General features: G+C 37.4%; 2 protein-coding genes across 4 annotated transcripts; both read right to left on the bottom strand.

Moving 5' to 3' along the window:
• Positions 1 to 28717: 28717 nt before the first annotated feature.
• Positions 28718 to 55745, bottom strand: LOC133293298 (uncharacterized). Of its 3 annotated transcripts, XM_061491844.1 has the most exons (11): positions 55633 to 55719; positions 55047 to 55089; positions 53703 to 53776; positions 53369 to 53483; positions 32983 to 33019; positions 32809 to 32878; positions 32430 to 32534; positions 31462 to 31612; positions 31273 to 31355; positions 29329 to 29422; positions 28718 to 29216 (listed from the first exon to the last, which is right to left on the bottom strand). In XM_061491844.1, the coding sequence occupies exons 3-11, from the start codon at positions 53734 to 53736 to the stop codon at positions 29129 to 29131; spliced, it is 777 nt and encodes a 258-aa protein (XP_061347828.1). In that variant the 5' UTR covers positions 53737 to 53776; positions 55047 to 55089; positions 55633 to 55719; the 3' UTR covers positions 28718 to 29128. The 3 variants fall into 3 exon arrangements, with proteins under 3 accessions (XP_061347828.1, XP_061347826.1, XP_061347827.1); XM_061491842.1 differs by lacking the exon at positions 55047 to 55089 and having other exon boundaries at positions 55633 to 55745; XM_061491843.1 differs by lacking the exon at positions 55047 to 55089 and having other exon boundaries at positions 55623 to 55737.
• Positions 45302 to 45788, bottom strand: LOC133293299 (uncharacterized). Its single transcript, XM_061491845.1, has one exon. The coding sequence runs from the start codon at positions 45716 to 45718 to the stop codon at positions 45314 to 45316; it is 405 nt and encodes a 134-aa protein (XP_061347829.1). The 5' UTR covers positions 45719 to 45788; the 3' UTR covers positions 45302 to 45313.
• Positions 55746 to 72089: the final 16344 nt, after the last annotated feature.

Genomic DNA, 72089 nt, shown 5'->3' with positions numbered 1-72089 from the left:
AGATGGGAGATCACAGATTTATCAAATTCTCCCTAATTCCCCCAACTTTCTTCCTTTCCATTCCTTGTTCTTTTCTTTTGAACCTTTCTTCCTCCTTTTCTTCCTGACACTTTGTGTCTTTATCAAAAAAAATTCTTTTTCTTTCAGACACTTTGTGTCTTTAATACTTCCCTCTTTCTCTTCCAAACACTTTGTGTTTCACAACCTTTTCTTTCTTTTCCTTCTTTCTTTCTTATGTTTCCAACACCTTGCATTCACTTATTGCAAAAACACTTTCCTCCCCACAGAACACTCCATCCCTCATCACTTATCTAAAATTTTTAATCTGAAGGATTGGAATAAATGTGGTTCTTGGCATGATAGACAACATGCTAGGCTCAAGGGTTTCATGCAATGGAAATATTAAGGTTGGTCATTTAAACTTTCAGGTTCAAGAAGAAAATGCCTCTACCCTACACATCAGCAACCATTCAAGCAAGAAACAAGGCAAGTCTAGAGTTACTCATGCACTGAAGTGCTCTCTGAACAAAATTTTATGTGTAGGCTCAAATTCTCACAGTTCAGAGTGCATGCTTGACTTCCTCTATATGCATCACAACTAATCTCTCTACTCTTACAAATTGAATGAGTCATGCAATCATTTCATTTAAGCTCAACATGCAAGGTATAAGATTGTATCCTTAATTTGATCAATCATATAAAACTTGATCAGTCTTATCCTCATTGAATTCCATATCACAACTGAAATCCAAATTCAATATCACAACTAAAATCTAAATTACACTAAAATCTAAATCACACAGAAAACTCAGAAAAGAAAAGAGATTGAGATATTTCCCTGTTTTGGCTCATCAATTTGTGTGACATCTCAATGATGTTTGCATGCCATTCATTCACACCCAACAAAAACTTGTTGTCAAATTTAGCAAGTGCACTAGTCAAACAAGTAATAAAATGATGAGTAAAGATCGTTCCCACGAGGATTTGTGTTCAAGCACTGACTAACCATATATACTTAAGTTGAATCAACCAAAAGATCGTTGATTGCATTAATTTCTTGTCACCAGAAATTTAGTTGAATTGCATAAAAACTTAATAAACAAATAGAATGTGATTATAATTTAAACAAGTAGTCAGATGTCAATTCCCCTCAAGCATGAATTTATGGATGAACCAATTTCCATTATGAATTATCTACTATGTGATGTTGTTCAACCTTTTTCTTATCATCTCAAGATGTAATGTCTTACTACCCTGATAGATACATTAATCAGAAACCCCAATGTCTTGGTGATTCCCTTCTTAATACATGCATTAATCACTAAGATCTTAAGACCACATCAGAATCCTAGCATCAATGTATTGACTACTAGAACACTAATGATGAAGTTGTCAAAAATAGAGAAATAATGTAAACATGTCTGTTCTACACTATTTATCAACATGAAGAATTAATCAAGACAACTTCATACAAATCACATAATAAATAAACAATACATCTAATTAACCATTCATAAATTCAAACTTGAGTTCCATTGAATCATACTACAAAGGACTCTACTTAGACATAATGAAAACATAAACAAAAGAAGAAAAAAGATCAAACTTCATTGTCATGATAGTTGAGTCTTCAATCTTCAAGTGCAATTACATAGGAAAGTACTAACTATTACATAAACTAATCCTAAGGAATTTCAAAATTCAGAGAGAATGAGGCGTCAGATCATATCTATGAAAGATCTGATCTGATCTCCCCTCTCCTATGAAAGTTTGAAATGCCCTTGAAGGCCGATTCATGCAAGAGGGAAAAACAAAATTTTTCTTTGCGGAATATACATGCACAACAAGATCATGCTTTAGGAAAGCATGATGTTACCTTGTTCGTGAAATCACCAGATGATCAAGGCAGGTCTGAAGGGTTCAGACCCTCTAACGTTGATCCACACCACCCACTCGTCTAGGTGCAAGAACTCCTTCTTGTGAAGCCACCAGATGATCACCACAAAGAGGCTTGCTAGGCGCTCTATGTATGAAGATGGAGGCTAGGTGAAAGTGTTTGAAAGAGTGAAGTTCTCAATGTGAAAGCTTCACAAGTGGCGCAGGAGGGAAGAGAGAATAGGCTAGGCTTTTCAGAAAAAACCCTTGGAGGAACAACTGATCACTTAGGCGCATAAGAGGAGAGTATTTAAAATAAAATACCATTCAGATTTTTCTCCCAAAAATCTGATCATTAGGCGCCAGATTGGAGAGAGAGAAGTGGAGCTGTTTAATTTCAAAAGTTGCTAACAGGCTCCTGGAATATTCTCTTGAGAATTGGTTCAAAACCTATTCAAAATTTTGATCAGAAATCTTCATAAGATCAGCTATATGGTGCGCCCCATATAGCCCAAAAAGGTGACCAGATACATCTGAGTAGTTGCATTCAAATTTGAATCAACTCACTCAAATTTTCTCCCAACTGACTGAATCTTCTGGAGCTGATTTTGATGAGCAAATCTTGCTCACCAACAGCCCAAATCAGCGCCATATATAGCCTTGGATTATGTCCAAAACATTCTCTCATGATACTTGTTATTTGTTCCAACAAGATCTCATCTTATCCTTTTGTTATGAAACAACCTTTCATAGGCAATTCAAATTCGAATTCAAATATTTGAATTCAAACATTCAAATATTCAAATTCAAATGTTCAAACATTCAAATTCAAAATTCAAATTCAAAGTTCAAATTTCAAAATTCAAATTTCAAAATTCGAATTCAAAATTCAAATTTCAAAATTCAAAATTCAAATTTTAAATTTCCAATTCAAAATTCGAATTTCGAAATTCAAATTCGAAATTTCCAAATCCAAAATTCAAAATTTAAATGTTTGATAATTAATTTAACTAATTAAATTAATTAGTAATGTCTTGGACTATCCAAGCCCATTACAATGATCCATGCGCCCTCCACCCCTTTAAATGGAGTTCCAAACAACTTCTTGGGCTAATAACTATTATTAGGCCCAATATCTTTAATGCTAGAGCATCTAGACAATTAGGTGTTTGTGTGTGACCCATTAGGTCCAACTTAGCCACTGACATAAATGGGCTTGGGCCCAATAAGCCCACAACCCATCTAATGACAACACAGAGCACTAGCAATGCTTTGTTGCCCCAGAACTAGTTAGATTAATGATTTGATCATCCTATTAAACATATTTGGTTGCCGTATGTTTGTCCCTTCGTCTCGGTTACCTTCCCATAAAACCTAGGGTAAGGAAACGCATCAACCCTTGCGGTTTAGGGTTAGCTTTATATGAAATAAGGAGTCTTCAATTTACTGACTCTAAAGGCGGATCATCTTATGATCTCTTTTACTATGCATAGATTCCCGAGTCACTGTAAATGTCATCCTGATTTCTCCGGTTTAAGGATAACCTAATCTCTCACAAAGATTTGACGAATTACTTCAGCTTATCACCCTAGCCTTGTGCCTTATCAAGACAAGCCCAAGAGCATACCTAGGAGTCTCCATGTTTCAGGCAGACGAGGTATACAGTCAAAGCATGCCTTCTAGAACACAGTCTAAGTGATAACTTTTGGTCTAAGTAAAGACATACCCAAATATGAAGAGACTACTCTAATGATACTATCTGTGAGATTTCCTCATAGAGTCTCTTTGTGGGTCCGTTCAGTGCGAGCTATACCCTTATAGGTCCACCCACGACTTTAGCTAAGACATCTCCATATCTGTAGCACATGAGGTCTATACCTTGTATCCATATACAAGTAGATAAGTCGTGCTAGTCTTACCCGAGATTACTGACCCCATTCTCAGTATCTCTAGACTAGGAACATAAAATTAGGAATAAACATCCGATATTCTTGAATCCTCATGATTGTGATCTCATCACAGATACTCAAGAGATACCTATTTTATTCCACGGGGTTTATCAAGTTATTCATAATATATTAACATTAATATCGAGACAGAATTATGAGACAAGATAAAGAGTGCTTTTATTTATTTGCAACAATATTAAAAAGGTCTACATCTCTGTCCTTATTTAATCATAAGATTGTCTCTAGGACACCCAAATACTAACAAGCTCCCACTTGGCCTAGAGCCAATCAGACCTAAGTCGTATACCCAAAGCCTCATGATGACTATCATGTTTTCTCTGAGAAACAGCCTTTGTCAGAGAATCGGCCAGGTTATCATCTGTGGGAACATAATCCATCTTTACATCCATTCTATCAATGATTTCTCTAATCAGGTGATATCTGCGGAGCACGTGCTTAGATCTTTGATGAGACCTAGGTCCCTTTGACTGCGCAATGGCTACAGTGTTGTCGCACAACAACTGTATCGGCTCGTCCACGCTCGGAACAACCCTTAGTTCAGTTATGAACTTCTTGATCCACACGGCCTCCTTAGCCGCTTCTGAAGCAGCTATGTATTCAGCTTCTGTCGTTGAATCTGTTGTTGTCTCCTGCTTGGAACTCTTCCAAGACACTGCCCCACCATTTAAGGTGAATACGAACCCTGACTGTGACTTGCAGTCATCTTTGTCACTCTGAAAGCTGGCATCAGTGAACCCTTTCACTGTAAGCTCATTAACCCCACCATAGACCAAAAATGCATCCGTAGTTCTTCTCAAGTATTTAAGGATGGTCTTGAATGCCGTCCAGTGACCCTCTCCAGGGTCAGACTGGTATCTGCTCGTAATGCTTAAAGCATATGAGACATCTGGTCTCGTACATATCATGGCATACATGATGGACCCAATAGCCGAAGCGTATGGAATTCCACTCATGCGATCCTTCTCAGGCTGTGACTTAGGACACATAGCCTTTGAAAGATGTATCCCATGACTGACAGGTAGAAAACCCTTTTTCGACCCTTCCATGCTAAACCTTTTTAGCATCTTGTCAATATACGTGGATTGAGATAAACCCAGCAGCCTGTTTGATCTATCTCTATAGATCTTTATACCAAGTATAAAGGCTGCCTCTCCCAAATCCTTCATGGTGAAGCTTTCTGAAAGCCATTCTTTCGTTGTTTGTAATGTGGGGATGTCATTTCCTATAAGCAATATGTCATCTACATAAAGCACTAGGAAGACAACATTACTCCCACTAACCTTCCTATAAACACAAGGTTCATCCTCGTTCTTGATGAAACCGTTACTCCTAACGGCCTCATGAAAACGAATATTCCAACTCCTTGATTCTTGCTTTAGCCCATATATCGACCTTTGAAGTATGCATACCATATGCTCCTGATCTTTGATTACAAAGCCTTCAGGTTGTGTCATGTACACTTCCTCCTTCAAGAACCCATTCAAGAAGGCGGTCTTGACATCCATTTGCCAAATTTCATAGTCGTGATATGCCGCTATTGCAAGCATGATCCTAATAGATTTGATCATGGTAACAGGTGAGAAAGTCTCATCATAGTCAACTCCTTGTCTTTGACGATACCTTTTCGCAACCAACCTAGCTTTGTAGGTCTGAACGTTGCCATCTGCATCAGCCTTTCTTTTAAAGACCCATTTGTTACCAATAGGAACTATTCCTTGCGGTTTTGGAACCAAGGTCCATACCTTGTTTTGATACATCGAATCCATTTCAGATTCCATGGCTTCAAGCCATCTAGAAGAGTCAACATCCTTGACTGCCTCTTCGTAGTTACTTGGTTCATCATCCTCGACGGTTTGCTGATTCTCAATCAGAAATCCATACCTCTCAGGTGGATGGATGACCCTCGTAGACCTACGGAGTTGTGTGTTTACTTCTCCATCGGAGAACGTCGCCTGCTGAGCAGACTTGGATTCCTCAATCTGTTCACGTGGTTCTTGAACTTCTTCAAGATCAATCTTACTCCCACTGGCTCCTTGAGAGATCAAATCCTTCTCAAGGAACTCAACATTCTTGGATACAAACACTTTGTGTTCATCCATAGAGTAAAAGTAGTATCCTTTAGTACCTTTAGGATACCCCACAAAAAGACATTTAGTACTCTTAGCACTAAGCTTGTCTGATGCCAATGTCTTGACATAAGCAGGCGATCCCCAAACCTTGAGATAACTTAGGTTGGGTCTCTTACCATTCCATATCTCATATGGTGTGGTCTGAACAGATTTAGACGGTACCCTATTTAGAAGGTATGCCGCTGTGTCTAAGGCATATCCCCAAAATGATTTTGGAAGTTGAGTCTCACTCATCATAGACCTTACCATGTCTAACAAGGTCCTGTTTCTCCTTTTGGATACACCATTTTGGTGTGGTGTGTAAGGAGCAGTAAACTGCGAGAGAATTCCATTCTCTCTCAGATAATCCTGAAATTCATGGCTCAAATATTCACCACCACGATTTGATCGTAATGTCTTAATTATCTTGCCACGCTGTTTCTCTACTTCACTCCTAAACTCTTTGAACTTTTCAAAAGCTTCGGATTTATATCTCATCAGGTACATATACCCAAATCTTGATTTGTCATCCGTAAAGGTAATGAAATAGGAGTATCCTCCTCTAGCCTCAATAGACATTGGGCCACATACATCAGAGTGAATGAGTTCTAATAACTCACTAGCCCTATGACTCTCAAGCCCTTTGGGCGTGTGGCGAGTCATTTTCCCAGCTAGACAAGATTCACATTGTCTATAGGATTCCAAATCCAAGGAATCTAGGTATCCATTTGCATGCATCCTATACAATCTTGTTTCATTTATATGCCCTAATCTATAGTGCCAAAGATATGATTGATTATCTATCCTAGGTCGTTTCACATCTATTTTGAACACTTCAGTTCACATTTCCAGAACATACAATCCATTTATTAAGGTAGCAGTACCATAAACAATATCATTCATAATGATAGAAAATGTACCATTCTTAATACTAAAAATAAAACCATCTTGTTCCAAACAAGAAATTGAAATAATGTTTCTAGAAATACTTGGAACATAAAGACATTTATTCAAATGCAAAATAAGGCCCGTAGGCAAAATGAGGTCGACTTCTCCAATAGAATGAGCAGCAACTCTTGCTCCATTTCCAACGCGGAGGTCCACCTCGTTCCTCTCCAATCTCCTGGGGCTCCTAAGTGCCTGCAACATATTGCAGATGTGAGAACCACAACCGGTATCCAATACCCATGAAGTAGGATTAGCACATGAATAATTTATCTCAATCATGAAAATACCTGAGGTAGAAGCATCACCATGCTTCTTGTCCTTCACACTCTTCAGGTAGTCTGGACAGTTCCTCTTCCAATGGCCTTTCTTGCCACAATGAAAGCACTCAACATCGCCTTTGTCCTTGGATGCTTTCTTACCCTTCTTGTTGCCCTTCTTCTTCTTGGATTTTCCTTTGGGCTTAAGGTAGTCACCTTTAGCAGGCCCCTTACCCTTACCCTTGGCCTTGCTAGGCCCACCAATCAGAAGAGCTTGTGTCTTATCCTTCTTGATAGACATTTCAGCAGTTGTTAACATACTTAACAACTCAGGCAAGCTCACTTGCATCCCATGCATGTGGTAATTCATGATGAATTGACTAAAGGAAGGTGGAAGTGAGGTGAGCACTAAGTCATTACTTAGTTCGGCATCCATGATAAAGCCTAGATTTCCTAGCTTCTCAATCAGACCGATCATCTTAAGAACATGACTGCCAACAGGCATGCTCTCAGACATCCTGCAAGAGAACAATTCTCTTGAGGCCTCATACCTCTTATGCCTGCCTTTAATGTCATACAACTCCTTGAGATGTAAGACAATAGAGGGAGCATCCATATGCTCATGCTGCTTTTGCAGTTCAGGCGACATGGATGCCAAGATGATGCAGACAGCCAACACATTGTCATCCATGTGCTGTTTGTGGGCCTCGAAATCAAATTCCGCGAACCCATCTTCCCCTTCCCTAGGAGCTACGGGTAATTCAGCATCTAGGACGTAAGCAATCTTTTCGGCCCTTAGAACAATTCTTAGGTTCCGATACCAGTCCATAAAATTTGGATCGGTCAGCTTGTTCGTATCAAGTATGGAGCGCATTGACAGTGTATTAGTCATACTAATTAACTGAAAAATGTAAAGATAAAATTAATTAATATTTGGTCATGTAGTAAAAACAAATTATTAAAGACTTTAAATAATTTTTCCCCTCCCACTATTTTATCTAAGTCAATGACCCTTCCTTTTGACTTAGGGTTATTCTACTTTTAGAATTTACCTTAGTGGGATTAAGAATGCGATTATTTATTTTAATCCCCGTCTGAGACCGCAAGATTAATTTAAATAATGGATTTATCTTTATCAATGGTATCTTATACCATTTCTTAACATTAGGTTGACAACTCCTTGTCACTTAGTGGTGCATCTCATGCAACCAACCTAGCACTATTACCCTAAGCACATAAGCCCGGCTGAGCCTGCAGCTCATGTCTCAATTAAGCACTAACCAGTACCCCAAGTGTCTTACACTTCTAATACTACTCTTACTCAACGAAACAGTGGGTCCCAACTGGGTTGTAGAGCACCACTATTTAGAGGAGGTTTGAGTAATATTGGTGGTGGGAGGTAATCATGTGCTCAATAATTTTATTCCTTTTAAGGGTTCATTTTATTAAGGGTTTATTAAGTCTCATCAAACGCATTAATATATTATCATGCTAGTCGTAACCTATGTCATACATCTAACGGTTTAAACTAGTCGCAATTGGACTTGCATAATAATCATACAAACGCGATTGAGTCCAACTCATGCATACTAGACGTCATAAGCCATAAAGCATACATATCGCGATACTCTATCTCATGCATACTAGTAGTATAATAACATACGTGCAAATAAAACAGTTTTATTTTGAGATAGTCATGGTGCTCGCTCTTTTGTCCATCTTGCTTCTCAAGCCTCGGCTTCTTGTCGTCTATACGCCACTAGCCTAATTTCTCTAATTACAATTAAAGAAACTCCAAAACATCTTGGAGGGACAAAATTTAAAATACAAAATTTAAATTACAAAATTTGAAATTCAAATTACATCTCTTTTAAAAGAGCCCAAAATTACACATTAATTTAAAATTTGAAAAATTTCAAATTCCGGGCACCATGACCATCCCCTTTCTCTTTTGCACCTGAAATGTTAGACAACTCACAAGTACAAAATATTATCACATAATATATATTTTTCACGTATGTGTAACACCCTCTCTTGTAGGCCTCCAAGAGAGTTGTTTGCTAAGCGGAATTAGAGTTCTTTAATAGTATTTTAGAGACTGAAAAAAAATTCGCTTTTACATTGCCAATTAAAACTAAAGAGGGGATCTTATTAATTACAAAAATCAGAGTACACAAAATTTCTTAAACTTATTAAAAATATAAATTTCCTGATAGACCTTGCTGTCTTTAAAAATTCGTATAAAATCCAGTTCAACGATTCAAAAATATATTCTTTGTAATCTGGAAACTAGACATCTGGGGCTTCACGTTCATATAAAATAATAGTGATTTGGAGTTCGTTTCCCCCTCGAAACATAACTCGCAAAATAAGAGAGAAAATAGTGGAAATATCCCAAATGTCCTGGCTGGTAAAATTCATAATAAATCGATCTTTCAGAATTTCTTTGCAAGGTTTATATATAATGAAACTAGACACCTGGGGCTACGCGTGCATATAAATTATAAGAAAATCAGAGGTCCGTAGCCCCAGTACGACAACTTACAAAGTGCTCGCAAAGACTTTTCAAAACTCAGCATTAAGATAACATGTCAAAATCCTTTTCGCAAACGTTTCAACATCTGTTTCCAAAATACTTGCTGGTCATAAAATCGTAATGCAATAATAAAATCATAGTTCACAGTAATACAAGCTTCTCAATTTCATACAGTCATCCGTAAAATATCACATCAATACCAGCATGCCCAAACAGTAGAAGCCAACAGAAAATATCCAAGTCCTCAAAAGCTTTTACGTCCTCCTGCCATTTTGTAAAAATAGCAGCCCCAAAGGGGTGAGAGAAAATCCCAGTAGTGTGGCAACAAAACCATAATGCAACAATATTAACTAGGCACAAAATCATAAATAGTCACTTCAAACATTTAATCTTTTTCATCATATATCATAACGCGTATATAACGCCATTTTTCCTTTACACTCATAGCACCGTCGTGCGCGTAGCATCACAGTGGGTATTCCTAATGGCTCCCATGAAGGTGAATCCCACTGTGGAACCTATGCGGACTGAAGCCAAGTGTCCCCTCTCCTGGTATCAGGCGCATGCCTATATGATGCATGCTCAGTCACATGTCCTCAATACAAATATATATATTCAAGATGTCATGAATCAAGTATACATGCCATGTTATGCAATCGCACCCAACAGAAAAATGTATTATGATGTAAAATGCATGCATATATCATATCATTCTTTCATATTCTTACCATTGGCTCATCATCATCATAACATACATAGAACAAATGTGAGCAACACATCACAATTCCATACACTAGCCAATAGTCACATTAGGTAATACCGCCTACACATACCTCGCGTGTCCAATTATTAATCAGCGACACCAAAACCAGCCCACACTTTAATAATTATGCGCACCTAATCAATGGTACAATAAATCAGAACTTTATTCATATTACATACTATTTATACGAAATTTGCATGCCTCTTTATTATTGTATTTCATTCGATTTACCATGCTTCTTGTGCATCGCCCATTTCTGCCTTCCCATTATTTAATAACATGTTATCATAATAAAGTCCTAAATCCCCAACATATACCAATTCGGTTTTCATGGTTCTTTATTACACCTAGGTTTATAAATTTCATATAGCACAATTACCCAATTGGTTCCTATCACAGTTTCTTTCTTAATAGCATTCTGCCTTCAATTTACTTTTCTGACTTCACCCTACTTAATCAATTTGTCAATTAACAACAAAATCCAAGATTTAATTAGCATACAGGACCAGTTTCTACATCCTTAACATAATGCATAAATTCTGATTTTTATCATTCTACCTACAAGACTTAGGAGGGCAATTTCTAAGGTCTTTTAACATGCAGTTTACTTGGATTGAGACACATGCCAGGTTAAATCTTTATTTTCTGGTATTTATGCAAAGCCGTAACAAAGGAATGACAATGGAATTGTCCTCCTAGGACATACTTGGGAACCGAGACATGAAAAATTAGAAAGGGTTTGAAACTCAATTTATTCACTTGACAACAGCACAAAACTCTAAGTTCATAGCACAACAATCTTTAAAATTAATTCTGACTTCCAGCCCTCTCTTTACTAAATTATTAATAGAAATTTTCTAAGGTTTCTCAAGCCTACTCATGCGATTTCTCCACCTCAAACAGGTTCATGATTATTTATCCATCTTTCCTACCTTTCTACTTCTATGGTGCGCTAGCGCTAGAGAGGTTTCATGACATGCTGTGTTCATAAGTTTAATACAGGTAATGCCTATTTAATTTGGTTACTCAAGGAACAGCCCGACATAGCAGAACAGGAGAACATTTCCAATATTCATAAATGGATTAATTACATTTTTCATATGCTTACTTCATGGCAGTTCACAACATTCAGTTTAAAGCTACATTAGTTGCATTCTAGGGCTGTTCTAAAGGAGTAGAACCCGAGGGAAAGTAATTTGGCCATAAAAAACATATCTTCCTCACAAGCATGAGAGGGTCAAATCGTGAGGGCAGGAATTATAATTGACTAAAAACTATTCTCTCAAATTATACATGCAGACAGAAACCATAAGTTGAAGAGGGAGCTTGAGGTTTGAACTTTACCTCCTTGCAAGTTCACAAATTAGCCAATCAGTTCCAGAGCAGCAGCCTCCTTCTTCCGATTTCAGCTGCATGCAATGGACGAAATTGATCCACTCAGGCAGAATTATGCACAAGTAGAAATGGGGACTCAAAGGGGACCGATTTCAGTTGTGAGGAGCAAGGAGTTACAAAAATACTTCACCTCCTTGGATGCTAGCCTACGGCTGAGCGAGAGAAGAGAGGAATATGATTCTGAGTTGTCTTTGCTCCTTGCTCATGGAGCTCATGCCTAGCTATGAGAGGAGAGGAAAGGTGGGATGAAATCATGGCAACTAGTTGTTGTTGTTGTTGTTGTCCTCAAGGTATAACAATGGTTCAGAAATTTCACCACACCATACAGCCTCCTATGCGCTAATAAAGGAATGGAGAGGATAAGAAAGGTGTGGTTTTTGGCCAATCAAATTTCATGCAAGCTGAAGACTCATTCCTCATTGGCTGCATGTTGAATAAAGCTGTCTTCGTTTTGAATAAAGTAGCAAGCAAATTCAGAATTTCCTACATCTCCTAGGCGCACATGGAATGGAGAATTGAGGTGGATAAATGTTGCCATGTAGTTGATCTATTACCAATTAAGGGTGGCCTTGTCAGATTTCTAAAGATAAGATTGGGGTAAATACCTTAATGGGCTGAATCTTGGACACTCCTTAAAGCCCTTAGGGCTTTGGCCAAACATGGATTGGGTTCAAAATATTTAAGTCCAATGGCTCCACTAGGTATGAACCAGCCCACAAATTAGTTAGTTTTCATATCATCTAATTTTCACTAGGCTTCCTAGATGTTACATACAACACATCCTATATTTTTAACAAGAGTTTCAATGCCTAAAATAAATACTCATTATAATTATTATTCAAATACTTCATCAAATTGAATTTAATTCTATTCTCGGGGAAATAGTTGTATGTTATAATTAATTTATTCCTATTCTTACAACTAGAATTTCACATGCCTAAAATAGGTATTCACCTTCCATGGTAATACAAATAATTTCCCTAATTTAATTTAACTCCACCCTAAAGCAAACTTGTATATGATCCGAAGGCAAGTACTCTACCATATCCCGAATTGCAATTTAAATAGATCCCTAATTAGACGCGATGTTACAGTATGTCTTGATATTTAACAATTAATTATCAAAACATATTTAAAATTTAAAACTTTTCTTAATTTTTCAATTGGCCGAATTACATAACAATTAATTTAATTCTAATTTTGTTGACTCTTTCTCAAAGAACACAAAATTAAATCATGCATGTAGCCATCAACACTTAATGGCCGAACCATATACTCATGTATATGAGATTAATTTTCGAAAAATTTTATTGCATGCTCATGAAACAATTCATGGAGAAAAAAATAAGAAAACAATCAAGGTGTTCAAAACACCTTTCATGGTCGAACTCCACCCTTCAAAAAGGTGCTTCCTTTTAAAACTTTTATAAAGAAAAAGACAACCATGAATATGTATGGATGCATGAACATGGCATTCGAAATAACATGTTCATAAAAACGAAAACTTTAACCGTTTAAAGTATTGTAAATTAGAATCCATTCATAAAAAATTGAATCTTTAACCTTTAAAGAGATTTTAACCGTGAAAAATACGATCACAAACAAGGTACCATCACCCGTCGATGGTAAAGCAACCGGGCTCTGATACCACTTGAAAGTTCGAAATGGCCTTCAAGGCCGATGCATGCAAGAGGGAAAAACAAAATTTTTCTTTGCGGAATATACATGCACATCAAGATCATGCTTTAGGAAAGCATGATGTTACCTTGTTCATGAAATCACCAGATGATCAAGGCAGGTCTGAAGGGTTCAGACCCTCTAACGTTGATCCACACCACCCACTCGTCTAGGTGCAAGAACTCCTTCTTGTGAAGCCACCGGATGATCACCACAAAGAGGCTTGCTAGGCGCTCTATGTATGAAGATGGAGGCTAGGTGAAAGTGTTTGAAAGAGTGAAGTTCTCAATGTGAAAGCTTCACAAGTGGCGCAGGAGAGAAGAGAGAATAGGCTAGGCTTTTCAGAAAAAACCCTTGGAGGAACAACTGATCACTTAGGCGCATAAGAGGAGAGTATTTAAAATAAAATACCAATCAGATTTTTCTCCCAAAAATCTGATCATTAGGCGCCAGATTGGAGAGAGAGAAGTGGAGCTGTTTAATTTCAAAAGTTGCTAACAGGCTCCTGGAATATTCTCTTGAGAATTGGTTCAAAACCTATTCAAAATTTTGATTAGAAATCTTCATAAGATCAGCTATATGGTGCGCCCCATATAGCCCAAAAAGGTGACCAGATACATCTGAGTAGTTGCATTCAAATTTGAATCAACTCACTCAAATTTTCTCCCAACTGACTGAATCTTCTGGAGCTGATTTTGATGAGCAAATCTTGCTCACCAACAGCCCAAATCAGCGCCATATATAGCCTTGGATTATGTCCAAAACATTCTCTCATGATACTAGTGATTTGTTCCAACAAGATCTCATCTTATCCTTTTGTTATGAAACAACCTTTCATAGGCAATTCAAATTCGAATTCAAATATTTGAATTCAAACATTCAAATATTCAAATTCAAATGTTCAAACATTCAAATTCAAAATTCAAATTCAAAGTTCAAATTTCAAATTTCAAATTTCAAAATTCGAATTCAAAATTCAAATTTCAAAATTCAAAATTCAAAATTCAAAATTCAAATTCAAAATTTCAAAATTCAAATTTAGAATTCCAAAATTCAAAAATTAAATGTTTGATAATTAATTTAACTAATTAAATTAATTAGTAATGTCTTGGACTATCCAAGCCCATTACAATGATCCATGCGCCCTCCACCCCTTTAGGTGGAGTTCCAAACAACTTCTTGGGCTAATAACTATTATTAGGCCCAATATCTTTAATGCTAGAGCATCTAGACAATTAGGTGTTTGTGTGTGACCCATTAGGTCCAACTTAGCCACTGACATAAATGGGTTTGGGCCCAATAAGCCCACAACTCATCTAATGACAACACAGAGCACTAGCAATGCTTTGTTTCCCCAGAACTAGTTAGATTAATGATTTTATCATCCTATTAAACATATTTGGTTGCCGTATGTTTGTCCCTTCGTCTCGGTTACCTTCCCATAAAACCTAGGGTAAGGAAACACATAAACCCTTGCAGTTTAGGGTTAGCTTTATATGAAATAAGGAGTCTTCAATTTACTGACTCTAAAGGTGGATCAACTTATGATCTCTTTTACTATGCATAGATTCCCGAGTCACTGTAAATGTCATCCTGATTTCTCCAGTTTAAGGATAACCTAATCTCTCACAGAGATTTGACGAATTCCTTCAGCTTATCACCCTAGCCTTGTGCCCTATCAAGACAAGCCCAAGAGCATACCTAGGAGTCTCCATGTTTCAGGCAGACGAGGTATACAGTCAAAGCATGCCTTCTAGAACACAGTCTAAGTGATAACTTTTGGTCTAAGGAAAGACATACCCAAATGTGAAGAGACTACTCTAATGATACTATCTGTGAGATTTCCTCATAGAGTCTCTTTGTGGGTCCGTTCAGTGCGAGCTATACCCTTATAGGTCCACCCACGACTTTAGCTAAGACATCTCCATATCTGTAGCACATGAGGTCTATACCTTGTATCCATATACAAGTAGATAAGTCGTGCTAGTCATACCCGAGATTACTGACCCCATTCTCAGTATCTCTAGACTAAGAACATAAAATTAGGAATAAACATCCGGTATTCTTGAATCCCCATGATTGTGATCTCATCACAGATACTCAAGAGATACCTATTTTATTCCACGGGGTTTATCAAGTTATTCATAATATATTAACATTAATATCGAGACAGAATTATGAGACAAGATAAAGAGTGCTTTTATTTATTTGCAACAATATTAAAAAGGTCTACATCTCTGTCCTTATTTAATCATAAGATTGTCTCTAGGACACCCAAATACTAACATCCTAGTGAGATGGGAAAAGTCAGAAGAATAGATATGATCTAAGAGAATAGTATATCAGAGTATGAAAGCCCCTTGTCCTTTTATAGTTTACCAATTACAACTGAAAACTGACTTGGACGCTAAAATGTTCACTTCTGGACGTTTTAGCGTCCATCTTTGACGGATGCCCAACTGTTTTCAACTGTCTTAGGCGCTAAAACATTCGATTTGGGCATTTTAGCGCTCAGCACCAGAACTTTTTGAACAACAGGGCGCTAAAATTCTTGACTTTGGGCGTTTTAGCGCTCAGCACCAGCATCTTTTTGAACAACAGGGCGCTAAAACTCTTGACTTTGGGCGTTTTAGCGCCCAACACTTAGAATTTTTCCATTCTTCAGAATTTTCTTCCTTCTCTCTTTTGCTTCATTGAGCTTCATTTCCCTACAAGAACAATGCAAATTTTCAATAAAGCTTCCAGAACTTGTATTTAGGACTTTCTAGGACATTAACCCTCTTTTCTATCCATTTAATCACACAAATTAAACGAATTCATGCTTTAAAACTTTATAAACTAAGGGTTTATCACAATTCCCAGATTTGAACATTGTTGTCCTCAGCAATGAATTAAAACAGAGAAGGACTTGAGATTCTTTACAGATGAAACTCGTGAGGATGGACTTCAATTACAAAAGATCAACATTTTATGATACAAGCTTATATAACCATGCCTGATTTTTCCCAACATCCTATGTGACTTTTCAACAGATCAGTAAAGATGATATACAGAGACTTCCAAACAACAACACCCCCTCAATAGGAACTTCTCAAAAATTATGAGAATTTGACTCTCTTGCACTCTGTTGGACGTTTAGCAAGTGCACTAGTCGTACAAGTAATAAAATGATGAGTAAAGATCGTTCCCACGAGGAATTGTGTTCAAGCACCAATAAACCATAGAAAACTAATTTGAATCAGATAAGAATTTGTAAAAGTCATGAATAATTTGTCACCAGAAAATTGATTGTAAGTAATTTGACACAAAATAAATATGGATTAAGAATTGATAAAATAACAAGTAGTCAGAAAACAACTTTCCTCCATAATAACCCATGTAAAAACTGATCATATGATGAATTCTTTTCCATGTGATGTTAATCAACCTTTTACTTATCATCAAGATGTAATCCCTTACTACCCTGATAGATACATTAATCAGAAACCCCAATCCCTTAGTGATCTCTTTCTTAATACATGCATGAAATACTAAAGTCTTAAGATTACATCAGAACTCTTGCATCAATCCCTTGAGTACTAGAATTCTGATGTTGAGATTATCAGATACAGAAGTCATATAAACATCCTTGTTCTACACTACTTCCTTGATAGAAATAATTAAATCAGAAAATCTCAAATCAACACATGAAAAATACTTCATCATATTAATCAGATCAACATAATATTATCATGGAGTTCTATTGCATTCAGACTACAAAGACTCTACTCAGACATGACTAAGGAATAGACAAGAAAAGAAGAATCAAACTTCATTTCCATGTTGAAGGTCTTCAATCTCCAAACTATTACAAAGAAATCCTAATACAAAAACTAAAACACTAAGAGAATTTAGAGAGAAGTCAGACTAAAGTTTAAGAGAGAGAGAGAGAAAATTCCAGATCTTTTACTAAGTGTGAAGGCTTTGCCTTTTATAGTGTTACATTTAAAAACAGAAAACTGATGTAGGCGTTAAAACGTCCATAAGTGACCGTTTTAGCGTCCATGCTTTACGTATGCTCAACTGCTTTTAATACATTAATCAGAAACCCCAATGTCTTGGTGATTCCTTTCTTAATACATGCATTAATCACTAAGATCTTAAGACCACATCAGAATCCTAGCATCAATGTCTTGACTATTAGAACACTAATGATGAAGTTGTCAAAAATAGAGAAATAATGTAAACATGTCTGTTCTACACTATTTATCAACATGAAGAATTAATCAAGACAACTTCATACAAATCACATAATAAATAAACAATACATCTAATTAACCATTCATAAATTCAAACTTGAGTTCCATTGAATCAGACAATAAAGGACTCTACTTAGACATAATGAAAATATAAACAAGAGAAGAAAAAAGATCAAACTCCATTGTCATGATAGTTGAGTCTTCAATCTTCAAGTGCAATTACATAGGAAAGTACTAACTATTACATAAACTAATCCTAAGGAATTTGGAAATTCAGAGAGAATGAGGAGTCAGATCAGATCTATGAAAGATCTGATCTGATCTCCCCTCTCCTAGTGTGATGGAAAAAGTCAGAAGAATAGATATGATCAAAGAGAATAGTATATCAGAGTATGAAGGCCCCTTGTCCTTTTATAGTTTACAAATTACAACTGAAAACTGACTTGGGCGCTAAAACGTTCACTTCTGGGCGTTTTAGCATCCAACTTTGACGGATGCCCAACTGCTTTCCACTGTCTTTAGCGCTAAAACATTCGATTTGGGTGTTTTAGCGCTCAGCACCAGAACCTTTTTGAACAACAGGGCGCTAAAACTCTTGACTTTGGGCGTTTTAGCGCCCAACACTTAGAATTTTTCCATTCTTCAGAGTCTAGTTTAACATACTAAAAGATGAGAATTTATTGATGAGTGGATCATGCCCAGACTTGACAAAATCGAGATGTACTCTGTTTTGGGCAAAGTGTGAAATTGAGTATTTTTTCTTTCTTGGTTGATGGGAACTATCTAGTAACCTTAGATAAGTGATGTAGATAGTTAAGTAGTAATATTTATATTTCCGCATTAAATTTGATTTACGATCACAGTTTGCAATTTGTTTAGTACAGAGGTTTTTATAAATGCAAAGTTTTGTAACTGTAGTAAATTGCAAAAAGTTTTCCTGTATCTTTAAATGAATTGTTGTATTGTATCTTCACTTAATATCATAATTAAGGATAACATAACCGGATGCATACGGGGTGTTACATTTTATGATATCAGAGCAGTTTACTAGGGAAATCTGATTATTGTTTGACTGTGTTAGTGTTGTGTAGTTGTCTATGGACTTTTTGTGACTATTGTATATATGATTCCTTAATGTGAGTCTGATTAGCTCATTCCTTTGTGTTACATGTACAGTTATCATAAGAAGACTTCAAGGCAACTGCACGATGCATATCCTACACCTCCTGATCCGGTTGCTGTAGTGTTGAATGCTCTGCAGACGGAGACGGCTGCTAATAAAAATATGACTAAGAATCTCATGAAAGAAAACCAAGATTTACTGCTCTATGATTAGTGGTATTATTTGGTGAATTTTGATGGTTTTTAGGGAAACGTGTCAACAATACGTAACTAGGGGTAAAATCATAATTTTACGCGATCACCGGGAAATTTCAGATTCATCTGCTAAAGAATATTTAATGGAGATTAGTGAATGTCAAATTTTGAATTAATTGGATGATTCATGAGTTAATTGGTGATTAGTGGATGAAATTAGAGTTTTAAGTGATTTTTGTCGTTTAGTACACCTTGGTAATCCTTTTGCTTGATTCTTGTTGGTTGGTCACTTAAGTGCATAGTATTTACGCAATTTTGAATCACCTTCTCCCCCCTCCAACCAGCAAACCCGTGGCTTCCCCTTCCCTCTCCATGGTAGTAGTGCTTTCTTCCACCTAAGCTTTCCTCTTGAATTTGAGTGAGCTAGAGTGGGTTTGAGAAAAACTTCCAACACAAAAGTTGTTCCCCTTGGTCTTATGAGCACTTCTCCTCTTGAGTGTTTCTCTTGAAAAGAATTGTGGAGTGACTTATCTCTTTTGGAAGGCCGCGAGTTTCATGAGTTTTTTGAGGTGAAAAATTTGATGGAAAGCTTGATTTCTTGCTTAGGATTCCTTCTTGTGTTCCTTGTGAACACATTTGTGGTAAGCATTTTTAATTTCCTTAGATTTTGGTGGAGATCATAATTTTTGAGCATTTATTAGGGCTTTGTTGGAAATAATAGTTTGGGATTTAAATGATGGTATGTCTTTGGAATTAAATGCTTGATTTGGTATCTAAATCATGATTGTGCAATAAAAATTTAATTGAAAAAGTTAGTGAAATTATGAAGACATGACTTGATTGTTGGGTGAATTGAATGGTTGTTGTTGGAAACCTAATTGAATACACTTGAATGATGAATTAATGGTTTGAAATGGAATCAAATTCCCTTGGATAATTGGACCCTATGCCTCGGCAATTTGACTTGTCTAGAGGGAAAATGGACCTGATGTTGAGCAATTGATAATGTAGTGAGAGGGATTGAGGAACCAAATTGTGGATTAAAACATAGAATGAATGAAAAATCAACCTTGATCCCCTTGAACTATAACCCTCGGCCATTGTGCATAAATTGGGTGGAAGTGTGCCAAATGATGTTGTGGCTTGGTGTATGATGGCTAGGTGAGTTGATGGCCTAGTGTGATTTCTAGGTATGTGGAAGAAACCATTGGGTTGGTTAGAATGAGTGAAAACTCATTGGTTGACAATTGTAACCTTAAACCAAAACTATGTGTGTGTGTGTGGGTTTAGGTTTTGTACCTTGTGTTTTATGACTTGTTGAACAAGTGATTGATTGATGTGAACCTCACCAAGCATAGTGAGACCCAAGACCAATTTAGTTAGGACCATTTCTATAATCAGGAATTTAAACAAGAAATAAAGAACCTTGACCTGTTATCTATGGAAGATAAGAACCAAAGGTTTGGTTTGAACGCCACACTCAAGAAAGAAGGTGAGTGATAGGTTTGGTTTGAACGCCACAAGAACAAGCTTCTTGATAAGCTTATTAGAGTTCTAGATAAGAACCAAAGAGAAGAAATATCTCTATTGATATTATAACTTCAAAGTCTGATTACAAGAGTTGTATCCTCCCTTAATTATACTTAGAACATCCCTCCAAAAATAGGAAAAGACTAACAAATGAAAAGACACTAATTTAAAGTTGACAACTTGGAAAAAGGAAAAGACTCTAATCAGCTCACTAAACATTAATGATATTGAAAATGCTAATCATCCCCACTAAGCATTAATGACTCTAATCAGCCCATTAAATATTAATGACATTGAAAATTGCTAATTATTCCACTCAACCTCCCTTGCATTTATGGTATTAACTAAATTCTAATTATGATTTAATTTGGACTTGATGTCTTCATGATAGCCCACATTTGCTGGATCAACCCTCTAAGAGCTTCTTTAAACTTCTTGGCCCTTGACCTTGTGATTGGCTCATTTGGTAATTGTAATGGATCATTGGGTGTATCTCCTTATTCATATCATTCCCTCCCTCTTCAGAAGGATTTGTCCTCAAATCTGCACCTACATCATAAGGAGATAAATCAGAAACATTAAAGGTTGCACTAACATTGTACTCACCTGGAAAGACAAGCTTGTAGGCATTATCATTTATCCTCCCAGTCACTTGAAATGGTCCATTACCCCTTAGAAGCAGTTTGGAACGTCTTTGGATTGGAAATCTTTCCTTTCTCATATGTAGCGAAACCCAATTTGCTGGTTCAAAAACTACTTTCTTGTGCCCTTTATTGGCTTGGTTGGCATATTGTTCAGTGTTCCTCTCAATGTGTTGTCGAGCTTTTTCAAGAATTTGCTTAACAAGTTCAGCCTTCTTCTTTCCATATTCGGGATAATGCATCAACCACAACATTTTCCTTACCCTTCTTGTACTTAATCACATAAGAAAATGTTTCAATGAATTTCACCTATTTGGCATGTCTCTTGTTCAACTTGTGTTGGCCCCTCAAATGTTTTAAGGATTCATGATCTGTGTGAATTACAAACTCCTTTGGCCAAAGATAGTGTTGCCATGTTTCCAAAACCCTGACCAGTGCATACAACTCCTTGTCATATGTAAGGTAATGTAAAGCAGCTCCACTTAGCTTTTAACTAAAGAAGGCAATGGGATGTCCTTCTTGCATTAGAATAGCTCCAATACCTATTCCTAAGGCATCACACTCAATTTTAAAAGTATTAGTAAAGATAGGCAAAGCAAGCAAATGAGCATTAGTTAATTTTTCCTTAATCAGATTAAATATCTTTTCTTGTTCATCACCCCCACTTAAAACCCACATTTTTTTAATAACCTCAGTCAACGGTGCTGTTAGGCTACTAAGGGTGTGCATGACAACCTTCCCGGAATCATTTTTTTTTTTTAATTTCTGTTCCCGAGAACAGATATGGATAGAAAATTTGTTTGGTAAAACCGATTCATTTTTTTGTTCTCGGGATGAACCGGTTTAATTTTTGTGCTGGGGAACAGAAAAAAGAATCAATTTTTTTTTATTTTCTGTTCCCGGGAACAAATGAGAAACACTTATTTCTCACAATCACTCTTCACCACTATCATCATCATCACCACCACCACTATCCCGACATGACCACCGCCACCATCTTCGCCACCGTCGTTGTACCACTAATGTCGTCGTCACAACCACCACCACCACCAAGACGATGTCGCCGCCACCACCATCACCACCACCACCACCACGATGTCATCGCCACCACCTCCCCCATGCCACCGTCATTACCACCATCATCATCGCCGCCACCACCACCATGCCCATCACCACTACCATCACCATATCATCGCCACTGCCACCACGCCACCATCACCACCACCACCGCCGCAGCCACTTCCGTCACCACCACCACCATCGTCGCAGCCACTGCCATCACCACCGCCACCACTACCACCACCATTACCACCATCATTATCGCAACCACTGTCTTCACTACCACCCCGACCACCACCACTGTCACCGCCGCCACCACCATTGCCACCATTATCACCATCATGCCATCACCATTACCATCACCACGTCATCGCCACTGCCACACCGTCACCAACCACCACCATCGCCACAGCCACTGTCGCCACCACCACCACCATGTCATCACCAACACCACCACTACCACGCCACCAACCACCACCATCGTCGCCACCACTACCACCATCACCACCGTCACCACTACCACCACCACCATCGCCGTAGCCACTACTGTCAGTACCACCACTACCGCCGCCGCCCCCACCGCCACCATATGGAAAGGAAAGTGATGATCCAAAAAAAAATTATGCTTAATAGGAATTATTTTTTATTATATTATTTGTTGTGTTACCAAACACAATTCTCATTTTCAGAATAAAAATAGAACATGCTATCAAACACATTTTTTTTCTCAGAAACTGTTCCAAGGCACAGAAATAGAAAAGAATTGTTTATTTTCAGAAACAGTGCCAGGGAACAGAATGGTTGTCATGCACACCCTAAAGTTCTTCACAAATCGTCTATAAAAACTATCTAGCCCATGAAAACTTCGAACTTCACTCACACAAGTAGGATTAGGCCAATCTCGAATTGCCTTTACCTTTTATTCATCCACCTCTATCCCTTTAGAACTAACAGCAAAACCAAGGACGCGAGCTTGTTAGTACAAAAGAACATTTTTTTAGATTAGCAAACAACTTTTCCTTCCTCAAAACATTCAAAACAAGTTTTAAATGCTCAACATGCTCATTCAAGTTTGTACTATAAATTAGAATGTCATCAAAATATACAACCACAAATTTTGCAAGGAATGCACGCAAAACATGATTCATCAATCTCATAAAGGTGCTGAGTGCATTAGTTAAATCAAATGGCATAACCAACCATTCATACAATCCATATTTTGTTTTGAATGCAGTTTTCCAATCACCCCTTTCATTATGATTTGATATATTTACTCCTAAGATCAATTTTAGTAAAAACACATGCACCATGCAACTCATCTAGCATATCATCAATTCTAGGAATGGTATGTCTATACTTTACAGCAGTATTGTTGATGGCACGACAGTCAATGCACATCCTCCAAGAACCATCTTTCTTAGGCATAAGTAATACTGGAATAACACATGGACTCAAGCTCTCACGCACATGTCCCTTTTGCATAAGCTCATTAACTTGCTTTTGAAGCTCTTTTGTCTCTTCAAGGTTGGTTCTATATGCTGGTCTATTTGGAATTGTTTCCCCTGGTATAAAACCAATTTGGTGTTCTATATCCCTTATTGGTGGTAAACCATCGGGTATTTCTTCAGGGAACACATTCTCAAAATCCTGGAAAACAGAAACAACTGCACTAGGCAAAGAGGAATCAACTTTATTAGTGCTAAAGTAAGCCTCCTTATACAAGAGTATAATCATAAGCTATTTTAGGACCAATGCTTTGTTAATCTCACCAACTTTCACAAAGAAGTTCTCTTTTTTTCTCTTTTTTCTTTTCTCACTACCCGAAACTTGCTTTTAACTCTTATATTCTCTCAGATTTTCTCTTTCTTTTTTCTGGTCACTCTCTTTTTTTAACCTTACTTGATCCTCATACACTTGCATTGGACTTAAAGGAGCAAGAGTAATAATGGTTTTGTTATTCATAACCAAGGAGTATCTGTTGGTGTACGTACCCATCATGCATTACACGTCTATCAAACTGCCACGAGAGCCCTAAGAGAATATGTCCAGCTTGCATCGGTATAACAGCACATAACTCCTCATCTTTATACTTTCCAATTGAAAATGGAACTATCACTTGTTTGTTAACTTTTATTTCTCCACAATCATTCAGCCATTGTAGTTTATATGTAACTTCTCCACTAAGATGCTTCAATGTTGCTAAATGTAACTTCTCCACTAAACTAGTACTAGCAACATTTGTCCAACTTCCTCCATCAATAATCATGGAACACACCTTGTCCTTTACTTGCATCTAGTATGAAAAATATTTTCTCGTTGCAACTCCTTATCTTCTTCCTTAATCTTCATATTAAGAGCTCTTCTAGCCACTAAAAGCTCTCCTTCAACTTGGCTGGAAGTGTTTACAAGTTGGTTGGTTTTGGAGGAACCAACTAGAGATTTGAAATGAGACTTCTCTTCATTTTTATTCTATGTTGGTCTTGAAGATGAAGTTGAATCCTACCCCATACGCATGGTACCCTTCCTTTTTAATTGCCTCTCCACCTTTATAGCCATGTGCACCATGTCATCTAACTCCACATAATGTTGTAACTCTACCACATTTGCAATGTCCCGATTTAAGCCAAGCAAAAATCAAGCCATAGTAGCTTCACGATCTTCATCTACATTGGCTCGAATTATGGTTGTCTCCATCTCCTTGAAATAGTCTTCAACACTTTTAGAACCTTGTGTGAGACTTTGTAATTTCTGAAACAAGCCCTACTATGGTAGTGACTTGGAATAAATCGCCTTCTCATGACAGCTTTCATTTCACCTCCATAAAAAAACAAGATCATGAAGTTCCTCTCTCTTTTTTTGCTTTGCTTTGATTATTATTATTTTTGAAACAAGACAATAGCAGAAACAATAAATTCGAATTTTTTATTTTATTTTGAAGTACTTTAACAAGGGGAAGATAAGCAGGTATAGAAGGAACAAGAAAACAAGAAACTTTTTTTTATACCTGAATTAGAACCCTAGAGCTCTGATACCAGATGATGTGAACCTCGCCAAGAATAGTGAGACCCAAAACCAATTTATTTAGGATCGTTTATATAATCAAGAATTTAAACAAGAAATAAAGAACATTGACCAGTTATCTATGGAAGATAAGAACCAAAGGTATAAAGAAGGATAAAGACGCCACACTCAAGAAAGAAGAAGGTGAGTGATAAATCTGGTTTGAACGCCACATGAACAAGCTTCTTGATAAGTTCAGAGTTCTAGATAAGAACCAAAAAGAAGAAACATCTCTATTGATATTATAGCTTCAAAGTCTGATTACAAGAATTGTATCATCCCTTATTTATACTTGGAACATCCCTCCAAGAATAGGAAAAGACACACAAATGAAAAGACACTAATTTAAAGTTGACAATATGGAAAAAGTAAAAGACTCTAACCAGCCCACTAAACACTAATGACACTGAAAATGCTAATTAGTCCCACTAAGCATTAATGACTCTAATCAGCCCACTAAACATTAATGACATTGAAAATTGCTAATTATTCCAATCAATCTCCCTTGCATTAATGGCATTAACTAAATTCTGATTATGATTTAATTTGGACTTGATGTCTTCATGATTAGCCCACATTTGCTGGATCAACCCACTAAGAGCTTCTTTAAACTTCTTGGCCCTTGACCTTGTGATTGGCCCCTTTGGTAAATTGTAATGGATCATTGGGTGTTGTCTCCTTGTTCATATCATTGATGATCATTATGTGTATAATCATTGTAGGTTGCCACCCTCGGACCCCATTTTATAGTATTGACTTTGGTGGTTGCCTTTGGCTATTGATTTCAAGAGTTTTGATAAGTAATTCATGATTTGAATTATGTTGTTGAGCATGATAACTATTGAGTTATTATAATGCATTTTGTGATGAATTTTTCATGATTACATGTGTAGGCACCATGTGATAAAGTTGTTTTGTTAGCTTGCTTATGGTGCAAGTTAACTTGGCATTGACCACTATCAGATAAACTCTTTGTCCTAGGGTTAATCCTCGTGTGTGCTCCACCACGCCCATTGGAGTAATGGTTGGAAATTTGTGAAATGTAATATTGTGTAATATAATATGCTCATGCATTGTGACATGTTGTTTGGTATATGTTTTGATATACCTGTATCTCTGGCCAGTATATAGATTTGTGGGGACTTCCACTTAATAGGTGGAGTAGGGAGTTCTAGTTGGTTTGATGCCATAATGTTGTTTTCGTTTGGGAGCGATACTAGACATATCTCGTGAGTTATATGATGGGTCCCTTGAATTATATCTTGGGGATATGTTCTTGATTCAAGCCCAGTGTTAATTGATTGATGTATGTTTTGTTATATGCATATTATTACTGTTTTGCATCTGAGTGAGCCATTGGATGGAGTGATCCTCCAGGACCCTTGGTTTACGGAGATATATTAGTATATCTCACCCCGCGTTATGGGGCTTACATTTCAGATATCACTAGTGCATTGGTGGACTTAGTGTATGAATATATATGTCTTGCATGTGAGATATTGCCATGCTTGGTTGTTCATGCTTTTGTTCTAAGTCATGTGGTTTCATTTTGGTATGTATTGCATTATGTTGAAAGTTGCAAGAAGTGGTATAGTTATATTGATTGGTTGTTGTAAATTCTATTGTATCATTGAGGACCTTGTGTAATCAATATTGATGTATGTGAAGAAAGGGAAATATGCCTATTCTAGGTGATGATATGATTTTGATTATGGTAAATGCATGAAGATGATGGAATAATGTGACTGAAATGGATAGTAGTTTGTAATATAAGTAATTATGGATAATACCTTAGAGAATAAGTAATGATATTAATTGTCGTATATTGTGGGTTGTAAAAGCACCAAGGTTCGTTGAGCCTTTGTGTGCCACCCTTTTGTCAAGTAGGTACATTTTTTAGAAATTGGAACACACTTTTATAAGTAGGATTAGTTAATAAAACAAAGGAGGTGTCATCGAAATTTCTAAAATTTGGTCAGATTTTTAACTAACTTTGGGAGACCATATCTCCCTCCACAGATGTCCAATTTAGGCGTGCCATATCTCATTTTAAAGCTTAGGATGTCATCTATACGTGTCATTTCGAGTTGTAGAGCGCCATGTGTGTCAAAATGAATGGAGACAGCCCAAAACTGGCCATTTGAACTGCATTCGGGTTGCACCTTGGAAAAATTATATCTCTCTCTCATTTCTTACCCAAATTCGGCTTATGATATATTAAATTGAAGGTCTATATGTCTACTATGCGGTATAAATATTTAAGAGTGATTGGACTTGTAGATCATCTGGAATCAAAGAAACTGTGAGGTATGTTAAGTGTCCTGTTAGAGTTGTGTGGACAAATTTAAAGGGTTAACTTACGGTGAGCGTATTCGGGGTTATAGAACTCTGTTTGAGGCGTGTGATACCTCGTTGGAAATCTTGTAGAGTCTTCTAGTTTAACATATTAAAAGATGAGAATTTATTGATGAGTGGATCATGCCCAGATTTGACAAAACCGAGAAGTACTCTGTTTTGGGCAAAGTTTGAAATTGAGTATTTTTGCTTTGTTGGTTGATGGGAACTACCTAGTTTCATTTTGGTATGTATTGCATTATGTTGAAAGTTGCAAGAAGTGGTATAGTTATATTAATTAGTTGTTGTAAATTCTATTGTATCATTGAGGACCTTGTGTAATCAATATTGATGTATGATATGAAAAGGCAATATGCCTATTCTAGGTGATGAAGTGATTTTGATTATGGTAAATGCATGAAAAAGGGATAACGTGACTGAAATGGATAGTAGCTTGTAATATAAATAATTATGGATAATACCTTGAAGAATAAGTAATGATATTAATTATGGTATATTGTGGGTTATAATAATACCAAGGTTTATTGAGCCTTTGTGTGCCACCCTTTTGTCAATTAGGTGCATTTTTAAGAAATTGAAACACACTTTTATAAGAAATTAGTTAATAAAACAAAGGAGGTGCTATCAAAATTTTTAAGATTTGGTTAGATTTTTACCTAATTTTGAGAGATCATATCTCCCTCCACAGATGTCCAAAATTGAGGCATGTCATACCTCATTTTAAAGCTTAGGAGGTCAGCTATACTATCCTAAAATTTGGTGTCATTTCAAGTGCATATCACCTGTGTCAAAATGAGTGAAGACTGCTCAAAATTATCCATTTGGACCTGCATTCAAGTTGCACCTTGAAAAAATTATCTCTCCCTTATTTCTTACCTAAATTAGGCCTTATGATATGTCAAATTGAGGTCTAAGTGTCTATTATGCCGTATAAATATTTGAGAGCGATTTAACTTGTAGATCATCTGGAATCAAAGAAACCGTGAAGTATATTAAGTGTCCTGTTAAATCAGCCACCTTGTAGGTTTTGATAAGAACATGAGATCTTGGTACACTATTCCTTACAAAACCCAAGTACGATCAACGCACTATGATGCATCACAAGCTACATAATATTTATCCGAAAACAAGATTATCATATATTAACTAAAACTCAATCGACAGCAGCCCAAAGTAACACTCAAGTCATTGAAGAATCCTCTCGAGCATAATATATTAGCAGCATTCCATCACCGCAAACCACCAAGTTTTGATTCAACAGTTCGCTGTCACTATTTTGGTTATGGATATCATGCATATCATTGACAGAACTCTCTAAGCAAATTTTGGAAAACATAAACATACAATAGACAAAAGCGGGAAAGCAATCTTTTCACATTTTGCTTCCTTTCCTTGTTAACTACGCAGAGTTCCCCTCGAGGCCCAATTTTGACGTTAGCCAAGCACAAACCTCATCCATCTCTTCTGGAATTGTGTAGTGGCCAAGCCTGTTAAATGTAGAACCAAAATAGAAGTCCAAACAAAAATTAAAAGGTAACACGGGATAAGGATTCTATAAAAACTAGAACAAAATCTTTGACAGGGATTTTTGTTTATTACCGATCATAAGATTTAAAAGTTACATCCTGAAATCCATTTGAACTTAGGCTCTTTGATGATTTTTCACCAAATTTATAGGGAACCACATCGTCACCTGAAATAATACACGTGCAAATGTTATTCTGTCCATAATTCCAAGTTAAATCACCTATAGTTGTAATGAAAGCAAAAATTAAGATTGATCTCCAGCAATATAGCAGTTTATAAAATGCTTATGCGCTAATAAACAAATGGAAAATTTTGTACCACCTATATGATTGGTATAAACCTTAAACGACGGCAACTAAATCAATATATAGTCGAAATATTACCAAAAATAAAAATAAAAATGAAAAATAAATAGTGGGTGTCTGGTCAGGTGTACCTTCTTTATGTTTTAATGAATCAAGGAATGTTTTGCAACATTTTTGCTAAAACATGACTTGCAGAATAGAAGAAGTGGACTGGTGCAACTACTTGGCCCTTGAAGGATTCACGTTATACACCTTGAAGCTTCTTAAGTAGTGTACGGAAGAAGTACATGTTTCAATTAAGCTTTTTTTTGTATTTAGAAAAGCTTATTGTCAAAATACTAAATCGATAACTTTTAGTTGAAAAGCTGTTTCGTGTAAAAATTGAGCAAAACCAAATATGGTCGAAATTGCAACTTTGCTATGTATATATATAGGAGGAAAAATAATAGTCTCATGATATAGGAGACTACTATTTTATGTCATAGACATATGCTCAGAGTAGAGAAGCCCAGGATCATTTGACACCAATTTATAATATGGTTGAAATTGTAAGCATGTGATTTGTAAGCATGTGACACTCTCAGATAAGGTGTCAAAGGACCTCTCTCTCTCTCTCTCTCTCTCTCTCTCTCTCTCTCTCTCTCTCTCTCTCCTTATATATATATATATATATATATATATATATATATATATATATATATATATATATATATATGAAAAAAATATGTATTCTTTTAAAGGATAGTTATTGTAGTTAAAACTAATATTTTTTAATTAATATTTAAATTAAAAAAAACTCTTTCTCCTCCGTGATTTCTGTTTCTCTCAATATGAAATATAATAGTTTTGACTAAAATGACAATTTTATATCCTTTAAAATGACAAACACTAATGTATATATATATATATATGAATATGAGATAGGATATTATTACTACTAATTAGTGTTACTACCAATGTCACTATTACTTTGTTTCACCGTTAGATCGATTATGTTGATCCAACGATTATATTTATTTCCACCTTTGTATGGTTATAATTCCCCATATTTAATGTGAAAACATTAAATATGGGAAACCATAATCATACAAAGGTGGAAATAAATATAAAGTATTAAATATAGAGAGAAGAAAAAAGATTTTTAGAAAGTTAAATCATAATCGTTGGATCAACATAATCGATCTAACGGTAAAACAAAGTGGTACTGACATTGATAGTAATACTAATTGGTAATAACAATATCCTCTCTCTCTCTCTCTCTATATATATATATATATATATATATATATATTTATATATATATATATATATATATATCCTACAGCCTCAACTCTAGGGCATTGTTATATGTTCAGTATAAAGGATACAGTGTGCATCCCATACAGTCCTTAGGTGTGTGGTTAGAGGAATGCTCGTCTGTTAAGGGTGTTTCCTTGCCCCCAAATTAGATATGTGAAAACATTCCGTCTTTGGCTTCTATGTGTTTTCTTCATGACGGCTGCTTCAAGGGTGATGCTATCCAGGATCTGCAGCCAGACTCAACAGGGTTGCAGCATTTAGTGTTTTTTAGCCCTGGTTTTTTGGATTTGCTTGTTTGTTTTTAATTTTTCCATTATGGAGGATTTTTTATCGGCCCTCTAGTTGTTCTATACCAATTTTCTCTTCAATGATTTCTCCTATGAGAAAATATATTCTAATTTCATAGAATTACCTTCTCCATGACAAAGCAAAATGGGAAAGGATTGAGCACGCCTTGTGGCTTCATTTACCCCTTGTAACTTGTTACTCAAGGTCCTAGACAAGAACAGAAATATAAAAACTTCATTAAATTTGTATACAGAAGAGGGGATTGGTAGAATCAAACTAACATGATGAGTTAAAATAGAACAGAAGGCCAGACTTTGCACATGGAAGCCAGCCACTTAAACCAACAGCTGCACTTAAGTTGGCTGGATAAGGATTGTCATTCCCATATTTCCCAGCAGTAAAGCAGGATGCAGAGTAAAGGGCAGTGGCTGCTCCCATGCTAAACCCTCCAACGCCAAGCTTAACTGCCATACAAATATCAGGCTTGAAATTAATATTAACACAATTTTTGTTTTCCTGTGGTTGACAAGAAGCAATATACATACAACGAAACAAATATAAATAGTATTATAATCACGTAGAATGAATTAAGAATTTCATTGCCCTCCTACAGCATCTGAAATTGAGGATTTACATTTTCAACCTATTCATAAATGTAGTAAGGTTTAGGGAAATTTAACCATATATATCAAAATTTATCATTTGACAAGGACAAACAAAATTTGCTAATACCATTATTAAACGATAAGTTATGCAAATGTGGTAAATCATTTGTAAAGCAAACAATTCAACGCAGATAAGTTATGTTGACCAAATTTGCATATCTTTTTCTGCAAGAAACAGAATTTAACTGAGATGAGATCTCCAAGTCAGCCAGCTTTATAATGTCAACATGGGTCGCAAAAGTTTCAGAAGTTAACATTTAATTATCCAAAAGAAGGATGCAAAATGCTCTTTTACCATTTTCCCCTTTTATTTATTATTGTTATTTTTCTTTCTTTATTATATTCTTTCTTTTGGTTCGCAAGTCCATGTGTGATTGTTAGATTACCTCAATTTAACAAAGATCAAGCCAAGGAAATTTTCTAAGTAATTACAAACTTGAATACGAGTAAATTGAACTAGAGTACAACTATTAAGTTCTAAGTTTTATGAAAACGTAGCATCAAAATAAACATTAGGAAACAAAACTTGGCATTGACAGATTAAATTTCTTTTAAAAAAGCATGAAATGAAGTTACAAGAAAAAAATTGCATCAAAAAGTCACTAGAGAAACCTACTGTCTGCAGGTTCTGTAGACAACAAATTTGCAACATGTGCAGCTGCAGCATCCAAACCTTCTACGTCATCAGGAGCATCTTCTGAAAGGTCCCCCACATCAAACCCTAAGACATTCAAGTTGCAGTTAAGAAATTTATCAAAGACCAATTTAAGGTCATTTTAAGTTTTAAACCCCAAAATATCAGCTCTGTCCTCAAATACATTTCCATACTCCATGTATTACAATAACCGTGGGAAGGATGCTAAATTCTACTATCAATAAGATGTGATTATTGTGCAACATCTATATGGAAGCACACAAGCCTGTTTATTATATGTAAACCATAAACGCTAGAGGTTGATTATCATTATGAGAGCCTACAAAACAATCAAACTTACAAGCAGTAGAGGGAAAGCCACCAAATATAGATATTGGCTGAGTAGGAGCGGTTGGACATATCCATTTAATCTGCATTATATAATTAAAAGATGTGATCTTACATGCAAATATATGCAAATAGGTATTAGTCATATATGTTCTCCTTTAATAATTCAAAGTTCCTGTGTCCTTACGTTTGGAAGAGCAAGGGTCTCCAATAGCTGGGACCAACTGCAAAAGTAAAGCAAAAAATGAGATTCTGTTCTGTCTTTTGAAGTATAACCACATGATTAAAACCATGCGAAAATATCAAGTTGGCTCAAATTGTTATTCCTACTTCCTTTGTCTGATTTATGTCTCTCTCTCTTTTGGATCATGTTTTGCGTTTGATAAAAAAGAACTGCACTGGTCTCAACTCTCAAATTGGACATTTTAAATATTACATCTTCATAAGCTTTTTCCTTTAATCATCAAATACACTAGGAGATTTGAAGGAATGAGTAAAGAGATGGATGTCAAAAAAAAAAACTCATTTAGACAGATTATTTAAAACTTGCATCAAAACTCAAGTAACAATATCAATTACCAACATGCTCTCAAATCATTCTTTGATAATGTATATTTTGTAACATATTGGAAATAAAATTTCTCATGAAAGATGGTTAATTTAATAGTTCTTGTTAGAATAGTTGTTTAGAATAGTTAAGTGTATATAATAGAATAGTCCCACATCTTGTGGGCTTAGCTCATTAGGTCATTTAGTCTCTTTAAATAGAGAACTCTTGTACAGTTGTAATATACAATTATTCAATCTCAAGTTGGTACCAGAGCTATTTTTTCTGGGGATCCGCTTCCGCTAAAACCCTAAGCCCATTGCTTGGGTGTTCTCTTCTACTTTGTCGTGCGTCCTTCCGGCAAGTCTTCATCATTCGTGTGTCCTTCCGGCAGATTCTCTACGTCGTTCGTCCCTCCGGCTTATTTCTTCAACCGTCAGAACCACCTTTCACCGCCAGAACCACTGTTCGTCACTGTTCACTGCCACCAAAGTACTATTTCAAAGTCAATTTCAACCGGAAAAGCCTGCGATTAGATCCCTCTCTCTCCAATGACCTGTTATATGGAAGACCCATCATCGGAGGAGCCCCCACGCGCCTTCATGCGCAGCTCCCTCTCCCTGCACGTGGTGCTCACACGCCACCCTTCATCGGTGCGTGTGCACTGTTCCGGGATCCTTTTTCGGTCGTTCTGGGACAGAATAACTCGGTTTTTCCTCCTTTTTCCAGATCTGTGCTTGGTTCTTTGTGGGTCTCACATTCGGCGCATGTTTCTTCTTGATTGACTATTGTTTTCCTCTGTTTACTTGGTTCTGCAAATTTTTCTATTTTGTTTTAATGGTAGCATCATCCCTTAATCACTCGGAGGTTAATTCTCCTTCTCCTCCTGCCAAAACTTCCTCAGATATCATCTCTGTTAATGTTGGGCCCATTACCTCTTCCAAACCGAAGGGTTCTGATAACTACAAGAATTGGGCCACCTTTGTTCGTGTCTGGTTCTTTGGACAGGGGCATGGGCGTCATCTCACTATTCAACCTTCTATTGTCCCTAAGGCTGAGAAATCTGATTGGGAAAGGATTGATAATCAACTTCAAAGTATTCTTTGGCAGTCTATTAATCCAATTGTTTTGGTTATTTTCTACTCTTTTCAGACACGCTGACGTGTGGGAGGAAGCCAAACTCCTCTCCACTAATGATATCCAGTAGCTCTACTTTATCATGTCTCAACTCATGAATTTGAGCAAATCATCTGATATTTAGATGGAAACATATGTTGGCAAAAGTCGATCTTTGATGCAGGCATACTTGGAATGTTGCCTTACCCTTATGATGCTTCTTTCATATCGAAAACAAGTGGAACGTCTCTTCGTGGTTACCACTCTTTTTGGTCTTCCCAAGGAGTATAATGTTGTCCGTGACACTATCTTGACTAATGGGGATCCTAGTCTATCACTGACCTACCAACCCTTCTTGAATCTCAATAAGAAACCAATTTCTACTCCCGATTCACCTTCTGTTGTTGATTCCACTGCTCTTGTTTCCCATACTGGCATTCGCGAGAACAATGGAGTGGTCGCGGTTGTGGCCGGAGCCCTGGTGGACTTGGTCAGAGACCTCGTTGTAGTTATTGTCAGCAACTTGATCATTTTGAAGATCGTTGTTACACGAAATATCCTCACTTGCAACCTTCTCTTGTTGTGAATATAGCTCAGTCAGACACTGCATCGTCTGGTTAAGTCTCTCTCTCACCTGCGGACTATGCTGCACTTCAAACTCTTCTCAGGAAGGCTTCTCCTCAGTTTCAGCCCTCCCCTCCAGATACTGATAATCTCGTTGCTTGTGTCTCTCATTTTACATCGCTTGGTCCTTGGATATTTGACTCAGGTTCTACCGATCACCTCTGTGGTAATAAAGAACTCTTTACATCTCTTATTTACTCTGATCATTTACCTTCCTTTACCCTTGTTAATGGAACTAAATCCCCAGTTCGTAGGATTGGACAAGCTCGTCCGACCTCTACCTTGACCTTGACTGTTTATTATATTCCTAGCATCCCTTATAACTTAATTTCTATTAGTAAATTAGTCCACTCCCTCACTTGCACCATTACTTTCTCTAACCATTCTGTTTCTGTGCAGGATCTGGGTAGAGGGAAGACAATTGAAGTGGGCCGTGAGTCACGGGGGCTTCGCTATTTGGTTGTGCCTCGTCTTTCAGTGGCATGCTCTCTCACAGAATCTCCACAACTTATCCACAGTCACCTTGGTCATCCAAGTCTTTCAAAATTACAGAAGATGGTTCTTCTTTTATCGGGTCTTCGGTCTTTAGATTGTTTGTCGTGTCAGCAAGGAAAGCACACACGCTCCTCCTTTGCCAATCAAGTCAATAAACGAGCTGATGCTCCTTTCTCTATTATTCATTCAGATATTTGGGGTCCAAATCATACTTAGTCTGTTTTAGGTTTTAGGTATTTTGTTACTTTTATTGATGATTATTCCCGTTGTACCTGGATTTATTTAATGAAAAATCCTTCTAAATTATTTTCCATTTACAAAAAGTTTTCTGATGAGATTCATACTCAATTTGGTGTTTCTATTCGTATTCTAAGTAATGATAATGCTAAGGAATATGTTTCTTTTGACTTTTCTAATTTCTTGGTTAAACAAGGTACTTTACATCAAACCACTTGTCCTCACACTCCATATAACACCTCATAAATCTAAATGTGAAATTATATGCTATAATGTGGGTTAAAAGGGAAGGATTAATGAAAATCCGAAGATTAAGGCCAAACTGAGTGAAAAGGGCAAAATGGTAATTTATCAAACATGTATCCCTAGGCATGAAAAAAATTGAGTAGAAGACCTCAAATGATAAAAGTAATGCCGAAAATGGATTCAGGACGAAAAATCGAGTGGATAGGCAAGTTTCAAAAAATTTGAGGAATAGTAATTTTTCCGGTGTAAAATATTGCGGTATAATTGTACCGTTAAGCGTGAAATTATGATCATTATTTTTATGAAGTAAAAATATGACGTGAACAAGAAAAATATGTAGGTTATGAATTTGTGGGTTAAATTAGGTGATTAATTAAAGTTAAATCGCATGTGGGACCCACCTATGACTTAAGTGACTTATATGTCACCATTTCTACACCTTCTCTCTCCTAGTTTCTTCTTCTTCCCCGTGTTCTTCTCCTCCATAGCCGTGAGAGACAAAGAATTCCCATTCCTTGTAACTTCACCAAATCTTAACCAAATCAAGTGATCTTTGGCTTGAAACTTGATGCAAATCACCATCTAAAGCCATTGGTGGTGCTCTTGAGCCATGAAAACCATGGGATTTAGTGAAAAACCCTACCCAAACCCGCGACCATGTGTTGAAAATAGGTGTTCTTGGTGTTGTTTCTTGAGCTATTGTTTGGGTATTGTGTGAGGAGCCTTTGACCTTGATTCTTGGTGAGTAGCTCTACTTGCAAGTATTTAATTTGGTGGATTTGAAATTGATGACCTAAAGCATGTGTATATGGACTGATATAGTTAGAGAGCTCAAATTGAAAATGTGTATGAGATAAAAGTAGCTTGGAATGATGTGTTTGAGTGATTAAACTCATAAAAATTATTGGTGAAATCATTGGATAACTTAGGAAAAATTTGTAATGGATGTTGTCATGGAAACCATAAATGTGTTGTGTGAAAATAGAATGGTTAGTTGTTGTAGAATGTGGTAATATGATTGTTTGAGGTGTATGATTGTTGAATTGGTAATTGAGATGAGGTATTGATGAATGTGATGTTTAGAAACCTTTGATGATGTATGATGAATGGGGGTAGTTGGGAACCTCAAATGATGATGCTCCTTTGGAGTTATATACTTAAAATGCCAAATAATGATGATTCATGTAATAAAATTTATTGTGATTTGGGATTCCATAACTTGGTGTATTTTGGTGGAAATTGGTGAAAATGAGAAATGTGAACATGAATTGTGATGGTTGGGAATGTTGGTAATGTGTAAATAATACGATTATATGATGAGTATGAGTGTGGAATTGGATTGAATACCCCTAGGTTGATGGGAGTGTGAAATTTGACCTATTGAGGTCATTGGTGGGGTGATGGTGTAAAAATGATATAAGTGATGTTGTATGATGGCAATTGGGGCTTAAATGAATGGTAGGTTGATATGGTGTGGTTAATTGGCCAATGATGATGAATTAGGAAAGATAAGAGTAAATAACCTTGGCCTAAGTGATTCTAATTGATTAAGAATTGTGAAATTGATGTGTTCTTGTAAATGGTTGATGATCATGTTGTTGATCATATAGGTTGCCTCTCTCGGACGCTATAGAAGCGGAATTAAGCTTGGAGCTTACGTTGAGGAGCATTGGCTTCGGAATGAGGTAAACCTTTGGAACTTGAGTTTTATTCCCTCGTGTGTTCCACCACACCTAGTGGAAGGTTGTGGTTGGATTTGATGCCTTTGATTACGTATAAATGTATGTTCATGCATTATTGACATGATTGTGTGACATGTTTGGAACATGTTGTGTGATAAAATTGTGATCTCTGGCCAGTAGATGTGTGTTGGTTTGGACTTCCGCTGGAGATATCCTTTGGGGATTCCGGTCGGGTTGTTGCCGTGGAACCGACTCTGGGAGCGGTACCAGGATGATCCAAACATGGGACTTCCGCTGGATAGGGCTCATGAGGAGTTCCAGTTGGGTTTTGCCATGGGGTCGTCTCAACCATGGGAGAGGCACCAGGAAGATTCTGGGAGTTATATGATGGGGTCCTTTAAGGGAATCCTGATGTGGATGTCCTTGGATTTGTGCCCAGTTGTTGTGTGATATTTGTATGTTATACATTTTATATGATGATCATTGTATGCACATTGAGTGAGCCATGGGGTGGAGTGATCCTCCAGTACCCTTGGTTTACTGAGATATATTTGTATATCTCACCCCGCGTTTGGGGACATCATTTCAGGTCTTGCTGAGCATGGTGGATCTCCGGGCAAGAGGCCCGCTTAGTGGAGGAGTAGAGCGTGAGGTGCATTTGGAGAGTATGACATATTGAAGGATTTCATTTGATGTACATAGTATAGTATTTGATATTTTGGACTTAGGTTATGAACTTGTTGCATGCGGACATTGCCATGCTCTTGTATATTTATGACTATATGTTAAGTCCTTTAAAATTGATGTATAGTTATGCCTCTTGTCATTTTGTATTTTGAGTGAGCATGGGACTTGTCCATGGCCACATAATAGTATTTTGAGGCATTGGAAGACTTGAGTTGTAAATAGACCATTGGTTGTGTAAAATGGCTATGATATTGCAAATGGTTGTAATGGATGCATTCATAATAAATATGCATGATGGAAGGGCCTAGAGCCTACATTAGGACATGTGTAAAATGTATATGAAGTAGCAATGTGTTAAGAGTAAGTTAGACCACTCATTTTGGGTCTTAAAAGTTGTCATCTGTTATTTTTGCTGCATAGTAATCGATTACTTTTCATTGGCAATCGATTACCTGCAACAGGGAACGAAAAATTAAGCTTATGTCTTCAAAGTAATCGATTACCAGAGCATTGGTAATCGATTACCTAGTTCAGTAATCGATTACCAATATCTGGTAATCGATTACCAGAAAACAGGGGAGCCCAATTTGAGGTTCTGACTTCTACAGTAACCTTAGGTAATCGATTACCTCAAGGATGGTAATCGATTACCACTGTGTTAAAATTTAAAAATGTGTTTTCTAAAAGCTAAAATGAATGGTATTGCTTAGAGAGATTATAATTGGTATGTTTTATACTTCCGCGAGTTTTGCATTTACAATTATGGCGTTGTTTTAATTGATTACGGAAATGGTTAATGTTTAAAGAAAGGAATGTAATAAAAGAAAAAGTTTACTCGTAATTTAATTAACTCAATTACTGTGATTGTAACTGCGCTTTATACCATATGCAATGATAACATTACCGGTACGTAACGGGCTGTTACACTCCACAACAAAATGGGGTGGCTGAACGTAAAAATGGACATATCATTGAAACTGCTCGTACCCTTCTTATTCATATGCAGGTTCCTCTTCACTTCTGGGCAGATACCGTACTTGCCTCTTGTTTTCTCATCAATCGCATACCTTCATCTGTGCTCAACAATGACATTCCCCCATAATCTATTGTTTCCAGATGCTCCTCTTTATCCTCTATCTCCACATGTCTTTGGTTGTACTTGTTTTGTTCATGATCTCACTCCAGGTAAGGACAAGTTAACATCCAAAGCCTTTAAGTGTATCTTTCTTGGTTATTCTCGTATTCAGAAGGGTTATCGTTGTTATTTTCCTGATCTTAAGCATTATATTGTTTTCGCTGATGTTATTTTCCTTGATCAACAACCTTTTTATTCTATCCCATCTCAGTTGCCACAGGTTGATCAGGTTCTTCCTGTTCCTTTTCTTGACTTGTTTTACCAGCTGCAGGTAACTCTCTCCCAGAGGAAAGACCTTTTGCCTCATTCCCTGCAGACAGCCCCTTTCTCACCTATCAGCGTCATCAAAAAGTGTCTCCTGTGAACTTCAACCTAGGTGACTCGTCGCCTTCTCCTGTCATCTCTTCCCCTTCAACTCCTTCAACAGTGGCTCTTCCCATTGCCCAAAGAAAATGTATACGTACTATCCGGAACCCTTATCCTCTTTATACCTTTTTAAGCTATGACTGTCTTTCTATTCCTTATTACTCTTTTGTTTCTAGTCTTTCTTCTGTTTCTATTCCCAAGACCACAGGTGAAGTGATGCTTGATGAGATGACTGCTCTTCATTCCAACGGCTTGGGATCTTGCCCTCGCTGCTGTTCGTCACTGGCCACTCCTTCAACTAGACATTAAAAATGTTTTTCTTCATGGTGATTTACAAGAAGTTTACATGGAGCAACCACCTGGGTTTGTTGCTCAGGGGAAGTCTGGGATGGTGGGCAGACTTCGTAAATCCTTATACGGCCTCAAGCAATCTATTAGGGCATGGTTCAGTCGTTTCAGTTCTTCCGTTCAGACTTTGGCTTAATCCGCAATAAGGTCGATCATTCTATGTTTATAGGTTCAAATCTCCTGATAAGTGCATATATATGTTAGTCTATGTCGATGACACTATTATCATTGGGAGTGATCACGCTGGGATTCGCCAGTTAAAACAATAGTTGTTTAGTCAATTTCAAACAAAGAATCTTGGTAAGATAGGGTATTTTTATCTGTCAAAGGAATATGCCTTAGATATCCTAGAGGAGACTGGTATGTTGGGGTGTAAGCCAGTTGATACACCCACGAATCCGACTATCAAATTATTGCCCAGACAGGAAGAGCCATTATCTAATCCTGGACGTTATCAAAGGTTGATTAGGAAGCTCAATTATCTCACTGTGACTAGGCCTGACATTTCTTTTGTTGTTAGTATGACTAATCAATTCCTTGACTCCTTGTGATTCTCATTGGGAAGTTGCTGTGAGGATCCTCCAGTACATCAAAGGAGCACCAGGGAAAGGCTTATTATATTCAGATCAGGGAAATACAGAAATTTGTGGTTATTCAGATACTGATTGGGCAGGATCACCCTCGGATAGGCGCTATACTTCAGGCTATTGTGTCTTCTTTGGAGGAAACCTGATTTTTTGGAAAAGTAAGAGTTAAATGTAAAAGAATACGTTGTGTATTGATCTGTGTCAGGGAGTTACAATATATAGAGACCCTAATGGGCTTAACTGCTTAAGTGTAAGGCCCAAACCTAATCCTAATACAGTCAGAATACAGTCAGACTATTTACGGATAAGACAGAATCCAATCATATCTAATCATATCATATTTAATATTCTAACACTCCCCCTCAAGCTGGTGCGTATATATTATGAGCACCAAGCTTGTTACAAATGTATTCAACCCGATGACCTCTAAGAGCTTTAGTGAAAACATCCGCTAGTTGATCAGAGGAGTTGACGAAAGCAGTCTTGATTTCTCCTGACTGAATCTTTTCTCGAATGAAGTGACAATCAATCTCTATATGTTTGGTCCTCTCAAGAAAGACAGGATTAGAGGATATATGTAGCGCAGCTTGATTATCACAGATGAGTGTCATGGGTTGTTTCTGTTCACAAAGATGAAGCTCCTGAATCAACTGCTTTAACCAGACTAACTCACAGGTAGCATTTGCCATTGCACGATACTCAGCTTCTGCACTAGATCGAGCAACAACAGGTTGTTTCTTGCTCTTCCACGAAATTAAGTTTCCTCCAAAGAAGACACAATAGCCAGAAGTAGAACGCCTGTCCGAGGGTGATCCTGCCCAATCAGCATCTGAATAACCACAAATTTCTGTATTTCCCTGATCTGAATACAACAAACCTTTTCCTGGTGCTCCTTTGATGTATCGGAGGATCCTCATAGCAGCATCCCAATGTGAATCACAAGGGGAATCAAGAAACTGACTAGCCGTACTAACAACGAAAGAAATATCTGGCCTAGTCACAGTAAGATAGTTGAGCTTCCCAATTAGCCTCCGATAACGTCCAGGATCAGATAACGGCTCCCCCTGTCCGGGTAATAACTTGACATTAGGATCCATAGGTGTATCAACTGGTTTACTCCCCAACATACCAGTTTCTTCTAGGATATCCAAGGCATATTTCCTTTGACAGATAGAAATGCCCTGTCTGGATTGCGCCACCTCAATTCCCAAGAAGTAACGCAGCTTCCCAAGGTCCTTTGTTTGAAATGTACTAAACAAATGCTGTTTTAACTGACGAATTCCGTCTTGATCACTTCCGGTGAAAATGATGTCGTCAACATAGACTAACAAATAGATACACTTATCAGGAGATGTAATCCTATAAAACACAGAATGGTCAACTTTACTGCGGATTAAGCCAAACGCCTGAACAGCAGAACTGAAGCGACTGAACCATGCTCGAGGAGACTGCTTGAGACCATATAAGGATTTCCGAAGACGACACACCTTTCCAGACTCCCCCTGAGCAACAAAACCAGGTGGTTGCTCCATGTAAACTTCTTCTTGTAAATCACCATGAAGAAAGGCATTTTTGATGTCAAGTTGAAGGAGTGGCCAGTGACGAACAGCAGCAAGGGCAAGAAAGAGGCGGACTGACGCCATCTTAGCGACCGGAGAAAATGTATCGCTATAATCAAGCCAAAGATTTGAGTAAAACCCTTGGCAACTAAACGTGCCTTGAGACGATCAATATGGCCATCAGGTCCAACTTTCACAGTAAAAACCCAGCGACAACAAACTATAGACTTCTCTGGAGGAGCAGAAACAAGGTCCCAAGTGCCATTGGAATGAAGTGCAGTCATCTCATCAAGCATTGCTTGGCGCCACCCTGGATGGGAAAGTGCTTCACCTGTGGTCTTAGGAATAGAAATAGAAGAAAGACTAGAAACAAAGGTGAAATGAGGTGAAGAAAGACGGTCATAACTCAAAAAGGTATAAAGAGGATAAGGGTTACGAGTAGTACGTGTACCTTTTCTTTGAGCAATGGGAAGAGTCTCTGATGAAGGATTCGGAGGGGAAGAAGCAACAGCAGTGGGCGATGAGTCAGCAACAGTCGAGTCGACAGGAGGCACAGTTTTGTGACGCTGATAGGTGAGAAATGGACGGTCTTCAGGTATAGAAGCAATAGGTTGCTCATCTGGAATAGGAGCACCTACAGCTGGCAAAGACAAGTCAAGAAAAGGGACAGGAAGTACATGATCAACCTGTGACATCTGAGATGGGATAGAATTAAAGGGTTGTTGATCAAGAAAAGTGACATCAGCGGAAACTAAGTAACGCTTAAGGTCGGGAGAATAACAACGATAACCCTTTTGAAGACGAGAATAACCAAGAAAGATACACTGAAAGGCTTTGGATGTTAACTTATCCTTACCAGGAGTGAGATCATGAACAAAACAAGTACAACCAAAGACATGTGGAGTTAGAGGATAAAGAGGAACATCTGGAAGCAATAGATTATGAGGAATGTCATTGTGGAGCACAGATGAAGGCATGCGATTGATGAGAAAACAAGAGATGAGTACAGCACCTGCCCAGAAGTGAAGGGGAACCTGCATATGAATAAGAAGGGTACGGGCAGTTTCAATGAGATGTCTGTTTTTACGTTCAGCCACCCCATTTTGTTGTGGAGTGTGAGGACAAGTAGTTTGATGTAAAGTACCTTGTGTGGCCAAGAAATTAGAAAAATCAATAGAAACATATTCCTTAGCATTATCACTACGTAGAATACGAATAGAAACACCAAATTGAGTATGGATCTCAGTAGAAAACTTTTTATAAATGGAAAATAACTCAGAACGATTTTTCATTAAATAGGTCCAAGTGCAACGGGAAAAATCATCAATAAAGGTAACAAAATACCGAAAACCTAAGACAGACAAGGTACGACTTGGACCCCAGATATCTGAATGAACAAGAGAGAAAGGGGCATCAGCTCGTTTATTGACTCGACTGGCAAAAGAGGAGCGTGTATGCTTCCCTTGTTGACATGAGACACAATCTAAAGACTGAAGACCGGACAAAAGAGGAACCATTTTCTGCAACTTTGAAAGACTTGGATGACCAAGGCGACTGTGGATAAGTTGTGGAGATTCTGTGAGAGAGCATGCTACTGAAGGACGAGGCACATCCAGATAATAAAGCCCCCGTGACTCACGACCCACTCCAATCATTTTTCCCGTACCCGGATCCTGCACAGAAACAGAATGGTTAGAGAAAGTAATGGTGCAAGTGAGGGAGTGGATTAACTTACTAATAGAAATTAAGTTATAAGGGATGCCAGGAATGTAATAGACAGATGTCAGGGCCAAGGTAGAGGTCGGACGAGCTTGTCCAATCCCACGAACTGGGGCTTTGGTTCCATCCGCAAGGGTAAAAGACGGTAAATGATCAGAATAAGTAAGAGATGTAAAGAGTTCCTTATTACCACAGAGATGATCGGTAGCACCGGAGTCAAATATCCAAGTGCCAAGTGATGTAGAATGAGAAACACAAGCAACGGGATTACCAGTATAAGGCTGAGACTGAGGAGAAGCCTTCCTGAGAGGGGTTTGGAGTGCGGCATAGTCCGAACCTGAACCAAATGATGCATTGTCTGACTGAGCTATATTTGCAACAATAGAAGGAGAGTTAACCTCCGAGAGATCAGGAGATGCTGCTGCCATTTAAAGATAAAATATAAAAGCCGTAAACGAAGGCAAACGATATCCAATCAAGAAGAACCACGCGTCTAAGGTCAGACCCACGGAGAAACAATCACAGATCCAGAAAGGGGAGGAGAAGAAGAGCTTCTCTGTCCAAGACCGGCCGGAAAAAGCCGCCGGAATAGTGCTCACGCGCCGGCAGAAGGTGGCGCGTGAAGCCCACGCGCATTGAAGACAGGTGGCGCGTGACGGCGCGTGGGAGATGCGTTGCTGACCGGACCACCACAGACCTGGTCGCCGGGAAGAGAGGGTCCTGATCGCGTGAAGTTTGGTCGGAAAAGTCGCCGGAAAAAGTCTCCGGTTGCCTGAACAGTGATTCTGACGGCGGGCGGTGGTTCCGGTGGCCGTCGGAGGTGCTGACGCGTTTGGAAAAATCACTCAGAGGCTGTTTACAGCCCTAGAAGGCTTGCCAGAAGGACGCACGGCAAGAAAGAGGACTCCTAAGCAGTGGGCTTAGGTTTTTAAAGCAAAAAACAAGGTTTCTGAGCGGAAGCGAGGGTTCCTAGAACGAAAGAGCTCTGATACCAAGTTAAATGTAAAAGAATACGTTGTGTATTGATCTGTGTCAGGGAGTTACAATATATAGAGACCCTAATGGGCTTAACTGCTTAAGTGTAAGGCCCAAACCTTCGCAAGCAATCTGCAAAACTGGTAACAAGATTAGCACACTTCAAAGGGTCCTTGATATGTTCCTTGTAACATGCTAAGGAAGCAAGCTTCTCAGCCATGCAAGGCTCAGGCTTTGGGTTTGGAAGCTTATACTCTTTATCATGGAGATCCTTTGCCTTTTGGTTACTTCCTGCAACATGTTCTCCTCCTGCTTCTGCAATCTTTCCAAAACCTTCTCACTTTCCTGAAGCACAGACTGAATGCCTTCTAACTCTGAATGGGCAGGTTGTACAGGTAATGTTGCAGGTAGAAACAGAGGGGGCTGCACTGGCCACCCTGGAGCAGCTGCACTCTCGGGCTTTCCAGTTAAATTTGATTGGGGCTTATCAGTCCCTCTTGGCCCCTTACGTCTAATCCTTCTAGTTTTCTTCTTTACGACCGCATCATCAACAAGCTGATTAACAAGGTCATTGCCTATCTGAATTGTAAACTCACCCATACTACTATGGTAACTCCGAATCGCACGATAATGACGATAATTTTCGATTTCGCGAGTTATCGCACTAAACTAAGGATATTGATAATTTCCTCGGTAACGGAGGCAGGTTGCATCTCTGCAAGTGCAAACCCTAATACGATGGCCCAGACTCCAGCTAAAGCGACCTCACTCTCATTCACACAATTCCAAGTGCAGCGGAAGCGTGGTGGGCCCATAACCCACAGGTCCCTGGATCGAACCAGGCTCTGATACCAAGTTAAATGTAAAAGAATACGTTGTGTATTGATCTGTGTCAGGGAGTTACAATATATAGAGACCCTAATGGGCTTAACTGCTTAAGTGTAAGGCCCAAACCTAATCCTAATACAGTCAGAATACAGTCAGACTATTTACGGATAAGACAGAATCCAATCATATCTAATCATATCATATCTAATATTCTAACAGTAAGAAACAAACTGTTGTTGCCCGATCTAGTGCAGAGGTCGAGTATCTGCAATGAGAGTTGCTACCTGCGAGCTAATCTGGTTAAAGCAGTTGATCGAACTCCATCTTTGTGAATAGAAAGAGCCAATGACACTCATTTGGGACAATCAAGTTGCGTTACATATATCATCTAATCATATATTTCATGAGAGAACCAAACACATAAAGATCGATTGTCACTTCATTCGAGAAAAGATTCAATTTGGAGAAATCAAAACGACATTTGTCAACTCCAATGATCAACTTGCGGATGTCTTCACTAAAATGCTCTTAGAGGTCCTCGAGTTGAATACAACTTGTTGTAACAAGCTGAGTGCTTACAATATATACACATCAGCTTGAAGGGGAGTGTTAGAATAATTCAGTGTATATAATAGAAATAGTCTCACATGTGAGCTTAGCCCATTAAGTCATTTAGTCTCTTTAATAGAGAACTCTTGTCCAGTTGTAATATACAATTATTTAATCTCGAGTGTTTTAAAAAATTATAAATATCAATAAAGTTAATCAGGAGTGAGCCACTTGAATTCTGTTGATTTGAGAATTTTGGTGGCAGATATAGCTCATGCATGCAAGGATCAATCTACTTGAATATAAAATAATATGTTGTGTATTGATCTAATTCAGAGAGTTACAATATATAGAGACCCTAATGGGCTTAAGTGAAAGGCCAAGACCTAATCCAAACAGAATATTTACAGATAGGAAGTAATCCAATCATATCTAATATATTCTAACACTCCCCCTCAAGCTGGTGCGTATATATTGTGAGCACCAAGCTTGCTACAAATGTATTCAACCCGAGGACCTCTAAGAGCTTTAGTGAAGACATCCGCTAATTGATCAGAAGAGTTGACAAAAGCTGTCTTGATTTCTCCTGAATGAATCTTTTCTCGAATGAAATGACAATCAATCTCTATATGTTCGGTTCTCATGAAATAAAGGATTAGAGGATATATGTAGCGCAACTTGATTATCACAAATGAGTGTCATGGGTTGTTTCTGTTCACAAAGATGAAGCTCCTAAATCAACTGCTTTAACCAGATTAACTCACAGGTAGTATTTGCCATTGCACGATACTCATCTTCTGCACTAGATCGAGCAACAACAGGTTGTTTCTTGCTCTTCCAAGAAATTAAGTTTCCTCCAAAGAAGACACAATAGCCGGAAGTAGAACGCCTGTCCGAGGGTGATCCTGCCCAATCAGCATCTGAATAACCACAAATTTCTGTATTTCCCTGATCCGAATACAACAACAAACCTTTTTCCTGGTGCTCCTTTGATGTATCGGAGGATCCTCACAGCAGCATCCCAATGAGAGTCACAAGGGAAATCAAGGAACTGACTAGCCGTACTAACAGCGAAAGAAATGTCTGGCCTAGTCACAGTAAGATAATTGAGCTTCCCAATTAGCCTCCATAACGTCCAGGATCAGATAAAAGGCTCCCCCTGTCCGGACAATAACTTGACATTGGGATCCGTGGGTGTATCAACTGGTTTACACCCAACATACCGATCTCTTCTAGGATATCCAAGGCATACTTCCTTTGACAGATAGAAATGCCCTGTCTAGATTGCGCCACCTCAATTCCCAAGAAGTAACACAGCTTCCCAAGGTCCTTTGTTTGAAATGCACTGAATAAATGTTGTTTTAACTGACGAATTTTGTCTTGATCACTTCCGGTGAGAATGATGTCATCAACATAGACTAACAAATATATGCACTTATCAGATGTGATCCTATAAAATACAGAATGGTCAACTTTACTGCGGATTAAGCCAAACGCCTAAACAGCAGAAATGAAGCGACTGAACCATGCTCGAGGAGACTGCTTGAGACCATATATGGATTTTCGAAGACGACACACCTTCCCAGACTCTCCCTGAGCAACAAAACCAGGTGGTTGCTCCATGTAAACTTCTTGTAAATCACCATGAAGAAAGGCATTTTTGATGTCAAGTTGAAGGAGTGGCCAGTGACGAACAGCAGCAAGGGCAAGAAATAAGCGAACTGACGCCATCTTAGCGACCGGAGAGAATGGATCGCTATAATCAAGGCCGAAGATTTGAGTAAAATCCTTTGCAACTAAACGTGCCTTGAGACGATCAACATGGCCATCAGGTCCAACTTTCAAAGTAAAAACCCAGCGACAACCAACTATAGACTTCTCTGGAGGAGCAGAAACAAGGTCCCAAGTGCCATTGGTATGAAATGCGGTCATATCATCAAGCATCGCTTGGCGCCACCCTGGATGGGAAAGTGCTTCACCTGTGGTCTTAGGAATAGAAACAGAAGAAAGACTAGAAACAAAGGTGAAATGAGGAGGAGAAAGACGATAATAGCTCAAGAAGGTATAAAGAGGATAAGGGTTACGAGTAGTACGTGTACCTTTTCTTTGAGCAATAGGAAGAGCCGCTGGTGAAGGATTCGGAGGGGAAGAATCAACAGCAGGGTGCGATGAGTTAGCAGGAGTCAAGTCGACAGGAGGCACAGTTTTACGACGCTGATAAGTGAGAAATGGACGGTCCTCAGGTACTGAAGCAATAGGTTGCTCATCTGAAATAGAAGCACCTGCAGCTGGCAAAGACAAGTCAAGAAAAGGAACAGGAAGAACATGATCAACCTGTGACAATTGAGATGGGATAAAATTAAAGGGTTGTTAATCAAGAAAGGTGACATCAGCGGAAACTAAGTAACGCTTGAGATCGGGAGAGTAGCAATGATAACCCTTTTGAAGACGAGAATAACCAAGAAAAATGCATTTAAAAGCTTTGGATGTTAACTTGTCCTTACCAGGAGTGAGATCATGAACAAAACAGGTACAACCAAAGACATGTGGGGATAGAGGATAGAGAGGAACATCTGAAAACAATAAGTTATAAGGAATGTCATTATTAAGCACAGATGAAGGCATACGGTTGATGAGAAAACAAGAAGCAAGGACTACATCGGCCCAGAAGTGAAGAGGAACATGCATGTGAATAAGAAGAGTCTGTGCAATCTCAATGAGATGTCTATTCTTACGTTCAGCTACTCCATTTTGATGTGGAGTGTGAGGACAAGTAGTTTGGTGTAAAGTACCCTATGTGGCTAAGAAATTAGAAAAGTCAACAGAAACATATTCCTTAGCATTATCACTACGTAAAATACGAATAGAAGCACCAAATTGAGCATGAATTTCAGCAGAGAATTTTTGATAAATAGAAAATAACTCAGAACAGTTTTTCATTAAATAAATCCAAGTACAACGGGAAAAATCATCAATAAAGGTAACAAAATACCGAAAACCTAAAACAGACACATTATGACTAGGACCCCAAATATCTGAATGAATAATTGAAAAAGGAGCATCAGCTCGTTTATTGACTCGATTAGCAAAGAAGGAGCATATGTGCTTTCCTTGCTAACATGACTGACAATCTAAAGTCTGAAGACCGGATAAAAGAGGAACCATCTTCTGTAATTTTGAAAGACTAGGATGCCCAAGACAACTGTGGATGAGTTGTGGAGATTCTGTGAGAGAACAAGCAACTGAAGGACTTGGCACAACCAGGTAGAATAGACCCCGTGACTCACGGCCTACTCCAATCGTCTTCCCCGTACCCGGGTCCTGCACAGAAACAGAATGGTTTGAGAAGGTGACAATACAGTTAAGAGAATTGATCAATTTACTAACAAATATTAAATTATAAGGGATTTAGGAATGTAATAGACAGATGTCAAGGTCAATGAGGAGGTTGGACAGATTTGTCCAATCGGGCCTTAGTGCCATCAGCAAGAGTAAAAGAGGGTAAATTATCAGAATGTGAGGGATGAAAAGAGTTCCTTATTACCACAGAGGTGATCAGTAGCACCTGAGTCAAATATCCAAGGGCCAAGTGATGCAGAATGAGAAACACAAGCAACGGGATTACCAGTTTCTGAAGCAGAGGCCTGAGACTGAGGAGAGGCCTTCCTGAGAAGGGTCTGGAGTGCTGCATAGTCTACAGAGGAGAGAGAGACTGTACCATTTGAAGCAGTATCCGATTGAGCTATATTAGCAGCATAAGAAAGTCGCAGGTGAGGATACTTTGTGTAGCAATGTTCCTCATAATGACCAAGTTGCTGACAATAATGACAACGAGGTCGCTGACCACGTCCTCCTGGGCCACGTCCTCCCTGGCCTCTACCACGACCACATCCACCTCCAATGTTCCCACAAAAGTCAGTACGGGAAACTAGAGCAGTGGAATCAACAGCAGCAGACAAACGTCCACCTCCAATGTTCCCGCGAAAGTCAGTACGAGAAACTAGAGCAGTGGAATCAACAACAGCAGACAATGCAGGAGCAGATTTCTTATTAAGATTCAGAAGATGCTGATACGTCATTGATAAATCAGGATCCCCACTAGTCAAGATAGTATCCCAGACATTATCATATTCTTCGGGGAGACCAGACAGTGTGGCAACCATAAAAAGACGTTCCACCTGATCACCGATCAAGAAGAGGTGCGCACAAAAAGTCAGACCCACAGAGAACCAACCACAGATCTGGAAAGAGGAGAAGAAGGCGAGCTTCTCTGTCCAAGACCGACCGGAAAAAGCTGCCGAAATAGTGCACATGCGCCGGCAGAAGGTGGCGTGTGAGCACCACACGCAGAGGAGATGGGTGGCGCGCGAGAGCTTCGATGGTGGCCGGACTTCCACAGACTTGGTCGCCAGGAGGAGAGGGTTCTGATCGCGTATGGTCCGGGCTGAAAACTCGCCAGAAAACTTCTCCGGCGGCCTGAACAGTGACGGACGGTGGTTCCGGTGGCCGTCGAAGGTGATGACGCGTTCGGGAATAACTCAGAAAGGGTTTACAGCCCTTGATGGCTTGCCAGAAGGACGCACGACAAAGAAAAGAGGACTCCTAAGCAGTGGGCTTAGGTTTTAAAGCGAAAACAAGGTTTTAAGCGGAAGCGAGAGTCCCCAGAACAAAAGAGCTCTAGTACCGACTTGAATATAAAATAATATGTTGTGTATTGATCTAATTCAGAGAGTTACAATATATAGAGACCCTAATGGGCTTAAGTGAAAGGCCCAGACCTAATCCAAACAGAATATTTACAGATAGGAAGTAATCCAATCATATCTAATATATTCTAACAAATCTCATAACTTTTGTTCTAGGAATTAGGTTGAACACCCGTATTTATAAGGGATTCAACAGCTGTTGACAAATTTCCACGTACTTAATTGGACCAAGAAACATTATGCACTCACAATTAATAAATCTAAATACCTAGACTGAATAAAATACTTCGATAACTATTCATTATCAAAGTCCCAAGAACTATTTACTTTTGGAAGTAAAGCCAGTTCCTGACTTCATGCTATTAATTATTCAGAGTATTAAGTATGCAAGTATAAACTTCATTATATTGTGTTCTTGGAGCATAGGCTCAACACTCATGCTGAATATAAGAATGCAAATGATGCTAACTAAAATTAAATGTCCTACCAAAGTTCCACCACTTATGTTAAGGCAAAGATTGAGAGAGAGAAAGTAAGAGAAGGAGTGCAAGTGAGAGAGAGAGAGAGAGGGGAGGGCATAGAGACAGAAAGAGAAAGAAAAAGATAATTTCTTTGCTGTTTTCATTCTTTGGTCTGCTGGCCTTAAAAAGCCCAAGTCAACTTACCAAAAAAAAAAACACGGAAAGTAAATAAAATGACAACAATTCAAATTCGAAAATGAGCAATTAATTTGCAGATCCTCCTAGCTAGCAATAACAATAAAATAAAATCAGCCCAAATCCCATAATAGAAAGAATCTCCGGCAGCCACTATTAGCAATATTGCGATTTGTTCGCCTTGAATACACGTGGAGTAATTGCGTGTATCAACTTAACTAGGGTAGGAATCTCTAGGCAGTCACAAACACCTTTACAAGTCTAAATATCTATTGACAAAAAAGCTATAAACAATCTGATACGGACCAGCATATGAAAGTGTACAAGAGGGATAAAAAGAGGAGGATTTGGGCCAGGCCCATTGCTGAATTAGCAGAGGATTCCCAAAGTGACCCCCAACAGAATGCATAGGTGGCTGAAGTTGGTTAAAAGTGGTGTGAAGGGGAGGAGAGTGGGGCATTGGAAAATCTGAACTGGAATTGGGACCTTGGGAGAGAGTAGAGCCTCTCTAATTGCTCTAAACTATCATTTCCCTTTTTGCTGTTATTTTTCCTTTTCTGCTATACAGATTTCACAGAGATTGTAGACATTTCCATCATTGCAATTCTGTTTCTTTAAGCTTGAACCGTATCTTGTAATTTTCAGTCGTTGAAATACAAGATTCCAGCATTTATTTTCCAATTTCTGTGTTATTGTGAGTTGAATTGTTTGAACTTGAAAGGGTTTTATCACAATCTATTACTATTGATTGGATAAATCACAAATTTAATATCAAAAACCCAAAGAAAACCAAAATAGAACTCTTGTTTTTGTCAAAATTAAAAACAAGTGACGGGATACAGAAGACAGATCAGACAAATATTTGAGCCTGATTGGTTTATCCTCTGGAATTAACTGGTCCATTTTGGCTCCAAGAAAGTTAAATAAAATCAAATTACAAGCAATAATAAATTATCCAAAAGGGTCACCAAACAACATCAGCAGTAAACAAGATAATTAAAAATGATCAAACTGTTACTTCACTGATATATTAAGAGATAGGGAAAATGGAATTATATAATGTAAAAAAGTCAAAACTACTGAAATGTAAAAACAAATATCTCACTTTCCTTACCATTATATTAAAATTAGCTTTAAAGATACTTTCAGAAACTCATCCAAGCAAATTGACAGGAATAAAATTATCTTTGCATTTTTTTGCAAAGAAGTTGTTTCCTAGACTCAAACCCGTGACCTTCCAGTCACAAGGAGTGATCTCACCACTGTTCCAAAACTCACCCTCAATGAAAGGGGTTAAAAAATTGAAAATGCTACTGAGCTAGCAAACACAGTTAAAAAGTAAAAACACCAAAATTTATGACATCATACCTTCAATTCATAACTATCGAGGTGACAAAAGCAATTATTAATAAAGCATGAAAAATAAAAGGGCATTAAAACATATCTCCCAACCATGAATGAATTTTCAGTCATATGAATTTGGGAAAGAGCAATAGGAAATTTCATATCACCTGGAGCCGTTATCCCCGAGGCCATGCAACCAAACTATAGTTGCTTGGTGTTTACCTTTAGGCCTGACAACATAGGTTCTTCCAAACTCAAATGCTCTTCTAGCAGATCTACCACCTGAAATGGGGATATATTAAAGTAAATGGTTGGGTGATAACAAAAATATAAGAAAAATGGTAAATTGGTTTTCCTTCCAATAACTCCATGGTAGTTAATACCAGTCAACCACACAAAGCAATCCAAGATACTGACTAGAGAACTCCCCAGTGGATAAATTACACCCTCAAGTCACAGCAAAAAGCCAGATGGAGGTGTTGACTACTGAGAAAAACTTACCAGCAGAACCAAGTGATGGTGCAGCAAAGCTCATGTTTGCCACTAAACAAAACACCGATTGAGCAGTCTTAGAGCTGCAATAACCAAACATTGACAATTTGGAATCAATAACTAAAATTCAGTTAAGTGGACCAGACCCGTAACGATAAAATGCCAAGAGTCAAAGAAGATCCGGGAACTCTACCAAGAGTACACGGTCAGTTTTGAAATTACCCAAGTTGACTTAAAAATTGTTGGTTAAATGACTCTCTAGGTCCCTATAGTTCAAAAGTTTTTAAAGGATGCCTATACTTATAAAAACTTTTAAATAAGTCCCTGTTACACTCCATCGATTAACATTTACAATCATCTGCAAACTTGTGATGCTGTTACTAGCTAGGTTGAAAATAATGAAGCTATAGTGGAATAGAATTGCATAGCACACCTTGCCCGCTAAAAACTCAACGCTACGCTACAATTTAGGGTAATAGTAGTAGCAGCCACAATAGCCGAAATTTGTATTTGACTCAACATTATATTCCCTGAATTTTGTTAGTATTTTAACACCTATGTGACAGTATTTGCATTTCAATGAATTTATGCTCCAGCCTTGATGTTTGAATATTTTATATTTGAACTTTTACATGTGTGTAGAATAATTTGGTATGACATTTATGTGGACTTCGTTGTAGTAGCTATACCACTATAGTAAATTTGGGGTCGGCCACTACCTGCCATTGATAACTAAATTTTAGGGACTTAATTATAAAATCTTATAATTAGCACGACATAATTAAAAACTTAGTTAAACTAGGAACCTACTAGGAACCTATAAAAAAAAATTAAGAGTATAGGGTCCCCATAAAAAAATTTAAACTATAGGGGCCTGTTTAAAAACTTAGCTATAACGACCTACAAAATAATTTATCCAAAGTTGTCAGTACATGTAAAACTATGTATTTCCATTTCTTCACTGTTTTCTTCATATTTAAAATCATGAAACCATTTAGGAACTCCATACTTATGTATCTTAATTCAAAGAAGAAGCTGTATTTCAAGAAATAAAGGTAAGCACCATATGGAAACCAAACATCTTGAACCAAATACAAGACTGGTCGCATTATCCAGATTTCTAGAATGTTAAAATTACAATAACAATGAGTATCAACTTCAAAAACCAAAATATGTATGCAACATATGAGAGCTTAAAGGAGTTATCTTACATGTTAAAAAATAAATAAATAAATAAATAGAAAAGGAAGGAGGGAGACAGTGAAGTTTATTTCTAAAACCAGTGAAATAAAACTAAAGCAACTCAAGAAATGCAGATATCATGGTGTTTGGGAAAACTGGAGTGAAAAGTACCTGAGACATTGGGTAGGTTGACTATCTCAGGTCATTAGGATTGCTAGAAAATAAAGCAAATATTTCAGAGAAATTTTGTTTAAGAAAAAAACTAACGTGAGATAAATAACCGGTCCTTAGTCTGTGCTTAAATTTTTTCCAATGAAGACAGTCCCAATGGTTCCAGGGATTTTAAAATAAATCTCTCATATCAAACAAAAAGAATCCACATTAATGTAAGTATCTACGTATCTATGTGTTAACCACAATGTCAGAACTAGTTCAACATTGTTCAAACAAGGCCCTGAAAACACCGCCAGAGAAGCGCCAGGACATCCACAGGAAAAAAATAATAATAATAAAATTTGACAGTAAATCTCTACAACGATTATATTGATGAGAATCATAGCTAAAAATAAAACCAATATATCCAGAATATACAAATCATCACCCACAATTCATAAATAGAAAACAAATATCTCCAGCTAAAAATTAATTTTGAAATTAAAAGGAAAGAAAAGGAGCATCAAATTGCAAGGATTGATTCTAGCACAAGAAGAAGAAGAAAAATGCAAGGGCGAGCGTTCCAATTTTTACAGATTAAAACCTCTACGGCTGTGTTGATACTCCAAAGACCAAAATGCCCGAAGCTCTGTGTTGTGTTCTTCGTATCGTCGTTGTTCTTTTTCTCCTTCTTCCGTATAATAAAACACTCACCTTGCTCTTCGGGTATTTTAAGCGTTTACTCTTATTATTTATTTACTTTATTTAACGTATTTTATTTTATTTTATTTTTTTGTAATATTATTTAACGTATTTTAAGTTAGATGATGTCATTATAAGTCGTACTCAGATGGTGCGCAGGATAATATTGACCGTTGGATCTAATGGATGTGTTAATGCCACGTGTCGTTGACGAGGAACTGATACCACGATTCGATTACTAGCAGATCCGAAATCCCAATGTGGTCCACACCACTAAAAAAACTTGGTCGGGCTGGCTTACAGAGGCCTATGGCTCAACCTATATCAGGTTAGATATGACTTAGTATATTTTGTATAATGGATCGGGTTTGGGCTTTAAAAAGTTTGTTTAATAAAAAGACTGTATGCCCACTTTCAAAAGGTCGAGCCTATAAGCCTACATGTCAGTCCATATTGTACTATTTATTTTAAATAAAATAAAATAGAGTAAGTATGCATTGAAGAAAAAACAAAAGATATAAATTTAATCAATTACAATTATTTATAACTTAATTATATTCGATTATATTTTAATAGAAATCTTACTTTATTTCTTATATAGGAGGAACCAACATCTCAACATGTTAGATTGTGTATATGAAAATATTAAAAGATTTTTGGGAAAGGTTATACTTACTACAAGCATCATGATGTGTTTGTTGAATTCATGTAGTTATTTTAATTTACATAGTATGGATTTGTTTGTTGGATCTGATGAAATATATGTTATTTAGTTTGAGCATTTTGCTTTTAAAAATGAGTTAAATGCATATTGTATGAGTTTTGTTATAATTCATGATTCTGTTTGGACGTTGAAATTATGATTTTTGGTGTAGCAACAAAATTTGAGTACTTTGTAAAGTTGATTCATGGTTCTGCTTGGAAGTTAAAAATTAAAAGGCTAACGGGCCAAGCCAGGCCATTTGTTTTTTTATAAACGGGCCAAGTCAGGCTAACAGTTAGACTCATACTAGACTTGAGCTAGGCCAAATTGAAATTTTTTGACGTAGGCTTGGGCTTTTCGGAGCAAAGTTTGGCCCAGCCCAGCCCATTTTCACCCTTACTCACCTCTTCTCCTCTTGACGTTTTGTTTGTCTTCTGCAGGTTCATTTAAGATTAACAACTTAGGAAAAAAGGTGTGTCATTTTAAATGACACACTTTATATCCTTTCACTCTTATAAAGAGGTGAGATTCACATTTTTTTAAAAAAATTCACTTATTCTCTTTTCCATAATTTATCTCTTTTTCTCACTTAAAATTATACAACTTTGTGTCCTTCAAAATTATACACACTTCCCCCCAACAACTAGGGATAAAAGTGGGCTGAGCTAGGCCAAGCTTTGTCCCGAAAAGTCCAAGCCTACGTCAAAAAATTTCAATTTAGTCTGGCCAAGCCTAGTACGATTCCAACTGTTAGTCTGGTTTGACCCGTTTATAAAAAAATAAATGGTCTGGCCTAGCCCATTAGCCTGTTAATTTTTAACTTTCAAACAAAATCATGAATCAACTTTATAAAATACTCAAATTCTGTTGCTAAACCAAAAATTATAATTTCAATGTCCAAACAGAATCATGAATCACAACAAGACTCATACAATCTGCATTTAAGTCACTTTCGAAAGCAAAATGCTCAAATTAAATAACATAATTTCATCATATTCAATAAACAAATTCATACTATGTAAATTAAAATAACTACATGAATCCAACAAACGCATCATGATGCTTGTAGTAAATATAACCTCTCTCAAAAACTTTTTAATATATTCATATACATAATCTAACATGCAGAGATGTTGGTTCCTCCTACATAAGAAATAAAGTCAGATTTCTATTAAAGTATAATCGAATATAATTAAGTTATAAATAATTGCAATTGATTAAATTTATATCTTTTGTTTTTTCTTCAAGACATACTTATTCTATTTTATTTTATTTAAAATAAATAATACAATATAGGCCGGCTTATAGGCCATGCCTTGTGAAAATGGGCCTACGGCCTTTTAATTAAACAAGTTTTTCCAAGGCCCAAGCCCGGCCTATTTTACGAAATATACTAGGTCAGGTCTGATCTGTTGTAGGGCGAGTCGTAGGCCCCTGTAGGCCAGTCCGGCCCAGTTTCACCCCTACCAACAAGTTATTATGTTTGCTTTTTTTATTCAAATTAGTTAAAATATATTATTTGGTTCGTAATTCGAAGAAAAACTATATTTTAGTTTCCTCAACCGGTTTATTCTTCGGACTAGTCTGATTCGAGCACAGGGGAATGGCTCTCTCAAGACTACTTTTTTTCATTCTCAGAGCTGAAACTCAAGACTTCTATTTAAGGGACACAAACTCCTTACGACTTGTGTCAATGATGTTTGGTGAAGAAAAAACCATTTTGATCTAACAAAATAAGTATATGTTATGGACTCATATATGTGACCCTATAGTATTAAGCCCAATAAGGTAATCCTTAGAATCAAATAGCGCCTCTTCAGCCTCAACCTGCAGATTCAGATGCTCTCGCCTTGCACAGACCGTTTTCAATGTGACCTTAAGGCGGATGGAAGAGATGGAACATCATAGTAATCTTCAAAGGTAGGAAGATGTTCAAAGGTTTCAAGAGATGGAGGAGCATTTTCTGCAATTAAGAAATCCAGAACTCACTGGAGGCCAAATCCGAGATGAAGAGGATAGAAGAAGAGAAAGGAAAAAAGAGGTTCGTCATGGCAAAAATGCTAATAATAATGAAAACCCAGTTAAGGTTGCCAATAATCGAGTTCAAGATAGAGGCAATGAAGGTTAGATGAAGCTGATACAGGTCAAATTACGAATGTCGTAGTTTGCGACCAGAATGCTGAAAGAATAAGAAATGTGGAGCCTAATCGAGGTGAATCATATCACAACCGGGATATTCAAGTTCAGCAGAATCAGTATGAAGCTGATCACAACCTTTGGGCTGAACATGGATGTGTTGGATCATTGTTATATGTTGTATTTTGATGTTAGAATATGTTCTTTGATGGTTTTTTTAGATAAAGGAATAATGTAGAAGTCATTGCAAGTTTGTAAAGCTCATGAACGGCTTTATTCATCATTTCGGCCATATGTGGAAATATTGTTGAAAGTTGTTCTATGATGTTTTGATGGTGTGTTTTGAGGTTGAATAATGATATATGATTGATTTAGAGTATGACTAGTTATTTGAAAGCATGTTAAGTCCATGAATTTATTATGTATCCATTCGGCCATGCATAGGAAAAATCATGTAGGAAGTTAGCTTAATATGATTTTGATGTTGGGAGATGATCCTTGAGCATGAATTATATATGATTAAGTTAATTAATTTGTTGGTTAATAGTAGCTTGAAAACATGATGAATCCCTTATAGTATATGATGAATCCCTTATAGGTTTGGTCACTATATGGAAAAAAGACATAGGAAGTTTGTTAAATTCAATTGAATGTTTGAAAGCAAGTATCAAGTACATGTCAAGTAACTTTAAGGTATAAAAACCTTGAATTTGTGAAGGATTCATATTGAGTTTACAAATGTAAGCTTTCTTGATTAAGAGAGTTAATTTAGTAATGACTTGGTTATAGCATGAATTGGCAAGAAAATGTGTTGGAAAAATCATGTGAACCACCATAATGAATTTCAAAATTAACATGTAAAAGTGTTAGTTTCTTGAATTACAAGTACTATGTGTTTGGTGGTTAATGGTACTTTTGTTCATGGTATTAGCATGGAATCAAGTGATTTAGTCTTGGAAGATTAAGTTTCAAGTAAGCAAGCCTTTAAAACCCTAGCTCTTATTCATTCAAGAATAGGGTAAGTATATAGAATTTTGATTTGTTGATGTTTTGACCATTGGGTCAATATATGTAAAGCATGATTTGATTAATGATTCCAATATCCTATGTGAAATAAGTGATATTGGTGTGCAAACTATTTTATGGGGATATTCAAGTGTGGTTCAAGTAAGTAAGAAGTTTCTTGGATTTCAAGCTACATGCATGGAAAGCTTTTACAGGTAAGATTTCGGTTTAGGAGTTTTGTTCTACTTTGTTTGTTCCACAATGGTCCATTAGGATGATGGTTTGGATGTTTGTATGATTAGATGTGTTAGATACTTAGCTTATGTGTATTCATGTAGACAAGTATGTAAGATGATGTGAGGGACTCAAGCCTCGGAAGTATCTGAATTACATGTGTGTACTTTCATTGAGGGAGACAAGCCTCGAAAGTGCATGATACTTTCCATATGAGGGAATCAAGCCTCGGAAGTATCTGAATTACAAGTGTGTACTTTCATTGAGGGACATAAGCATCGGAAGTATTTGGTACTTTCCATATGAGGGACACAAGCCTCGAAGGTATCTTATCCTTAGGGACTCAAGCCTTTGGATTATTTTGTACAATTTTCCGTGAGGACTTAGGTTTTGGGAAGAATCTCCTAGATTATTTTGTTGGGAGGACACAAGCTCCTATAATTCGCAGGTGCATATGATTTTGCAAGATGACATGTTGTTTTGTATATATGTTTTGTATTAGACCTTTCATGTAGGAGGCGAACTCAGGAGTGGAAACTACTCCATAAACCCTGAGTTTACTGAGATGGTTAATCTCATCCCGTTTGGGGACATGTTTCAGGTACTTGAGCAACAAGAGAGCCCTCCCAAGGCATAAGGCTTGTGCAAGGTAGTTAGAGGACTCAGCTGGAGCATATATTAGTTTAGTATTTTGGGATCACTGTATGTATGAGTTTTGTATAGCATGATATGTATATGGTCATGAATATGTATAGTTCAATGTCTATTCTGAGAGGTAAGTGTAGCCTTTTTACATTTGTGTACTTATTGCATGAGTATGTTTATGGATGTATGTGTATCATGTACATGATATCAGGAATGGATCTGGTACATTATCTTGATTGGACTTTTCTGTATTTCAGGAATTATGTTTGAAGGTGGGATTTTATCCCTGGTTAGTCCAGTTTTCAACTATTATGTTGTTCATTAGTCTCTATCCAGAATGGTAAAAGTTACAATATTCGGATAGTAATTGAACATTGACTATGGTCACAAGGACTCAAGTACGGATTATGTACATGTATGAGATTGTACAGTCCATGGAACAAGACAAACACTGTATGCATGGAAATACGTAAGGAAAGGTAAAAGAAAAAAGTTAAGTCACCTATTTACATAGAGAACTGGTGATACTTTTGTTTAAGTCTTCCGCTACTTTATTCAAGCAAGAAGCGCTTTATATACCATTTTGCAAGTTAACAAACCGTGATCAAGACGGACATTACACCATCAAGGAGGCAGTAGCAGAACAACCATCTGAGACTCATCCTTCAACTTCTAGAGCAGTAAGGATGAACATATTGGACTTGCAGGGAATTCAACTTGGAGTTCGCAATGCTGCCCAGAGTATAGAGAACACGCAGAATCTGCAGTGGCCAAAGCTGAACATGCCATCCAAAAACTTTTTAAGGAAAACCCTAATGAACTACAACATGCCTTCAGGAGATATTTACTCGAGTTTAGCAAGGGACTGAGGCTGAGGATGATGGAAGTCGAAAAACATGTCACAGACAACGTTGATGAGAAGGCTGCAATTAGGTTATGCGTGAACAATCGTACTGATATGATGCTTGACCTAATACTGGAAATGCAGAGATGGTTCCCTGAGGCTGAACTCAGGAATTTAATCTCAAGATTGAAAAAACTACAACCCTCAAAGGAGGAAATAAAAAGGAAGGAACAAGAAGAAGAAAGGAAAAGACAATAAGAAGAAGAAGCATGAACATCCTGAGTGATATGAACCTCACCAAGAATAGTGACACCCTAGAATAATTTAATTAAGATCGTTTCTAAAATTAGGAATTTAAAACAAGAAATAAAGAACATTGACTCGTTATCTATGGAAGATAAGAACCAAAGGTATAAGAAGGATAAAGACGCCAGACTTATCAGTCTAGTTTGAACGCCATAAGAACAAACTTCTTGATAAGTTCAGAGTTCTAGATAAGAACTAAAGAGAAGAAACCTCCCTATTATATTATAACTTCAAAATCTAATTACAAGAGTTGTATCCTACCTTATTTATACTTGGAACATCCCTCCAAGAATAGAAAAAAACAGACAAATGAAAAACATAATTTAAAGTTGACAACTTGGAAAAAGGAAAAGACTCAAATCAGCCCACTAAACATTAATGACATTGGAAATATGAATCAACCCCACTAAGCATTAATAACATTGAAAATGCTATCAGCCCCACTAAGCACTAATGACATTGAAAATTGCTAATTATTCCACTCAACCTCCCTTGTATTGATGGCATTAACTAACTTCTGATTATGATTTAATTTGGACTTGACGTCTTCATGATTAGCCACATTTCTTGAATCAGCCCACTAAGAGCTTTTTTAAACTTCTTGGCCCTTGATCTTGTGATTGGCCCATTTGACAATTGTAATGGATCACTAGGTGTTGTCTCCTTATTCATATAATTCCCTCCCTCTTCAAAAGGATTTGTCCTCAGATCTGCACCTACATCAAAATGAGATAAATCGGAAACATTAAATGTTGCATTAACATTGCACTCACCTGGAAGGTCAAGCTTGTAGGCATTATCATTTATCCTTTCAATCACTTGAAATGGTCGATCATCCTTTGGAAGCAATTTGGAACGTCTTTGGGCTGGAAATCTCTCCTTTCTCAAAACATTCAAAACAAACTTTAAATACTTAACATGTTCACTCAAGTGCATGCTATAAATCAGAATGTCATCAAAATACACACCCACAAAATTTTTAAGGAATGCACGCAAAATATGATTCATAAATCTCATAAAGGTGCTGTGTGCATTAGTTAAACCAAACGGTATAACCAACCATTCATACAACTCATATTTTGTTTTAAATGCAGTTTTCCACTCATCATTTTCTTTCATTCTGATTTGATGATATCCACTCCTAAGATCAATTTTAGTGAAAACACTTGCACCATGCAACTCATCTAGCATATCATTAATTCGAGGAATAAGATGTCTATACCTTACAGTGATATTTTTGATGGCACGATAGTCAACGCACATCCTCCAAGAACCATCTTTCTTAGGCACAAGCAATACTGGAACAACACATGGACTCATGCTCTCACGCACATGCCCCTTTTGCATAAGCTCATTAACTTGCCTTTGGAGCTCCTTTGTTTCTTCAAGGTTGGTTCTATATGCTGGCCTATTTGGAATTGTTGTCCCTGGTATGAAATCAATTTGATGCTCTATACCCCCTTATTGGTGGTAAACCATCGGGTATTTCTTCAGGGAACACATCCTCAAAATCCTGCAAAACAGAAACTATTGCACTAGGCAAAGAAGAATCAACTTCATTAGAGTTAAAGCAAGCCTCCTTATACAGGAGTAAAATCATAGGCTGTTTTAGGACCAATGCTTTGTTAATCTCGCCAACTTTCACAAAGAAGTTCTCCTTTTTTCTCTCTTTTCTTTTCTTTTCTCACTACCTGAAACTTGTTTTTCACTCTCTTTTTATCTCGAATTTTCTCTTTCTTTTTTCTGGTCACTCTCTTTTTTCAACCATACTTGATCCCCATACACTTGCATTGGACTTAAAGGAGCAATAGTAATGATTTTGTTACTCATAACCAACGAGTATCTATTAGTGTACCCATCGTGCATATCAAACTGCCATGGACGCCCTTAGAGAATATGTCCAGCTTGCATTGGCACAACATCACATAACACCTCATCATCCTTATACTTTCCAATTGAAAATGGAACTACCACTTGCTTGTTCACCTTGATTTTTTTACAATCATTCAACCATTGTAGTTTATATGGTCTGGGATGCTTTAGAACTTAACTTCTCCACAAAACTAGTACTAGCAACATCTGTACAACTTCCTCCATCTATAATCACGGAACACACCTTGTCCTTTACATTGCATCTAGTATGAAAAATATTTTCTCGCTGCAACTCTTTATCTTCTTTAACTTGTCATTAAGAGCTGGTCTAGACACCAAAAACTCTCCTTCAACTGGTAATTCAATATCACTTGCATCTTCTAAAGAAGGCATGGTTCAGTATTAGATTCATCTTCACTTTTAATATCACCCTTATCTTTCAAAATCATGACTTTGTTGTTTAGACATTGAGAAGAAATATGACCCCTTCCTAAACACTTAAAACATTTTATGTCTCTATTTTTAGAGGTTTGAGATTCGGTTTTACCTTGGTTGGAAGTTTTCACAACTTGGTTGGTTTTAGAGGAACCAACTGGAGATTTGGAATGAGGCTTCTCTTCATTTTTATTCCATGTTGGTCTTGAAGACGAAGTTGAATTCTGCCCTTACGCATGGTACCCTTCCTTTTGAGTTGCCTCTCCACCTTTATGGCCGTGTGCACCATGTGTCATCTAACTCCACATAATATTGTAATTCTTGATAAGTTCAGAGTTCTAGATAAGAACCAAAGAGAAGAAACCTCTCTATTATATTATAACTTCAAAATCTAATTACAAGAGTTGTATCCTCCCTTATTTATACTTGGAACATCCCTCCAAGCATAGGAAAATACTGACAAATGTAAAGACATAATTTGAAGTTGACAACTTGAAAAAAGGAAAAGACTCTAATCAGTCCACTAAACATTAATGACATTGGAAATGTGAATCAACCCCACTAAGCATTAATAACATTGAAAATGCTATCAGCCCCACTAAGCATTAATGGCATTGAAAATTGCTAATTATTTTACTCAACCCCCCTTGCATTGATGGCATTAACTAATTTCTAATTATGATTTAATTTGGACTTGATGTCTTCAAGATTAGCCCACATTTCTTGAATCAGCCCACTAAGAGCTTCTTTAAACTTCTTGCAACAGCCCGTTACGTACCGATAATGTTATCATTGCATATGGTATTAAGCGTAGTTACAATCACAGTAATTGAGTTAATTAAATTACGGGTAAACTTTTTCTTTTATTATATTTTTTCTTTAAACAACCATTTTCGTAATCAATTAAAACAACACCATAATTATAAATGCAAAACTCGCGGAAGCATAAAACTTATTAATCACAACCTCTCCAAGCAACACCATTAACTCTAGGTGATAAAATGACATATTTTAAATTTTTGCACTGTGGGAATCGATTCCCAACCTCAAGGAATCGATTCCCAGCAGCTACAGTAACACACAAAAGCTTAATTTTTGCTCCCCTGTTTTAAGGAATCAATTCCCAGCCTTCACAGTGGCTGAATTCACGTGCTCTGTTTCAGGAATCGATTCCCAACAACAGGGAATCGATTCCCTACTGTGAAAAACCAGTTTTGACAGCCTTTTTCACTTCAAAAAGGATCCATGATTTCATTCTATCACTTTAATACTTACTATAACCTATGTACCATTACTAATGTAGGCTCTAGGCCCTCCCCTCATGCATATATTCATTATGTAATGTATCAATTACAATATTTCCCATTCGTTTTGCCATTTACACATCATATGGCTCATTTTACATCACAAGTCACCAAATGCCTTTAAACATAATGTGTGGCCATGGATAAGTCCCATGCTCACCGAAATACCAATATAAACCAAAGGCATAACTATACATCAATTTTAAAGGACTTAACATACAGTCATGAACATACAAAAGCATGGCAATATCAACATGCAACAAGTTCATAACCTAAGTCCAAAATATTAAACACTATGCTATGTGTATCAAATGGAATCCTCCAACATGCTATGTCCTCCATATGCACCTCATGCTCAACATAACCTGAAATGGTGTCCCCAAACGCGGGGTGAGATATACAAATATATCTTAGTAAACCAAGGGTACTAGAGGATCACTCCACCCCATGGCTCACTCATTGTGCAACAAATAACATCATGTAAAATGCATAACATACAAAATCACAACAACTGGGCACAAATCCAAGAACATCCACATAAGGATTCCGTTCAAGAACCCCATCATATAACTCCCGGGAAGCTTCCTGGTGCCTCTCCCATGGATGAGACGACCCCATGGCAAAACCCAACTGGAACTCCTCATGAGCCCTATCCAGCGGAAGTCCCTCGTTTGGATCATCCTGGTACCGCTCCCAGAGTCGGCCCCACGGCAAAACCGGACCGGAATCCCCAAAGGATATCTCCAGCGGAAGTCCAAACCAACACACATCTACTGGCCAGAGATCACAAAATTTCACACACAACATGCTCCAAGCATGTCACATAAACAAGCAATAATGCATGAACATACATATTCACACTATGTCAAACACACAAAATCCAACCACAACCTTCCACTAGGTGTGGTGGAGCACACAAAGGACTAAACCCAAGTTCCAAAGGTTTACCTCACTCCGAAGCCAATTCTCCTCAACGTAAGCTCCAAGCTTAATCCACTTCTATTAAATCTGTGAGTGGCAACCTATATTCATCAATTAACCAATATCATCAACACTTGCATACATCCAATTCAATTCATAACAATAATACATAAACATAGCCACTTAGACCTAACGGCCATCTTACATTCAATTCACCTACCTCAACCATTTCAACCATCAAACTAAACTAATTCACCATCCCACCATTTATGCACCAAAGCATCAACCATTGATTAAACCACGTTTTCACATCATTTTTCCTCCAAATACCCTATAGGTCGAATTCTTCAAGGAATCATATTCCAAGGTTTTTAATTCCATTCAACACTTATACCCATCATATAATCCTATGATTAATTCATACCAATGTTCCACAACTCAACTACACCATCACCCAACATATCAACTTCACAAAGTATTGAATTTCCACTAAGTTACAAATTTCCAAATCACCATAATTTTTAATACATCAATCATCATCATTTATCATTCTAAGCATTTAATTCCAAAGGAGACATACCATTTAATGCTCCCGACTACCATAACTCAACTTACAACTTCAAAACCCTCATACAATTTATGATCTCATGGAAAACTCTAAGAGAATGTGAAAACTTACCACCAATAGTCTCCAAAGGTCCAAGGGAATGATCTCCAACCAATGGTTCAACACAAAAAGCCCCAAAAATTCTCCAAAATTCATCCATTTTCGTGAATGATTTGGGGTATTTTCTCCTCACACATTGCTCCCCACAAGATGCACTCCACATGAAAGTCACTCACAATCTCAAGGGGAACAACTTTGTAGTTGGAAATTTCTCTCAAAAGTGTCTAGAAAAAAGTTAGAAAATCAAAAGTTTCAAACCCTCTCCAATGGCCACAAGCTCGACGGGAGAAGAAGAGAAATAGGAGAGAGAAACTGATTTTGAATCACACTTGGCCTTTTTGGTCACTTAAAACCCTTAAGTGGGTCCCACATGTCACTTAACTTTATTAAATCATCCATTTTAACTCACAAATTCATAACCTACGTATTTTTCTCGTTCACGTCATATTTTTACTTTCCAAAAATACTGATAATAATTTCACGTTTATCGGTACAATTATACTGCAATATTTTACACCGAAAAAATCACTATTCATCAAATTTTCCGAAACTTGCCTATCCACTTGATTTTTCGTTCTGAATCTATTTCCGGCATTATTTTTACCATTTGAGGCCTTCTACTCAATTTTTCATGCCTATGGATACGTGTTTGGTAAATTACCATTTTATCATTCTTATGCAATTTGACCCTAATTTCAGGATTTTCACTAACCCTTTAAACCACATTTTCATGTATAATAATACGTTTACGAAATACAAGGTGTTATATTCACCCCTCTTTTTTAAAATTTTGTCCGCAAAATTTAGTTGTACCTATCCGCTAACTCAGGATATAGCCGGAGAATCTCATTCTCCCGTTCTCAAGTATCCTCTTTAGGTGTACATCCTTCCTACTAAATCTTTAACATAGTGGTTACTTTTCTTCTTAACCATCTTTTCAATGTGGTCCAGTATTTCAATGTGACCAATGGGAGTCTTCAGGTCCTCCCAAATTTGAATATCATCCGGTATCACCACATGTGATCATCCGTAACAAGACGCCGCATTTGCGAACTATCTCTGATTTACCAATTCATTTTCACTAATTGGGTTATTTTACATATAGAGCCCATAATTTCTTTTGGAAGGTGTGCTAACTTAGTTAGCTTGTCAACAATATCCATGTAGGATCATATCCAGTTCAATTCGATCTGTACCTCACAGGCACATATCATCCTCTGACACATTTCATCCAGTAATTACCCTTCAATTGAGTTTTAATCCTACGAACTCTAGAACTTTCGTCATTAAATCCTTTTCAGTACCACTTATCACAAATTCTTACATATACAACTCCAGTTTATAATTATCTTAGTCCACATTAAATACCATTTCGGTATCTCAACAGTTCCTCAGGGCAATGTTACTGATTAATCCTATAGTTTACGCTCATGATAATTTCATTCTCAGAGGGAATAATTCCCATTCACGGCATATATCCCCAAGTTATACATACATGTATTTCTACCCATGGTTTTAATATAGGAACGTGCAATTTGTAACAGCCCGTTGTACACCGGTATTGTTAACATTAATTATGATATTAAGCGCAGTTACAATCACAATAATTCATTTATAAAAATGCGAGTAAACTTTTTCCGTTTATTACACGAGCATTTAAAACAATAAAAGCGTAATAAATAAAAGCTGTGACCGTAACTAAAACTCTTTGCGAAATAATTATTTGAACTACTTTTACAACTTATTTTACTTACCACAAGTAACTAAGGGGTTCCCATAAATCCACTTAGCATATTTCTCACTTTTACTTTTTCTACCTATCCGAACATGGTTCGTCATTAAATTTCTGCGGATAAACCGCATTCTACAAGCCTCCCATCTTTTGATATGTTATTCTACACTCAATTACCTTTCTAGGAAGCTATCACACGAGTTATTTAGAGCTCGTTTGCTCCGGATATCGCCATTTGAAGTTGGACAAGCAAAACTACCAATCAACCCCAAAACAGCTCCAAACATCCCTCACTCTACGAATTACTGTAGAAAATCCACTCAACCAATTGCTCTAAAATTTTTATACAACAAACTAGACACCTCAAACTTCAATTTTATATATCATACACCTAATTTGACCAAGAAATGAAGCGGGAATAAATTTCTCAAAACCGGTCCAGAACTGCCACATGTGCAGTGAGCAAATGGGCAGTCTTCACTCTCTGCCTTCTACAGGCCGACATCCAACCCAGTTTTTACCAAATTTTACTACAAGATAGAGGACATCTCAAGCTTCAAAATGGCGTATGGCACGTTCCTATCGGACCTTTGTAGAGGGAGATATGCTCTCCCGAAGTTCGCCTAAATTATGCCAATTTCTAGAAAATTCGCCAGAGTTTCCTTTGTTTTTACAAAAATTCCCAAATTTGCCAATGTGATCAAGAACCTCAAATGTACCTAATAATCATTGGGTGGTACACACAAATACCAAAAATGCCTTGGGACACTTACAACCCATCACAATTTATATTAATTATACAATTCGTATCACATTGCTTCCTTTATTAATACTTAACAGGTTTCAATCATCCAAGTCCAATTGCATGCATTTGCTAATCATACACATAATTATAATTCTAAAATAGGCATAAAGCCCTTCCATCATATTGCATATACTTCATAGTTACATCAACTCATGTATAATCGACAAGGCTTCCCATGACATATTACAATTACAACTTTAATCTCCAAATAATACATGATAAAGAACCTCAAAATGACAAAATCTAAATACAACTAGACTTAGGCAAAATGACATGAACAAATATGACTATGAATCTCCTCCCATATACATATGAAATGTTCATGCCCTAAGTCTAGCCTAGGCCCAGTGGCCATCAAAATGCAAGATATAAAATACTCCATCTAGTCATCCTACGGGCTTCTTGCCCGCCACTCCTGCACCACTACTACCTCCTGAAATAAAGCCCCCGCGACGGGGTGAGATATACGAATATATCTCAGTAACCCAGAGGTTCTGAAGAAAACTCCGCCCAATGGCTCACTTCGATGCATATAAATAACATAAAATAACATCTTGAAAACGGGATATAGCAAGGGATTTAGAAAAATTGGGGAACATAGGGATATAAAATACGACGAAGCTGGAATGGTCGCTACCAATACCACGCAACGTCCTGCCTAATGGCTCAGCATATAAGCCTACGGGTCTCAACCAAGGCGTGTTCCTAGAACATCCAACCGAGGCACCCTCCATACACCCGAGACTTCCTAGTGTGCTCCTATCCGGATCACACACCACAACCCTAGGTCAACTGGAACTCCCTCTCGGAGACCTATCCAGTGGAAGTCTGCAACGCCCGAAGGCAAACTGTCTACTGGCCAGAGACTCGGTACATCCAGTGTACCACTAACATACATAATAAATGCATGAACATGTTATTCTACATTACTTACATACACTTCCTACCATCACCCTCAACGGGCATGGTGGAACACACAAGGGGATCAAGCCCCAGTACCAAGAGGTTACCTGTTTAGTCCTCTTCACTTAGCTCCCAATAATATATTCTCCGAGCTCTTTATACAGCAGAAATTCCTACACAGAGGACATTCCCAATTACTTAAAATTCATACAACACATGCAAGTCATCAATTACACAAGCATGATTCCAATTACTTACCTCAATCCCACTTGGTCCAAGACCAAGGGCAATCCACCGAACTCACGGTTCAGGGTTCAAATCTACGTACGGCAATCTACAACAACCATGTACGAATCAGCAATACACTACAAATCTATCAAAATACGAAAACATCAAAAATCACCCCCCACACTAGGTAGGTTCAGCCAACAAGGTGTTAATTTACATTTTATTTTTCTAAATTTTCTTTCTCATTTTCTTAGGCATCCTTAGGTCACCAAAAAGCCATATCAAGTGCCACTTTTTATTTTTCGTCATTAAAACGTCGTTTTGCCTAATATTTTGCTCTAGGTCCAATTAACCACTCAACACTACCAATTATTTTTCCATTGGTTTTTCAACCTTCCAACCACCCCACAACCCATCTAATTACCATACCATTACACAACACATCATCCAAATAATTTTTCAACATAAATTCCTCTATTTTTCCCTTGATGGCCGAAATTCAACATAGGGTACTCCAAGGGATTTTCAATCAATTTTTAACTATTCCACACTTCATACAATCCCATTATAACATCATTCAATCATACAACAACTCACCAACACAATTTCAAAATCCAAAGTCATGGCACCATCAAATTTTCCTAAGTTAAAAATCATATTTTTCACCAATAATTTTCATTGCATTTATAGCTCTAACGCATCATTCTAAGACATTATCATCTAATACACATTTTCCATTTGAGCTCTCTAACAACACAAATCAACAAAGACAAGCTTAGGGTTCATAAATTCAAATCCATGAATCAACCATCAAAAGGTGAAGAAACTTACTCACAATTACGTCACAAGGCTCCTCCTAGCATTCCACAAGCAATGGCTCAAGAAATCAACCCCAAAATCACAAAATTCCCAAAAATTTCGTGGTCGTATATGCCTCTTTTCTCACAATAGAGAGGGTTTCAAGGGAAACTAATCGGTGGAACGGGTCCGGGTGATGATTACCATCGAATTTCAAGAAGGGAATCGTCCGATTCGGTTAAGAATTGATGAAGTTATGGAGAAAATAAAAAACAAAAATGAAAGGGGGAGGGGGCTGTCACGGTTTGTGGAGAGAGAGAATGGAAGGAGAAGATGATGAATAGGGCATGTGCTTAGGTGGCTTAAGTGAGGTGAGCCCCACCACCACCTCACGCAATTTCAAACTAACTTGAACTTCCCTCCGATTCCACTAAACGTCCATAATTTCACAACCTATTTAGAAACTATAATTTTTTACATTAACCATTGTCCTTTAATTACACTTGATCAGATGAATCCGGAGTTTTCCGGTCGTTCGGAGAAACTATTGTTTTAAGCTGTTGCCCGCGCCATAGGCACGTTTCCCCAAACTTACTAATTTCCGTCAAATTTCATCAGAAATCATATTCCCTAGTTCTATAAACCATTTATAACTTGTATTCAAAACCTAGAGCTCAAAACTCAATCGGAACGTTTTACGGTGTAATCGTACAGCAATATTTTTACCCGGTAAAAACACCATTCACTGAATTTTCTGAAACTTGTATATCCACTCAATTTTTTCGTTTTGAATCCATTTCCAAGGTTATTTTTATCATCTG

Source organism: Gastrolobium bilobum, unplaced genomic scaffold (assembly GCF_033153095.1).
Source record: "Gastrolobium bilobum isolate Gb01-03AN ecotype WA unplaced genomic scaffold, APGP_CSIRO_Gbil_v1 utg55075, whole genome shotgun sequence".
Classification (NCBI taxonomy): Eukaryota; Viridiplantae; Streptophyta; class Magnoliopsida; order Fabales; family Fabaceae; genus Gastrolobium; species Gastrolobium bilobum.
Note: the sequence above shows the minus strand (reverse complement) of the source record. Positions and strands in the feature narration are given on the sequence as shown.

What these genes read in the sequence shown, in the direction of transcription:
- LOC133293298 (XM_061491842.1), bottom strand. Translation starts at nt 53,736, where the DNA reads ATGAGCTTTGCTGCACCATCACTTGGTTCTGCTG. An exon ending in CTCGGGGATAACGGCTCCAG is followed by an intron (nt 33,020 to 53,368) that starts GTGATATGAAAT and finishes TTACTTTTGCAG; the next exon opens with TTGGTCCCAGCTATTGGAGA. An exon ending in TGGCTTTCCCTCTACTGCTT is followed by an intron (nt 32,535 to 32,808) that starts GTAAGTTTGATT and finishes TGAATGTCTTAG; the next exon opens with GGTTTGATGTGGGGGACCTT.
- LOC133293299 (XM_061491845.1), bottom strand. Translation starts at nt 45,718, where the DNA reads ATGGGTGAGTTTACAATTCAGATAGGCAATGACCTTGTTAATCAGCTT.